Raw genomic sequence first — 71,631 nt, 5'->3', positions numbered from 1 at the left:
GCATCTTCAGGAACTCTGGTCTGTTTCAAAAGCTGCAGGAAGGGACTTTATTCTCAGACCAGAAAATAACCGTTGGGGATGTTGAAATGCCTATAGTTATCCTTGGGGACCCAGCCTACCCCTTAACGCCATGGCTCATGAAGCCATACACAGGCAGCCTGGACAGTAGTCAGGAGCTGTTCAACTACAGGCTGAGCAAGTGCAGAATGGTGGTAGAATGTGCATTTGGACATTTAAAAGCGGGCTGGTACAGTTTACTGACTCGGTTAGACCTCAGCGAAACCAATATTCCCACTGTTATTACTGCTTGCTGTGCGCTCCACAATCTCTGTGAGAGTAAGGGGGAGACGTTTATGGCGGGGTGGGAGGTTGAGGCAAATCGCCTGGCTGCTGGTTACGCGCAGCCAGACACCAGGGCGGTTAGAAGAGCACAGGAGGGCGCGGTGCGCATCAGAGAAGCTTTGAAAACCAGTTTCATAACTGGACAGGCTACGGCGTGAAAGTTCTGTTTGTTTCTCCCTGATGAAACCCCCTGCCCCTTGGTTCACTCTACTTCCCTGTAAGCTAACCACCCTCCCCTCCTCCCTTCGATCACCACTTGCAGAGGCAATAAAGTCATTGTTGCTTCACATTCATGCATTCTTTATTCACTCATCGCACAAATAGGGGGATAACTACCAAGGTAGCCCAGGAGGGGTGGTGGAGGAGAGAAGCACCAGGAGGGGTGGTGGAGGAAGGAAGGACAAGGCTACAGAGCACTTTAAAAGTTTAAAACTTTAAAACCTATTGAATGCCAGCCTTCTGTTGCTTGGGCAATCCTCTGGGGTGGAGTGGCTGGTTGGCTGGAGGCCCCCCACTGCGTTCTTGGGAGTCTGGGTGAGGAGGCTATGGAACTTGGGGAGGAGGGCGGTTGGTTACACAGGGGCTGTAGCAGCGGTCTGTGCTCCTGCTGCCTTTCCTGCAGCTCAACCATACGCTGGAGCATATTGGTTTGATCCTCCAGCAGCCTCAGCATTGAATCCTGCCTCCTCTCATCATGCTGCCGCCACCTTTCAGCTTCAGCCCTCTCTTCAGCCCGCCACTTACTCTCTCCAGCCCGCCACTTACTCTCTTCAGCCCACCACCTCTCCTCCCGGTCATATTGTGCTTTCCTGCACTCTGACATTGTCTGCCTCCACGCATTCGTCTGTGCTCTGTCAGTGTGGGAGGATAGCATGAGCTCAGAGAACATTTCATCACGAGTGCGTTTTTTTCGCCTTCTAATCTTCACTAGCCTCTGGGAAGCAGAAGATCCTGTGATCCTTGAAACACATGCAGCTGGTGGAGAAAAAAAAAGGGACAGTGGTATTTAAAAAGACACATTTTATAAAACAATGGCTACACTCTTTCAGGGTAAACCTTGCTGTTAACCTTACATACATAGCGCATGTGCTTTTGTTACAAGGTCGCATTTTGCCTCCCTTGCTGTTAACCTTACATACATAGCGCATGTGCTTTTGTTACAAGGTCGCATTTTGCCTCCCCCCATGGCTACCCCCTCAACCCTCCCCCCTCCCCGTGGCTAACAGTGGGGAACATTTCTGTTCAGCCACAAGCAAACAGCCCAGCAGGAATGAGCACCTCTGAGTGTCCCCTGAAGAAAAGCACCCTATTTCAACCAGGTGACCATGAATGATATCACTCTCCTGAGGATAACACAGAGAGATAAAGAACGGATGTTGTTTGAACGCCAGCAAACATACACTGCAATGCTTTGTTGTACAATGATTCCCGAGTACGTGCTACTGGCCTGGAGTGGTAAAGTGTCCTACCATGGAGGACGCAATAAGGCTGCCCTCCCCAGAAACCTTTTGCAGAGGCTTTGGGAGTACATCCAGGAGAGCTGCGAATGCCAGGGCAAATTAATCATTACACATGCTTGCTTTTAAACCATGTATAGTATTTTAAAAGGTACACTCACCGGAGGTCCCTTCTCCACCTGCCGGGTCCAGGAGGCAGCCTTGAGTGGGTTTGGGGGGTACTGGCTCCAGGTCCATGGTGAGAAACAGTTCCTGGCTGTCGGGAAAAGCGGTTTCTCCACTTGCTTGCTGTGAGCTATCTACAGCCTCATCGTCTTCGTCCCCAAAACCTGCTTCCATGTTGCCTCCATCCCCATTGAAGGAGTCAAACAACACGGCTGGGGTAGTGGTGGCTGAACCCCCTAAAATGGCATGCAGCTCACATAGAAGCAGCATGTTTGGGGCTCTGACCCGGAGCAGCCGTTCACCTCTCTGGTTTTCTGGTAGGCTTGCCTCAGCTCCTTAAGTTTCACGCGGCACTGCTTCGGGTCCCTGTTATGGCCTCTGTCCTTCATGCCCTGGGAGATTTTGACAAAGGTTTTGGCATTTCGAAAACTGGAATGGAGTTCTGATAGCACGGATTCCTCTCCCCATACAGCGATCAGATCCCGTACCTCCCGTTCGGTCCATGCTGGAGCTCTTTTGCGATTCTGGGACTCCATCATGGTCACCTCTGCTGATGAGCTCTGCATGGTCACCTGCAGTTTGCCATGCTGGCCAAACAGGAAATGAGATTCAAAAGTTCGCGGTTCTTTTCCTGTCTACGTGGCCAGTGCATCTGAGTTGAGAGTGCTGTCCGGAGCGGTCATAATGGAGCACTCTGGGATAGCTCCCGGAGCCCTATACCGCCGAATTGTGTCCACAGTACCCCAAATTCGACCCGGCAAGGCCAATGTAAGCGCTAATCCACTTGTCAGGGGTGGAGTAAGGAAATCGATTTTAAGAGCTCTTTAAGTTGAAAAAAAGGGCTTCATCGTGTGGACGGGTGCAGGTTTACATCAATTTAACGCTGCTAAATTCGATCTAAATTCCTAGTGTAGACCAGGGCTAATTCTAATTCTGAGGAACAAACGAGGGAAAGGGGCAGAGATACAGAGTCAGGGAGTGAAATGGAGAAAATACAGGAAGAATTTCGAGCAAGGGCCAAGTGTCATTGTTAGTGGTCAAATGAACCACATTCAAATGACTACAGATTATGAACCATTTGTCGTTGTGGCCTTGGAAAATCCCCCCAGACTTTTCCCCTGAGTCAGGAATGATGATTTCTTGGTTCACTCTCATTTGTTTCAGTTTGATGTTCGCATCTATTGCAACTAATTGGTCAGAACCTGTCACTTCCAAAAGTCCCAGATGCGTGTCTCAGTTTCCCCACCTAGCTCCCTTCTAGGTATCTTTGATTTTCCTCAGCGTCTCCTTTAGAGCACTGGTTTGTTGGCACCAAGAACCAAGTCTGATTTCCAGGTCAGCAGACGTGTCCTCCAGTTGCTAGAACTTCCCTTCTTCACATCTAGAAAGAAACCATTTTTTTCCCCATTCATCATTATTTCTTTGATTGCCGTATTTTACTCTGAATTTCTTCCCAGTGAGAAATGCTGAATTGAGGGGCCAGGAGAAGGAATTTCTGTGTATCCAGCCACAGAATAGCTCCAGCTCCAGCAATGGCTGGGCAAGCTTCCCCGAGGTGTCCCGTCAATGTGCTTCAGCCCCGATTGACTGAGACCAGCTCTGGGGACCGGACGGGAGTTCAGTCCCTGTGGGCAATTCACTCCTCAGCCTCCATGCTTTGACCACTAGATTCCAAGGTTCTTGCTGGTCTTTGTTCTGTGGACATCTGCCCACTTGCAACTGGACTCAGATCAACTTCCCTCAAACCAGCTCATTCCTTACCAGTCTCTGAATGGTCATCATGTCATTCAGACTTCTCTGCAGTCCTGCCTTGGGCAGAAGAGAACCCCAGTGCCCTGGAGGTGACAGGCCCAGACTGTATCCCCAGAGTCCCGCGGGGGGCATCGTCCCTGCCCTAAGGCTGTGGCTGCACTGGGGAGCTTACAGTGGCCTCGCAGTACTCATGCAGCTGCCCCGCTGGAAGCTCTCTAGGGTAGCCGCTGGAAGCCTACGGGAAGGAGCTCTCCACCCCCAGCCAGCAGCCGTAGCCATGTTGGCAGGAGAAACTCTCCCAGCGACATAGCACTGTCCACACCAGCACTTAGGTCGGTGTAACTTGTCTCACTTGGGGGGTGGCTTCTTCACACCCCTGAGCGACACACATTCTACTGACACAAGGGGGTGTGTAGACGCAGCCTTAGCAGAGAAGCGATTTAGAAAGCAGGTTTTGTTTTGGAGGAAATGCAGGAACCCCGGGTTTGTAATAACCCAAAGGAGAGTCCGACCCCACCAGTCTCCTTCCCCACTTTGCACTTGGCCCTGGGATAGTTGTTTTCTCTCAGCCTGTGCCCACTATAATGACACGTGAAGGGGAAGGAGCCATGCACCTCTCTAGGGTGCTTCTGACATCCGAGAGGGGAGAAAGGAAAAAAGAGGCTCAGTCCCACATGCTACTCACTCAGGGGGTGGGAACTTTTGTGGTCATTTCAATAGACTCAAGGGGCTCCAAAAGAGTCAAAGGTGCTCACGTGACCCTGCCCCTGTCCAACATTAAACAGGAGAAACAAGGCTGGCCGTTTGGGCTGCTGGACAGAACAAGCCTTCAGGCCGAAAAGCCAACAACCTTTCTCTCCATTTCAGCAAAAAACAACATTAAACGAACCCCCACAAAAACAGGCACCTTAAAAGTCCTGCCCCCGACTTCACCTTTCCAAGGTCTTCTCCGCACTCTCTCCCGCCCCGAGTGAGAATCCCACACCTTGACCAACACACCACAGTCAGACCCGAATGCAGCTCTCCCTCTGCAGGCAGGATGGTGGAGAAAAACACAGGTGAAAAAACCCTCCAGGCTCAGCTGCGCATGGAGCCTTGGCAAGGACGTGGTGGAAAGGTGACGCCGGGATCTCTCGCACGGTAAAGGAGACTCGTGGCGAGTCCAACAAACCCTTTGGGAACTCGAAGGAAGCCGCACCCCACAGGCGTTTCCACAGACCAGCCACCAGCCACACACCCAGGCCGGAGGGGCTGGGACACGAGAAGGGGCAGCAGCAAACGCCCCCGGGGGGAGGGCTGGGGCGGGAGCTGCAGCCAGGCCCCTGGACCCGCAGGGAGACGCAGACCCTGACAGCAACCAGCCACATTTGCCCACGTGTGTGTGTGAGACACGTTTGTGTGTGTGTGCTGTGTGTCATCCAGAGTCTTGTGTTCAGTGTGTGTGTGATGTGTTGTGTTTCGTGTTGTGTGTAGTGTGTCGTGTTGTGTGTCATCTAGAGTGTTGTGTGATGTGTTGTATGTTGTGTTGTGTGTGTGAGTGGTGTGTTGTGTGTGATGTGTTGTGTGTTGTGTGTGTGTGTTGAGTTTTGTGCCATTTTGTGTGTCATGTTGAATGTGTGTTGTGTGGTTGTGGTGTCATGAGACGTGTTGTGTGTGATGTCGTGTGTGTCGCACACACAGACACAACACATCGCACACCGCACGCACAACATGTAGTGTGTAGCATGTCACACACATGTCGCATGCACACACACAGCACGCTGCACATCACAGGCATAACATGTCGCATGTAGCACGCACACACACAAAACACTGCACGTCGCATGAACACACACAACACGTCGCTTGTCGCACGATGCACATCGCACATAGCGCGGCCACATACAACACGTCAAACATCGCACTCACAACACGTCGCATGTCGAACGTCATACACACAGCACATCGCACTTCACACACACAAAATGTTGCGCATCGCACGCACGCACAGTACGTCACACGTCACACTCACAAACATGTCTCACACACGCACAGCATGACACACACCATGTCACACAGACAGAAAACACTACACACGTCACACATACACAAACACGCACAACACGACACACATGTCACATACACAGCACAACACACAAAAAGCACACAACACAAGCACACAACCTGACACACAACACATCACAGACACCCACACAGACACCCACACACACACACAACACGTCACACACACTCAACACAACACTCTAGACGACACACAACACACAGAGTATGCGACACAGAACACGTCACACACACACAACACGTCACACAAAACGTCACACAAACACACACAAGATGACACACAACATGACACACACGCTACATCACACAAAACACGTAACATGACACCACACACACAACACCATACATACACTGAACACGACACACAAAACGGACCACAACACAACACACACACCACATCACACACACACACCACACCACAAACACACACACACAGGACGTCACACACACACGACACTACAGAAAACACGTCTCACACAACCACAACCACACCCACACACCACGTCACGTCACCACAAACACACAACCAAACACAATCCGTACAACACTCTAGATGACACACAACATACACAATTGACACACAACCCGTCACACAAACACATAACCCATCACACACAAACACATAACATGACACACACAACATGTCACACAAACACAACAAAACACAGAATACGACACAAAACACATCACACACACAACACGTCACAGAGACAGACACAAACACACACGACACACAACGTGTCACACACATACACCACCACACGTCACATGACACCACAAACACACCACGCACACACACAACACATCACACACACACAGAAATAGACAACACGACACACAACACGTCACACAGATAGACACAAACACATACAACATGACACACGACACACCCACAACACGACACACAGATAGACATAAACACACACAACATGACACATGACACATACACAACACTACACAAAACACATCACACACACACACGTCACATGACACCACAAACACAACATCACACACACTCAACACGGCAAACAAGAAGACATGCACATGTGAAGTGTGAGGTGCGATGTCTTCTGTTTGCGTGTGCCACGTGCAACATGCAACGTGCAACGTGAGGCGTGTTGTGTGTGTGTGACTTGCAATGTTTTGTGTGTGTGATGTGCGACGCAGGATGTGTTGCGTGTGTGACGTGCGATGTGCTCTGGGTGGGGTCTGTGTGTGTTTCTGCACAAGCTGATTGCGATGTCCCGGAGGCCAACAGCAAAGAGGGTTCGGCGTCAGCTTTCTTGCCCTGCCGTCAGTCTGCCACCTGGCTGGGGTGACAGCGGCTGGGGACCCCAGGAGCTGCTGAGAGACGCGGAGGATCCCTCGGAAGGGAGAAGACGACGTGAGAATCAGACTCTTCCAGCAACGAGCCACATTTGCCCAGTGCTGACGCTGTCAGGCCTCCGAATTTTGGGCCAGAAACCAACAGCCAAATCGAGCTGGAAAATTGAATCACATGCAAATGGCCCTTCTAGCGTGTCACCAGACCGTAAGCGACCGTCTGGGGGTGAGCTGTGGGCTCCCGAGAGGTAGAATCCAGGGCCTGCCTCTTCGCTTCCCACGGCCAGGTATTTTCAGCCCCCAACAATTAGGGGAAGAACAGGGAGATGAAAAGCCAAAGAAAGTTTCAAGAGTTCTCCTTCCTGGCTGAGCTGGCTGCGCTGTCCAGGTCACAGATGGTCATTCTGGGGAGGGATGTGGGTCTGGTCCACTTTGAAGGGGCTTGATCTGGGGAAGGATGTGGGTCTCAGATATCTGGAGGATTGGCCCAGAGCCCAGTCTTGTGGGGGCACAGCTGGTGGTCCTCATCCTCCTCTGTCTGCCTCTCTTCTGCCAGAGAAGGCAAGCCAGGCGAGTACCAATAATGATGCTGTCAATAAAATGGAATCAAGTTGTGGATGTTTTTTCTTTTCAAAAATATTTTCACACTTTTCAATCTGCCCCAATTTTATCAGGCCCTGGTAGTTCCTAGGAGAAATGTGAAGGATGAGATATTGTAGCTCTTCCCTCTTCGTGGGAGCAACAGCTGGCTGGGGTTTTGGCTGCTCAGGCTTTTGTTCCCTGGTTTTACCCACTGGGGTTTCTTTTGCATGTTTTCTTTCATAACGTATTTGATGTACTTGTGTGTAACTTTTTGCCCTAAGGCACACAGCTGTACACGTTTTATCTACAATCTTTACAAGTTGAAGTTGCAGCTGGAGGGGGCTCCCAGCAATGGCAGCCTCAAGGGGGTGGGAGGCTAGAAGCTGGGGGACTGGATCGGGACCCCCCAACACTTACTGGTCTCTCTGCCCTGCAGTTTTAGTCCCCCCCGATTAGCCTGATTATCACAACAAAAGTTTTGTTTCTCCTGCTGCTAACAGCCCACCTTCATCGATTGGTCTCGTTAAGAGTTGGTATGGCAACCCCCATTTTCTCGTCTTCTCTGTATCAATATGTCTATATCTATATCTTCCTGCTGTATTTTCCCCTGCATGCATCTGATGAAGTGGGCTTTAGCCCATGAAAGCTTATGCTCAGATAAATTGGTGCGTCTCTAAGGTGCCACAAGTCCTCCTCATTAGCTTTTCCTGACTGATTATGCTGGGGGCTCAGCTACCAAGACCACCTGGGAACCCTGATCAATTCCAGCTTCAAGGAGTTCTGAGATCCATCTGTCTCTTTCTGTGCCTCTGTCTCTCTCTAGGTGTGGCCTCCTGACACTGCCTCCTGTGATCAGTTATAGTTTGCTAGCCTCCCACCCCACCTCCATGGGTGTTTTTGGCTTCTCCATTCACTCTGCAGCAACGCTCCTTGTACCCAAGCAAAAGATCCCTGCAGCGCCAAAAATCCTCGGGGGTTTGCTCATCAAGTGGGTTACTGGCAGAATGGTTGTGGGGTGAAGGTGGGGATAGGGAGGTGCTGAACATGGGGGCAGAGAAGGGTGGCAGATTAAGGTGTTGCTCAGCCCAGCCCACTGAGTCCCGGGACACATCAGGGGTCAGCTTGCGAGTGCTGATGACCCAGTCCTCTCGGACATGCTATGTTCATGTGTGTGTGCCTGTGTGTCTGTTCATGTTCATTAGACTTGGGGGCTGGAAGGCGTTCTTTTTGGGGAGTGTCACCTCCGCACACACCCCCACACATTCAGTGGTAGTGCAAGGGTTCAGGCAGGCGTTCTTTTTGGGGAGACTAACCCCCATTGCGCTGACCAGGAGAAGGGGGAAGTGGGAGCCTGCAGCGCCATCTAGCGGCCAAAGGAGAAATCGCCGGCTTCTGGACCTGTGTGCACGGTTGGTTCGATTCCCATGCAAAGCTGTGTCACGCCAGGTTGGGAAAACGGGATTCTGCTGCACGACATCATCCTCTGGAATGACTCAACCCGATAGGACACATCCTACGATACACTGCTACGAGTGACGCTCTCAAACAGGTCCCCACAGCTCCCCAGCCTCCCCCCACCGGGAGGCAGGTGTGAGCGGATTGTTCTCCCCAACTGACACAGGGAGAAACGAAGGCTGAGAGAAGCGAAGGGCCTTGTCTTCCATCACACAACCTGTCAGGATAGAGTTGGGAACAGGACCCGGGTGTCCTGACTTTCAAACGAACCATCAGTCTGGAGTTTCACACACTGAATGATCAGAATAAAGTCACCTGCAATGAGCTACAGACCAACAACCATTCACACTGATTCTTCAGCAAGTGTTTTAGAAGCACGAGAACACCAGCGAGAACCAGGAACGGCTCAGAGACAATCAGCAGCGAGAAGGAGAACAATTCACCAAGCAGATGATTGGTTCTGGATTATTTGCTGGGCCTTAAACGAGAACAACAAAGTCCTGAGTCTCCTCCCTGCCAGGAGACCCCCTGCTCAGCCAATCAGCGTGGAGACTCTGGCGGTGGGCTGAGGGTTCCCCAGATGGCCCAGGGATGGCTCAGGTCACCGGTGAGGATCACTCTCAGAGCACGCTTCCTGTCCCATCTCTTTGGGAGGCCTCCCACCATGAGGGCTACAGAGCAGCCCCCTCCTCGCCAGTGGAGGAGGAAAAGGGAAACCAAAAAAGACAAACCCAGGCTGCCTCGGTACCAAACCTCTCTGGGGCTCTTACCTTCTCCACAGGGACGTCTGTCTTCTCGCTCAATGAGCAGTAGGAAAGGAGAAAACTCCAGAGAGGCTCCACCTCGCGCTCACATACGAGACCCTGAATTCTCTCTCAGTCCTCAAGGAGACACCTCAAGAAGGAGACTCCCTGCAGCAAAGCCCCGGGGGTCTCTGAGATCCCCCTGCCCTACAGCCTGTCCTCCCTGGCCATTGTCGTGGACTCTCTGTGAGGTCACCGCCTCCCAACCTCCTTTCACCAATCAGCTGAGTGCTGCAAAAGGCCCTTGTGATGTCACGGCCACCCCCACCCCTGCCCTGCAGGGCTCATGTCCTGCCCCGAGCTGGCTCCTGTGCGTGTTTGAGCTGCTCCCCCTGGGTCACCCCCACACACTCAGTGATCGTGCAAGGGTTCAAGCAGGCCACACGTGGAACCATCAGAGGATGCTCAATGTGCCGCTATCGGTTTTGCAGAGATTTGGAGACTTGAAGGCCAGAAGAGACTGTTAGATCATCTCATCTGGCCCCCCTACGCATCACAGGCTTCCTGCATGGCGCAGTAGCGAGTTTTGGACCAAAGCAGACTCGAGAAAGGCATCTCATCAAGGGATGGAGGAAGCACCACTTCCCTTGGGAGTCTGGAGGAAATTGATGCTGTGGGGGGCAGGGAATTGACCCCAAGGCCACACTTGTGAGTCTGTATCATAACACACATGCACAACAGCACTGCACGAAGTATGTACACGTCACCTTAACTCTGATGTTTCCTAACGTTTAAAGGCCTGGTCTCCAGGGTGTTCTTTGTGCTTACAGATCGATTTTGGGGAGAGATGCAATCATTTAGTTCAGAGTGGGAGCCGTGTTAGTCTGTATCAGCAAAAAACAAAAACAAAAACAAAACAAGGAGTAGTTCTGGCACCTTAGAGACGAACAAATGTATTTGGGCACATTTGATGGTGTGGCTGATGTGATTAGGTCCGAGGATGGTGTCCCTAGACTAGATATGTGGACAGAGTTGGCAATGGGTTTGTTGCAAGGATAAGTTCCTGGGTTAGTGTTTTTGTCGTGTGTTTGCCGGTGAGTATTTGCTTCAGGTTGGGGGGCTGTCTGTAAGCGAGGACTGGCCTGTCTCCCAAGATCTGTGAGATTGAGGGATCATCCTTCAGAATAGATTGTAGATCCTTGATCCTGCGCTGGAGATCTTTTAGTTGGGGGCTGAAGGTGATGGCTGGTGGCGTTCTGTTCCTTTCTTTGTTGGGCCTGTCCTGGAGTAGGTGACTTCTAGGTATTCTTCCTTTAAGCAGGTGGGTATTGTAGTTTTAAGAATGCTTGATAGAGATCCTGTAGGTGTTTTTCTCTGTCTGAGGGATTGGAGCAAATGCGGTTGTATTTCAGAGCTTGGCTGTAGACAACGGATCATGTGATGTGGTCTGGATGAAAGCTGGAGGCATGTAGGTAAGCATAGCGGTCCGGGACTGGGTGGTGTTTATGTGACCATCGCTTATCAGCACTGTAGTGTCCAGGAAGTGGGTCTCTTGTGTGGCCTCTCCTTCTGCCCCTCCACCCCCACCAACATGATACAGTTCTGCGGTGACCTGGAATCCGACTTTCCACGTCTCCGACGGAAGGAATATTTCCAACACACCTCTGAACAACACACTAATCCACAGAGACCTTCCTACCAACACGACAAAAAGAAGGATTCTGCCTGGACTCCTCCTGAAGGTCGAAACAGCAGACTGGACTTCAACTCAAGTGCCTCAGCCGACGAGCATGGGCTGAAGTGGTCGAAAAGCAGCATCACTTGGCCCATAACCTCAGCCGTGCAGAACACAACACCGTCCACAGCCTCAGGAACAACTCTGACATCCGAATCAAAAAGGCTGACAAAAGAGGTGCTGTCGTCATCCTGAATAGGTTGGAATATGAACAAGGGGCTGCTCGGCAGCTCTCCAACTCCACATTCTCCAGCCCATTCCCCTCTGATCCCACTCAGGGTGACCAAGAGAAACTGCACCATCTGCTCAAGAAACTCCCTGAAAAAGCACAAGAACAAATCTGCACAGACCCGTCCCTGGCACCCCGACCAGGGGTCTTCTATCTGCTACCCAAGATCCATATACCGGGAAATCCTGGACGCCCCGTCATCTCAGGCATTGGCTAGAGGTGCTGGTCGCGCAGGGCCTGAGCAGAGAGTCGACACAGCCAGATAATCCTGCTATCAGGATGCCAATGCCTGAGATGATTTCATTGCAGTCTCTGACGAGGGGGTTCAGGCTCCAGTGCTCTGCTCTGTTTTCCCAGCCCTGTCCAGGGGGTTGTTTCCAGTTTCAGAAATGGGGCAATGTTCACACACTTCCAATGGGTCTTTGCATGAATCAGGCCCTAAGCCAGGGGCAGGCAAACTATTGGCCTGATGCCGGATCGGGTTTCAGAAATTGTATGGAGGGCCAGTTAGGGGAGGCTGGGCCTCCTCAAACAGCAAGGCATGGCCCGGCCCCCGCCCCCATCCGACCCCCGCTTCTTGCCCCCGGACAGCTGCCCCGGGCCTCCAGCCCCATCCAACCCCTCTGTTCCCTGAGGGGACCCAGATCCCCCCGCCCCTAACAGCCCCACACCACCCCATCCAACCCCCCGCTCCTTCCTGCCTGCCCCCCAGGACCCCTGCCCCATCCAACCACCCCTTCTCCCTGACCGCCCCGGGACCTCCTGCCCCGTTCAACCCCCTGTTCCCTGCCCTCTGACTGCCCTGACCCCATCCACCCCCCAGCCCCTGACCACCCCCCGAACTCCCCTGCCCTCTACCCCACCCCTCCCCTGCTCCCTGCCCCCTGCCCGCGTTGCCCGGAGCATGGGCCGGCGGCGCTGGGAGCGGAGGCTGTGGGGGGGGACAGCAGGGGCAGGGCCGGGGGCTCTCCAGAGCTCGGGGACGGGCGGAGCAGCTCAGAGCCCCCAGCCCCCTTTCTGCCCCCCGCTCCCCACATGTCGCTGCCCCCCAACCCCGGGGAGCTGCCGCAGCTTCCCTCTGCCTGGGGCAGGGACTCACAGCTCCCCGCTGGGAGCAGCCTGGGCCCCCCTGCCCCGCAGACGCTGCTCTGGGAGCAGCTCCCTGGGGGGCAGGTCTCCCCTTCTCTCCCCGGGGGCACTGCCAGACCCCCCGTCCCCCGCTTGGGCCCCCCACCTGAGATGCGCCAAGAGCGACCCACAGCCATGGCCGGCTGCCACCCCACTGCCCCTCCCCACCAGCCCCCAGGCCCCAGTGTGGCCGAGCCCCTCCACAGTCCGCCCCCCAACTGTCCTCCTCGCCCCAAGCCAGGCTGCAGCCGCCCCACCCCACAGACCCCTCCCCTCCCTACAGCCCCCCACAGCCATGCTGTGTCCCCTGGGGGCGGCCATGGTGCTGCCCCTCCCAACCCAACCCAACCGCCACAGCCATGCCATTGACCCAAGTCCCCAATCCAAGTCCCCTATAGCCTCTTCCTCCCCCACATCCCTCCCAGACCCCGTCCCCATCCCTACAACCCAATCGCCCCCTGTCCACAACCCCCCTCTCCTCCTCCCACAGCACCAATCCACGCCCTACCCTCCCACAGCTCGCACCACACAGACCTCTCCACCTCCCAGCTGGGCCCCCTCCCCGCCCCCCGCCGCCCCACCCACCCCGTCAGACAGCCGCCCCCGCTGGTGCACCAGGGTTTCCCCAAGACCCACCAACAGCTGTGAATGGTGTGGAGGAGAAGGTGTTGGTATTCGGTTGTGTATTGGTATTATGTGTATGTGTCGAGGCTTGTGGGGGCTTTGTGCTGGGGGAGAAGCTGAGCCCTGATTCGGGGCTGGGGCTTCTCTGACTCGGGGTCCTATGAAGGGAGCCAGCCCGTCAGGCCGTGGCACAGGAGCCAGCAATCAGGGCTGTAAACAGGGGGGTCTGAGGGGGAGTTTGTCTTGTGGTGCTTGTTTGGGGTTTGTTGTTGCTGGGGGGGGTGGGGTTTGGGTGTTTCCCAGATGAACAGGATTTAGGTGGGAAGGGGATGACAGACACAGAGGCAGCAGTGGGAGTGACTCAAGTCGTGGAAGACACAATGGAGATGACTGGCTGTGGAAGCTGCCGTATGTCCATGATCCTGGAGGGGGGACCTGGTAAGAGTTTTGTCTGCAAGAAATGCCGTCTGCTCGAGCTGATGGAGGAGAAGATCTGAGGTTTTGAGAGTTGGAAAATGAAGAAGAGGCTCAACAGGTAGTCACTGAAGGTGGAGGGGCAAGGAAGAAGAGAAGAGCGGCTAGTCCTATAGGAAAAGGGGAAGAGACAATGGAGGCTACACCAAATATGAGCCCCAGGAGGATGCAGGATGGGTTGAAGAGGATTACAAGGGAGAATAGGAATGGAAAGAACTTGCAGCCAGAGGGAACAGGGGATAGACTGGAGAATAGCATCGTCACCAGGGAAAGGCAGGTCTACGTGATCGGGGACTCTTTACTGAGAAGACTAGACAGGCCTGTAACCAGAGCTGATCCAGAGAATAGAAGGGTGTGCTGTCTTCCAGGTGCTAAGATACGGGATGTAGATCTGAGGTTGAAAAGGATCCTAAAGGGAGCGGGAAAGAATCCCCTAATTATCCTTCATGTGGGAACAAATGATACAGCTAGATTCTCGCTGGAAAGTATTAAGTGAGACTGTGCTAGGCTGGGGAAGAAACTTAAGGAAATCGAGGCTCAGGTGATCTGTAGTGGGATTTTGCCTGTTCCTGGAGAAGGGCAACAAAGGCGTGACAAGATTATGACTATCAACAGATGGCTCAGGCGGTGGTGCTAGAAGGAGGGCTTTGGGATGTCTGGCCACTGGGAGGCATTCCTGGACAGAGGACAGTTCTCTCGGGATGGACTTCATCTGAGTAGGGAAGGAAATAGACTTCTAGGATAGAGGCTGGCACAACTGATTAAGAGAGCTTTCAACTAGGAATCTGGGGGAGATGGTTGGGGGACGTCCAGGTAATCTCCATGCCGGACTTTAGCCTTGAGAGGGAAGAAAACAAAGTAAGAAAGGATACAGCCGTGGGTAGGAGAATGGCTATAAGGAGGAAGGGCAGTGTGGACACCAGTCTAATAGGTTCTGCTAGCTGTAGAATGACCGTGCCTCATTGGGTAAAGAACGTGAGCGAGGCCAAACAGCAAAAATGAAGATGTTTGTACACTAATGCGAGGAGCCTCGGTAACAAAATGGAGGAACTAGAGCTACTGGTGCAGGAAGTGAAACCAGATATTCTAGGGATAACAGAAACAGGGTGGAATAGTCGTCATGACTGGACTACGGGTATTGAAGGGTATGTGCTGTTTAGGAAAGACTGAAATAAAGGTAAAGGTGGTGGAGTAGCATTGTCTATCAGTGAGGAGGTAGAATGTAAAGAAATCAGCGATGGAATGGATAAGACAGAGTCCGTCTGGGCAAAAATGACATTGGGGAAGAAAACTACTCGAGTCTCCCCTGGGATAGTGCTTGGAGTGTGCTAGAGACCGCCGGGATCTAATGTGGATATGGATCGAGCCCTCTTTAATGTTTTTAATGAAGTAAATACTCATGGAAACTGCGTGATCATGGGAGATGTTAACTTCCCAGATATAGACTGGAGGATGAGTGCTAGTAATAATAATCTGGCTCAGATATTCCTAGATGCGATAGCTGTTGGATTCCTTCATCAAGTAGTTGCTGAACCAACAAGAGGGGTGCCATTCTAGATTTGGTTTTGGTGAGAAGTGAGGACCTCCTAGAAGAAATGGTTGGAGGGGACAATCTTGGTTCGAGCGATCATGAGCTAATTCAGTTCAAACTGAATGGAAGGATCAACAAAAAATAAATCTGCAACTAGGGTTTTTGATTTCAAAAGGGCTGACTTTGAAAAATGAAGGAAATGAGTTAGGCAAGTGGATTGGACTGAAGAACTTTAGGGATCTAAAGGCAGAGGAGGCCTGGGATTACTTTAAATCAAAGCTGCAGAAGCTATCAGAAGCGTGCATCCCAAGAAAGGGGGGAAAATTCATAGGCAGGAGTTGTAGACCAAGCTGGATGAGCAAGCATCTCGGAGAGGTGATTAAGAAAAAGGAGAAAGCATACAGGGAGTGGAAGATGGGAGGGATCAGCAAGGAAAGCGACCTTACTGAGGTCAGAACATGAAGGGATAAAGTGAGAAGGACCTTGCAAAGAGAATTAAAACCAATCGTAAAAGGTTCTATCGCCATGTCAATAAGAAGAAAACCAAGAAAGAAGAAGTGGGACCGCTAAGCACTGAGGATGGAGTGGAGGACAAGGATAATCTAGGCATGGCCCAATATCGAAACAAATACTTTGCCTCAGTCTTTAATAAGGCTAATGAGGATCTTAGGGATAATGGTAGCATGACAAATGGGAAGGAGGAGATGCAGTCAGATATTACCATATCTGAGGTAGAAGCGAAACTCAAACAGCTTAATGGGACTAAATCGGGGGGCCCAGATAATCTTCATCCAAGAATATTAAAGGAACTGGCACATGAAATTGCAAGCCCATTAGCAAGAATTTTTAATGAATCTGTCAACTCAGGGGTTGTAGCGTATGACTGGAGAATTGCGAACATAGTTGCTATTTTTAAGAAAGGGGGGGGAAACATGTGATCCGGGTAACTACAGGCCTGTTAGTTCGACATCTGTAGTATGCAAGGTCTTGGAAAAAATTTTGAAGGAGAAAGTAGTTAAGGACTTTGAGGTCAATGGTAAATGGGACAAAATACAAGATGGTTTTACAAAAGGTAGATCATGCCAAACCAACCTGATCTCCTTCTTTGAGAAAGTAACAGATTTTTTAGACAAAGGAAACACAGTGGATCTAATTGACCAAGATTTCAGGAAGGCGTTTGATATGGTGCCACATGGGGAATTATTAGTTAAACTGGAAAAGATGGGGATCAATATGAAAACTGAAAGATGGATAGGGAAATGGTTAACAGGGAGATTATAGCGGGTCCTGCTGAAAGGTGAACTGTCAGGCTGGAGGGAGGTTACCAATGGAGTTCCTCAGGGATCAATCTTTGGGACCAATCTTATTTCATCTCCCTCCCTCAGCTCAGTGATGGCCTGAATTGCCCCTTCTCCCGGCAGAGCCAGAGGATTGGAAGCAGCAACATCAAACCCCTGTGTGGCTCGCAGGAATGAACACAAACACGCCCTTGTAGCTGGACAGATGGTTAGTTTTACCCCTGGGATACTACAAGGCTAAAGAGAAAGGTGGTGGCCCCACATCTAAGGAATGAAACACAACACAGTCATCATCGTTATGATCGTCCTTGCCCCTTTATACTTCTACTGTCTCGCTCCAGCCACCGTCACCCTCTGTGGGTTCAGGGAGAGTGCCACCCTCAGTGCTTCCTACACACACAGACTCACACACACATCTTGCAAGGAAAACCTCACCACGGAGTCACATGCACCTGTTGCTTCCCTGCACCCCTGCTCTCCAGAATCCAATCACAAGGAAAGCTTGTCGGGCCCAGAGCTGGCAGGGCGTCCGGTGCTGGAGTATTGAAGCTACCGTGACGGCACTCAGAGGAAAGATGCTGAGAGAGTGCAAGGTAAGAATTGGCCGGTCAGGTTTCCAGTCCCCTCACGGGTCATTCCCTCACTCGAGCAAAGGGGCACATCTCAATTCGCAGCTGGCTCAGTCGAGCTACATCGTTCTTGTTTCCACTCAGTCAGGTTTGAGGCCTGTTTCGCACCCTGTCTTTGAGAGGACAGCCAGAAACTACTCTCTGAAATAGCAAATGCAGGAGGATGTGTTATCGCTCCTGCCCCAACACAGACAGACAAAGAGAGAAATGTTCTTGCTTTGAGGGTGGGACTCCCTGCCCTTGGCCAAAGACGAGCACTCTCTTTGACCTTTGAAACTTATTCAGCTTTTCTTTCAACAGGGAGCCCGAGAGCTCAGGTGCTGGTGCGCTGCATTTGTCAGTGAAGCTCGGTGAGCTCCAATGTCACTCGGCTCTTCTACCAGCAAGTCAAAACACAGGAAGGATTTCCTCATTTGACAATACTGGGGTTGTCTGAGGGTGTGTCCACACTGCACACTGAGCCTGTCTCTATGTGGCCTGGGCTTGCTGACTTGTGTTGCCAAGCCGCTGTTTGAGCATCCAGACAGCAGGGGAAACTCAGGCCTCACACTGTGTCTATCTGTCAAGGTTCCTTCCCCACTCTGAACGCTAGGGTACAGGGTACGCTAGCTGCATGAAAACCTCCTAAGCTTACTTTTACCAGCTTAGGTTAAAACTTCCCTAACTATTTTACCTCCCAAACTATTTTACCTTTTGCCCTTGGACTTTCGCTGCTACCACCAAAAGTCTAACCGGGTTAGACCCCCAAAAATCCCCAAAAATCCTCACCAAAACATTGCACCCCCCTTCCTGGGGAAGGTTTGGTAAAAATCCTCACCAATTTGCATAGGTGACCACAGACCCAGACCCTTGGATCTTAAGAACAACAAAAAAGCATTCAGTTTCTTAAAAGAAGAATTTCAATAGTAGAAAAAGTAAAAAGAATCACTTCTGTAAACTCAGGATGGTAAATACCTTACAGGTTAATTAGATTCAAAACATAGAGAATTCCTCTAGGCAAAACCTTAAGTTACAAAAAGACACACAGACAGGAATATCCATTCCATTCAGCACAGCTTATTTTCTCACCCATTTAAAGGAATCAGAATCTAACACATACCTAGCTAGATTACTTACTAAGTTCTAAGACGCCATTCCTGTTCTGTCCCCGGCAAAAGCATCACACAGACAGATCCAGACCCTTTGTTTCTCCCTCCCCCCAGCTTTTCAAAGTATCTTGTTTCCTCATTGGTCATTTTGGTCAGGTGCCAGCGAGGTTATCCTAGCTTCTTAACCCTTTACAGGTGAGAGGGTTTTTCCTCTGGCCAGGAGGGATTTCAAGGTGGTTAGCCTTCCCTTTCTATTTATGACTCTATCCTACCGCAGTAAGTCGTCCTAAGTTACGCTGCTCCCGCTGCGTGAATAACAGAGCTGGATTTGACGTCACTTCGGTCGACTTACTGCTGCGTCTACACTGGGCTGGGTCGACGGGAGACGCTCTTCAGTCGACTTCCCTTCCTCCTGCCGTTCCCGGCGCAGTCTGAAAGGCGACCGGAGAGCGCTCTGCTGTCAATTTAGTGGGTCTTCACTCGACCCCCACGACATCAACCCCCAGTGGATCCACCGCAGCAAACAGAGCCTCCCGACCGTGCTGCCCCATCCACGCTGCACGACTTAGACCCGAGTGGGAAATTCAGCTCCTGTGGGGTGTGTCACCCTCATCCACTGAAGATGCTCCCCGAGTCTCCAGGGATTCCTGCCCTAACTGCTCTCCAGCCGGTTTGTGTCCATACGCTCCCTGCGAGGAGGCTGTGAGTGGCCTGGTTACAAGCGCTGGTTGCTCAGGCCTGGCAGGGAAGGGAAGCTCCGGGCAGCACTGACAGTCTGGAGATCCCTCCGGGGAAGCACAGGCGGTGGGTGGAACAGGCGGGGAGGCGAAGCTGCGGGGTCCTGCGGACGCCCTGAAACCAGCTCACAGACCCCCCGGGGTCACGCTGCCCTACACGCTGTTGCAGTAATGTTTGTACAAGGTGTGACGCTGAAAGAGCAGCTTCTGTCAGCGTGTATTCAGGCCAACGGATGTGTGTGTTAGTAGGGATCAAAGCGACTGTTCAATGTTCAAATGTATTGGGTGTTTAAACCTCCTGAAAACTCGTGGAATGTTGTTTGCACTGTTTTCACGTATCTGTGTCCTGTTACGCTGTAATAGCAAAGAGTTGCCTTGTGTAGACCCCTGTCACTAAATAACCCCTTAAAGGAGAATGAAGGTGTGTGGGATGCAAATGGAGAAAAGGTTCGTTTCCAAAGAAGGGGTGGTAAGAAGCAGGATTCCTGGGCGGGGAGCAGGAGGGTGTGGTTTGCACTGTTGTTGCCCAGGGTGGGAATGGGGAACTGGGCTCTGGCTTAAAGCAGTGTCAGGCTTCGAGGGGCTGGGTTCAGAGCTGGAGGTTGGGGTTGGGGTGAGGGTTGGGCTCCAGTTTTGGTTCAGGGGTTTCGAGTTGGGGGGCAGGTTATGGGGTCAGGGTTCCAGTTGGGTTCCGGGTAGGGGGTGGGGTTTAGATTTGGGGGGAGGGTTTGGCCAGCAGCAGCATAGAAGTGCGGGTGGCAATGGGGTGCCAGCCAATAGTGGTAAGTCGGGGGTCTTTTAGGTGGTTTTAGTGTCCGTAGCACCCTAGGGAGGGGGTAGGGTCATGTTTACGACAGGGGGCTAAAGTGTTGGGGAAGGGGGTGGCAAGTTGAGCCATCCCACTTCGCACTTCCCACACGGACACGCACAATACGTCAAACGCGCGGACGCACACACGTCACACACACACGATGACACAAACGGCACACAACACGACACACAAAAATAACACACGACACTGACACACACACACCGCGACACGGAAAGCTTCACACACAAAACATCACACACACGACCCACAACATGTCACACACACCCACTCAACACAACACGACCCACAACATGTCACACTCAACACAACACGACCCACAACACATCACACTCACACACTCAACACGACACACAACATGTCTCACACTCAACACAACCCACAACATAACCCACAACACGACCCACAACACGTCTCACACACACTCAACGACACACAGCACTTTGCACGTATGTCGCACACACACATCGCACAGTTTGTTGCATGTCGCACGTATCACGTCACGCACATGTCACACTGCGGGCATGCATACGCACAACACGTCGTGCGCACGCACACACTACATGTCACACACATGACACTGACACATTGCACGTGGAACACACAGCACGTTGCCCACACAGCACGTCGCACGTCATGCACAACACGTCGCACTTTACAGGTCACATGCACAACACGTAGCACACAGCACGTCGAGCGTTGCTCATGCATCGCACGTCGCAGGTTGTAGACCGCACATTGCATGTTATACACACAAGACATCGCACACAGCCTGTCGCACGTTGTAGACAGCACGTCACATGTCGCACACACAACACATTGCGCGTCGCAGGCACGTTGCTCATCGCGCGTTGCACGTAAACAGCACATCACGCGTACACTGCACGTCGCACGCGCACAACACGTTGCACATGCACACAACATGACACACAACCTGTCACACACACAAAAATCACACACAACACTGACACACAACACATCACACACTGAACAAAACACTCAAGACAACACACACACAACCACGTCTCACACACACACTACACCAGATGACACACAACGTCTCACACACAGAAACACATCTCTCACACATGCCGACACACACACACACGCCAACACACAACGTCTCTCACACACGACGTCTCACACACACACGCCGACACACACAGACCACACACACATGCCGACACACGACGTCTCTCACAGACGCCGTCACAAACACACACGCCGACACACAACATCTCACACACACACCGACACACGACACTGACACGCATGAAACCGACACACACACGACACACACGACACTGACACACACAACACCAACTCACACACATGATGTCTTACACACGACACCGACACACATGACACACGATGTCTCACACACAGACGACACTGACACACATGACACTGACACACACCACAGACGATGACTGACACACACACACAAGACACACGACGTCTCACACACACACACACAACTTCTCTCACATACGCCCACACACCACATGCCCACACACGCCCACACAACACACGCAGAACACAGGCCCACACACACGACACACGCACAGCACATGCCCACACACACACGACACATGCCCACACACACACCACACACGACATGACACGCCCACACACACACGCACAAACCACACCACACACAACACAACACACACCCACGTCCAAAGACACACACTACACACCACACACAACACACACACACGCCCACACACGCCCACACACACACCCGCCCACACCCACCGACACACACACCCACGGACTCACGACATCTCACACACGCTGGCACACGACATCTCACACACACAGAGACAACACACACACACCGAGACACACGATGTCTCACACGCCCACGACACGACATACGACACGTCACACGACACACAAAACGGCAGACGACACGACACCGAAATCACAACCCTCGGACGACCCCCAGCGGGTGCGAGAGCAGAGCGGGGACGGGCGGGGTGAAGTCGGTCTCTGGGCGGCGCGTGGGGCCGGTGTGGGCGGGAGGGAAGAGGGCGGCAGGGCCGAGGGCGAGATTCCCAGCCCCCGTCGAGCGCTGGGGAGCGAGGGCTCCGGCTCGGCTCTCGCAGCGGCTCTGGCGAGGGATGGTGCCGGAGCTCTCGCCGGAGGGGAACACGGCAGGAGGGGGCCTGAGCCGCTTGGGCCTCTTTCCAAGGAGGCGAAACCAGGCCTCCGCTCTCTGCCCTCTGCAGACCTGGCTGCGAGGTCAGTGCTTCCAGTTCCTCCTCCGCACTCGCTGTCGTCCTCCTCACCGGCCGTGGGCGTCCTCGCCGGGGACGGGGCTCGGGGGGGTTAAGCCTGGGGAGGGGCCAGAGTCTCCTGAGCAGAGTGACTCTGTGGGGTGCCGTTAGAAAAGGGGCTTTTTGGTTGTGATGCTCAAGGTGTAACGGGAGGAGAGTGGAGGGCGGATCCCCGCCGTGTGGGAGAGGCAAACAGAGGAGCCTACGAGACGTTGCCGACTGAGATGGTAACTTACTTGTTTTTTTCCCCTTGTGCTGGGTTTAGTACCAAGGAAAAAGAAGTCAAGCCTCAGAGTCTACTGCCCTCTTGCGACGGAAAGTGAGCGAGAGCAGTGTTACGAATTACACCTTGTAGGACACGCACACAACTGCTGCGAATTATACCTGGTAGGACACGCACACAAGTGCTACGAATTACACCTGATAGGACACGCACACCAATGCTGCGAATTATACCTGATAGGTCACGCACAGTTCGAATCTAGGCTGAGGCACAGAAATAAAGTCCACAACTGCAGAGTTCCCAAAAGACACTAAGTTTATTACGCTCGAGCGTGGTGCCCCCCTGCTAGCCAGGAGGGGACCCTGAATGCAAATTATACAAAGGTTATATACCTTTTAGCAAAGCATGTTGCCCTCGTGCATCGGAAACCTTAGCCAATAAACAAACCCTTGTCTTATCTACCACCTATCCCTGCTTGGTGCATTCCTCGTGCTATACCAGTATGTTAATTACACAGCATGGTCCTAAAGCCATGCATCAGTAACTTTTATTATCACGATGGGAGGCCTCACATCAAGGCCAAGAGACAGGGAGTTAGAGACTGACAAAAACCAGATACTGCAAATCAAGGCAGGCTGGAGACAAGGAGGAGGATTTTCACATGGATTCAGTATCTAAGGATTACTCCTCCTGGTGTATGATATGCTGGCATTTAAACAATGGTGGGTCCCAGACCAAAATGGAGTCACATGTGCTAACTTTTCCTTAACAGCAGCGAGCCTGTGACCGTTGGTGATGCCAGGCAAGAGCCCTCCATCTGGGAGCCGAGCAATCGCCAGTCTCGGTGAGGTAAGTGTCCGGTTTGGTGAGGACTCTACTCACGCCCCACCTGAGTCCGGGTAGGGAAGCCCCGTAAATTAGGGTTCGGTTTGTAAGAAAAGGTTCCTGATCAGCTGTGGTTACGAGGGAGAAAACATCCCCATTTTCAGAGGCTGCTCGTTTCTCTGGTCAGGAACGGTGTCTCCTCCGCAGCAGAAGGTTGGATCCAAGAGGATGACTCCAGGTGGTGAGTGGCTTGCCCTGCTCTCATGTTTCTCTGTCTTCTCTCGTGTGTTCGCCAACTCTCTCTCTCTCTTCTCTCCTCTTCTCTCCTCATGCCGTGTCCCTTCACAGGACACGGGTAGGTGTGCATTCCCACAGGTGAGGTCTCGGGAGCCATGGAGAAGTCGGAGCGGAGGAAAATCATGCCGAGCAGTGGGTGCGAGTGTGGAGGGGTGACTGTCGGGGTTAACTCTGTCTCGATTCATCGCGTGGGGCTGATGCGCGGATGAAGGCAAGATTTCCAGCACCAATGGAGCATTGTATAATGATAGCCTACGCGATGTGACCCACTGAGATGGTAACTTCTTTGTTTTTCCTCCTTGGTCTGGGTTTAGTACAAACAGTTGACTCCCCTCATCGGATGGAAAGCGAGCGAGAGCGGTGAGCCCGCGAGCACTGTTGATGCAGCCAGGAGTCGTCCGGTTGGCAGCGGAGCAGTCGCGAATGTCAGTGGGATAAGTGTCTGGTTTGGTTAAGGCTTTGCTCACGGCCCGCCTGGCTCCAGGTAGGGACTCCCCATCAGCTGGGGCTGGATTTGTGAGAAATGTTTCCTGACCAGCTGTGGTTAGGAGAGAGACAAGGTTCCCATTTTCAGGGGCTGCTCATTTCTCTGGCCAGGAATGGTGTCTCCTTCGCAGGAGAAGGTGGCATCTAGGAGGATGACTCCAGCTGGTGAGTTGCTTGCCTTCCTCCCATATTTTTCTCTCTTCTCTTGTGTGTTGGCCAACTTTCTCAGTCTCTCTCTCCTCTGCTCTCCTGGTGCCGCCTCCCTTTGTAGGACACGGGTAGGTGTGCATTCCCACAGGTGAGGTCTCGGGAGCCATGGAAAAGTCGGAGCGGACGAAAATCATGCAGGGCAGTAGAAAGGCTGTTGAAAGTACCTGAAGAGACAAAGGAAATGAGAAGGGGGAAGTCCAGACTAAGACAGGAGTCTAGTCTGTAAAGAGAAACAACGGGAAGTCTAAGCTACAGAAACTCTTCAAGTTGCCGAAAGACATTTAGGATGGGAAATTACTTCCTGAATCCAGTCTCTTTAAGATCTTAGGCTTAGTATGTGTGTGTATTTGTATTTGCTCAGTAATCTGCCTTCTTCTGTTTCCTCTCTTATAATCACTGAAAATCTACCTTTTATAGTGAAACTATTTTTGTTTATTATTATTATTATTATTATTATTAAACTCAGTTTGTGCAGCTGGTGCTCCGTGAGGAAATGTTTTGTGTGTTACTCCAAGGGGCTGCCCGGTGTCACTCTTCCTCCATGAGGGAAATGATTTGTGCAATACCCTGAGTGGCCACCGAGTGTCACTGTTGCTCCACGAGGGAAATTGTTGGTGCATTACCCTGAGTGGTGTGAAGGAAAAGTTAGCATATGTGACTCCATTTTGGTTTGAGGCCCACCATTGTCTAAAAGCAAGCACATCATGCACCAGGAGGAGCGTTTCTTAGATACTGCATTCCTGTGAAAATCCTCCGCCTCCCCCCCCCCCCGGTCTCCAGCCTGTTTTATCTCCCGGTTTCTGTTCTTTGTCTGTTCCTAACTCCCTGCCTCCTGGCCTTGATGTGGGCCTCCCATCCTGATCAGAAAAGTTACTGGTGCATTGCTTTAGGACCATGCAATGTAGTTGAAGTCATGGTTTAGCGCGGGGAATGTACCTAGCAGGGATAGGTGGTAGGTAAGGGAAGGGTTTGTCTATTGGCTAAGGTTTCCGATGCACGAGGGCAATGTGCTTTGCTGAAAGGTCTATAATCTTTGTATAACCTGCATGCGGGGTCCCCTCCTGATGAGCAGGGGGGCACCACGCTCGAGTGTAATAAACTTAGTATTTTTGGGAACCCTGCCGTTGTGGACTTCGTTCGTGTGCCTCAGCCTAGACTCGAACTGTGCGGGACCAATCGGGTATCATTCGCAGCAGTTCCTGTGCGTGACCTATCGGGTATCATTCGCAGCTGCTTGTGTGCGTGACCTGTCAGGTATAATTCGTAACAGTGGCCACCCACTCTCACTGTTGCTCTGTGAGGGAAATGGTTTGTGCATTATCTGGATTGGCCACCTGGTGTCACTGTTGCTCCGTGACGGAAGTGCTTTGTGCATTACCCTGAGTGGCCACCCGGTGTCACTGTTCCTGTAGGAGGGAAATGATTTGTGCAGGATTTGAATTTGCCACCCGGGGTCACTGTTGCTCCGTGAGGAAATGCTTTGTGCATGACCTGAATTGGCCACATACATCACTGTTGCTCCGGGGGGGGGGGGGGGGATTGTTTGTGTGTTACTCCTGAGTGGCCACGTTGTGTCACTGTTGCTCCATGACGGAAGTGCTTTGTGCATTACCCTGTGTGGCCACCCAAGACAACACACACATCACACACAAAACATCACACACACAAAACACGACAGACGACACTGACACACACACACACAACACGACACCGACACACATACACAGAACATGTCACACATACAGAAACACGTCTCTCACACACACACAACACAGGACACTGACACACACAAACAACATGACACACAAATAAAATGACACACAAAACAGCACACAACACGACACACAAAAATCAGACATGACACCGACACATACACACACACACACACGAGACGAGGCACAAAACGGCAGACAACGTGACACAGAAATCACACACGACACCGACACACACACACACACACAAGACGACTCACAAAACGGCAGACAACGTGACACAGAAATCACACGACACCGACACCCACACACAATATGACACACAACACCTCACATGACACACAAAACGGCACACGTGACACACACACACAACACGATGCACAAAACATTGCACACAAAATATCACACACCCACACACAACACGACACACACACAGACAACACGACACACGACACCGACACACGACACACAAAACGGCACACGACACAAGACACAAAAATCTCACACAACACATGACACCGACACACACAACATGCACACAAAATGGCACACAACACGGCACATGCACACAACATGGCATACAACATGGCACACACACACTCAACATGGACCACAACACGCACACATAAACACGTCTCACACACACAAAACGACACACAAGTCACACACACAACACGTCACACGACACATGCAACACGACACACACAACACGTCACACAGCAGAAGGTTTCATCTCGGAGGAGGATGCCCCGGAGTCCCCGGGCGATGCTCTGGAACTGCTCCCCAGGAAGCCAGGCAGGACTCTGGGGCAGTCTCCTCTCGGGGAGCAGCCTGTCTGCAGGACACACAGCTCCCCCGGCTCCACCTTCCTGGCTCTGACCTCGGAGCCTTCAGCCTCCTCTGCCCCTCCCTGCGCTTCCCACAGCCAGTCCGCCCAGGCGGGGTCCTGGGGGAGCCAGAGGGTCCTGCCCCCCAACTCCGCAGTCAGACGGGACTCTCAGCCAGCCAGGAAAACAGAGATTTATTAGACGACAGGGACATGGTCTAACACAGAGCTTGTAGGTGCAGAGAACAGGACCCCTCAGCCTGGTCCATTTTGGGGGGCAGTGAGCCAGACAACCCCGTCTGCCCTTCACTCCATGTCTCCAGCCAGCCCCCAACTGAAACTCCCCCCAGCCCCTCCTCCTCTGGGCTTTGTCCCTGTCCCCGGCCAGGAGGTCACCGGATTCCTTTGTTCTCCAGCCCTTTAGCTCTCACCTTGCAGGGGGGAAGGGCCCAGGGCATCAGGTGCCAGGAAAGAGGGTGTCGGCCATACTCTGTGTCCAGACCCCTGCACACACCTGCCCTCCAGAGCTCTGCAACGATCATACACCCTTACCCCACCACCTAGACCCTTAAGAACTGCATAGGGGAAACTGAGGCACCCCCACACGATTCACAGGAAACATGAAGTCCCGCTTCATCACAGATGACTCCAGGAGGTGAGTTGCTTGCTATCCTACCATGTTTTTCTCTGTCTCTCCTCTAGTATGTTGGCCAACACACACTGTCTCTGTCTCTCTCTCTCTGTCCTTGCCTTTCCCTGTGCTGTCTCCCTTCACAGGACACGGGCAGGCACGCTAGGTGTGCATCCCCTCAGGCTGTCTCGGAAGCCAAGAAGCAGTAGGAGGGGACGAAAATCATGCAGGGCAGTGGCTGCGAGAGTGGAGCGGTGACTGTCGGTGTTAACTCCGCCTCTGTGCGTCGAGTGGGGCCGATGTGGGTGGGATGAAAGAGTGAGGCAGGGCTGAGGGCAAGATTTCCAGCACCAATCGAGCTTTGTGGAGTGATGGCTCATGCTTGGCTTTTGCAGCTGCTTTTGCAGAGGAATAGTCCAGGAGCTCTAGCCGGAGGAGAATATGGCAGGAGTGGACCTGAGCAGCTTGGACATCCTTCTAAGCAGACGTGAAGAGTCGTCAGCTTTCTGCCTCCCGCATAACTGGCTGTGAGTAAGCGGTCAGTGCTTTCAATTCCTCATCTGTACTCCCTGTATTACTCTTCACAGGCCGCGGGCTTCCTTGTTGAGTACGAGGCTCTGGGATTAAGGCTGAGGAAGGGACCAGAGTCTCCTGAGCAAAGTGATGATTTTGGGTGCCGTTACAATGGACACCTTCTACTTGCAGTTGTAAAATAGGAATGCAAGATGGGTTGAGGGCGGAGCCATGGGATACGGGAGATGTGAAATGAAGAGACTATGCAACATTGCAGACGGAGATGCTCATATTTTTTGTTTTCCCCCCCGTCTGCTGGGTTTAGTACCAAGGAAAAAGAAGTCAAGCCTCAGAGTCTACTGCCCTCATGCGATGGAAAATGAGTGAGAGCAGCGAGCTTGTGACCGTTGTTGATGCCAGGCAAAAGCCCTCCATCTGGGAGCTGAGCAGCCGCCAGTCTCCGTGAGATAAGTGTCTGGTTTGGTGAGGGCTCTCTTCATGCCCCACCTAAGTCCAGGTAGAAAAGCTCCGTAAGGTAGGGCTGGGTTTCTAAGGAAAGGTTCCTGACTAGCGGAGGTTACGAGGGAGAAAAGGTCCCCATTTTCGGAGGCTGCTCATTTCTCTGGTCAGCACTGGAGTCGCGTCCGCAGCAGAAGGTTGCATCTGGGAGGATGACTCCAGGTGGTGAGTTGCTTGCTATCCGACCATGTTTTTCTTTCTCTCTCTCCTCTAGTATGTTGGCCAACACACACTGTCTCTGTCTCTCTCTCTCGCCTATCCTTGTGCTGTCTCCCTTCACAGGACACGGGCAGGCACCCTAGGTGTTCATCCCCACACGCTATGTCTCGAGAGCCATGGAGAAGTTGGAGGGGACGAAAATCGTGCAGGGTAGCGGGTGCGAGAGTGGAGCGGTGACTGTCGGTGTTAACTCGGTCTTTGTTCATGGAGTTGGGGCTGATGTGGATGGGATGAAAGAGTGAGGCAGGGCTGAGGGCAAGATTTCCAGCACCCATCGAGCTTTGTGTAGTGATGGCTCATGCTTGGCTTTTGCAGCTGCTCTTGCAGAGGAATTGTGCAGGAGCCCTAGCCAGAGGAGAAATGGCAGAGGTGGACCTGAGCAGCTTGGACATCTTTCCAAGGAGACATAAACAAGCCACGTGTTTCTGCCTTCTGCATAACTGGCTGTGAGGTCAGTGCTTTCAATTCCTCATCTGTACTCCCTGTAGTACTGTTCACAGGCCGTGGGCTTCCTTGTTGAGTACGAGGCTCTGGGATTAAGGCTGAGGAAGGGACCAGTCTCCTGAGCAAAGTGACGATTTTGGGTGCCATTACAATGGGCGCCTTCTAGTTGCAGTTGTAAAGTAGGAACGGGAGATGGGTTGAGGGCGGAGCCGTGGGATACGGGAGATGTGAAATGAAGAGACTACACGACATTGCAGACGGAGATGGTAATTTTTTTTGTTTTTCCCCCACTCTGCTGGCTTTAGTACGAAGGAAGAAGAAGTCAAGCCTCAGAGTCTACTGCCCTCATGCGATGGAACGTGAGTGAGAGCAGCGAGCCTGTGACCGTTGGTGATGCCAGGCAAGAGCCCTCCATCTGGGAGCCGAGCAAGCGCCAGTCTTGGTGAGATAAGTGTCTGGTTTGGTGAGGGCTCTCTTCACGCCCCACCTGAGTCCAGGTAGAAAAGCCCTGTAAATTAGGGTTTGGTTTGTAAGAAAAGGTTCCCGATCAGCTGTGGTTACGAGGGAGAAAACATCCCCATTTTCAGAAGCTGCTCATTTCTCTGGTCAAGAACGGTGTCTCCTCCACAGCAGAAGGTTGGATCCAAGAGGATGACTCCAGGTGGTGAGTGGCTTGCCCTGCTCTCATGTTTCTCTGTCTTGTCTCGTGTGTTCGCCAACTCTCTCTCTCTCTCTCTCTCCTCTCCTCTCTTGGTGCCGACGATGACCAGGCCCCGGGTGCCTGGGCCCCAGTGCCCTGCCTGTGCTCCATCTCTTCCTGTATCTGCCTCGCCCCTTCTCCCAGCCCACACTGCCCACCGCTGCCTGGGATGAGTTCCCCCTCTCCTCCACTGCACCCCCCTCTGTGGGGTCCCTGCCACTCACCGTCTGCCTTCTCTCCTCCACCCCCTCCCCCACTTCCCCACAGGTCACTCCTGGGGCCGGTTTTCTTCACCATTTTCGTGCATGATCTGGAGGATGGGATGGATTGCACCCGCAGCAAGTTCGCAGATGACACTAAGCTGGGGGGAGAGGGAGATACGCTGGAGGGTCGGGATAGGGTTCAGAGTGACCCAGACAAATTAGAGGATTGGGCCAAAAGAAATCTGATGAGGTTCAGCAAGGACAAGTGCTGAGCCCTGCACTTAGGAGAGAAGAATCCCATGCACTGCCCCAAGTATGCCATGTCCCCGCCCCTAACCGACCCTCCCGGAGCATCCTCAATTCCATGAAACAGCTGTTCTGGGGTGGGCAGGAAGTGCTGGGAGGGAGAGTGGGGAGTTGCTCAGTGGGAGTGTGTCTCTCTGGGTGGGGGTCTGTGTGTGTTTATGCACAAGCTGATTGTGATGTCACGGATGCCAACAGCAAAGAGTGTTCGGCGTCAGCATTCTTGCCCTGCCGTCAGTCTGCCAACTGGCTTGGTTGACAACGGCTGGTGAGCCAAGGAGCTGCTGAGAGACGCGGACCATCCCTCTGTCAACAACTTCTTGAATCAGCTATTTCCACAGGTGTTTGAGGAACAAAAGGATGAGTTTTTACACAAGGTAATTCCCAGATTCTTTCCCTGCTCATTAGATCGCACACGACAGGTCGGTGCCTCCTTCTCCTGGGGACGGGTGGGGGCTGGTGTGGCAACAGGCAGGTCTCAGCTTTCCATTTTTATTTGAATGTGGCCATCTCTCAGGTCTCCTCCTGCTTCAGCCTGTCAGGTTCTTTGGAGGCAGATTTAGATGATTTTATCTTCCAGCAGACTAGTCGGGGGGAATTTCCAGGGATAGAACCAAAAGGGAAGATAACAAAACTCATGTAGAAGTTAGATTGATATCTCCATCAATAGTATTTCCCTTGGAGTTGCCCCTAATGCACTCCTTGCCTTCAAGTTGAGAATAGAAACCCTTTGTCTCCTGTCATGACTGCCAAAGAAATGTGTATTGAGAGAATATCGATCTCAGAATTTACATGATTGAAATGCACATAAATGAGCTCAAATAATGCAGAAGAAATGAATCTTAAGATATTGAAAGTGATACAGCTCCACTCCCATCCCCTGGCTGTCATCTTGGTAGTTCTCTCAGAAAGAATCTCATGGCGATAGATCTCAAAAATCTCTACAAATTCTACTCTACCCCCTTGGGCTATAGAAAAGAGATGTGTCGATCCCCCCCCCCCCGCCCCGCAATTCCTTTCCAGGAAAGGGGTTTCAATCAACTGTCGCCTACATTTGTCATGGGTCTCGCTGTGATTTCTTTGTCCTTGTTTTGGAGGCCTAACTTCTGACTGGATGTTGGAAATAATATGGGTCATTCTTCATTTCAAGTTGACTGATTCTTAACCCCATGCTAATAAATTCCAGATTTTCAAATAGTTGAGAAGAAGTCAACATATTTGCAGCTGCTAATTCATCCTTCCAGACCCTCAAACCCTCGAGATGACAATCTTTTCTTCCTTTTCCTGGCTTCTCTGGGAACAGAGCTTTCTTGGTTTTCAGCTTGGCCCGATCTGTTCCCAGAGTCCCAACATTCTGTGCACAAAGGAGTGGGGTTAAGAAGGAAGCATTTTTGCAACTAGGCCCAGGCAATGACCAAAGAACATAGAAACTGACCTTTTGCTCTTTCTATCCCTAGCCTCTGTTTGCCAGGTGCCAGGAATGAGCAACAGGAATGGATCGCTTGATGATTCCCTGTTCATTCCTTCTGGGGCACTCAGCACTGGCTACTGTCAGAAGACAGCGTACTGGGCTAAATGGACCTTTGGTTTGACCCAGTCTGGGCAGTCTTGTGTTGCTTATCTTCTTGGTTGCAGCAACCAGTCCTGGCTATTAGAGGAGCAGATGGCTTCAAAAGACCACTCTCGTGGATCTGGGAATCCTGGGCAAACTAATTCCCTTCCTTTCGAGAAGGACAGAAAAACCCATTTCCTCCTTCTTTCTATTCCAGGCTTCGTTCCTTTTTCCAAAGACTCGCCTCTCGGGAGCACAGAGAGATCCATGTGCACAAAGTGCTCGTCCAACCTGCAGCCATTGAGGCATGCTCTGGCCTCAGCCCCCAAGAACAGGCCTTGCCAGAGAAGCCCCAGGGAAGAAAATGCTCATGGACCATCCTGTCAGGCATGAAAAGACTCTGTGTCTGTTGCCAATCCCACAGCGCGATGGCAGAGAGCAGTGAGGAGAGAACAGCTTCCTCTCCAAGAAGGTGGACGCACTTGTCCCTGAAGAAGAAAGCAGCTGAGACCCAGGTGGAGGCAGAGGAGGTGAAGCTGCAGGAGACGACAGACAAAGACGAAGTGGATCTTACAGGTGAGATGGTTCAATCCACATGGTTGGCGAGGAGCATGTGAGGAACACTCACACCAGTCACTCGACAAGCCTTCGACATCAGGGCCGTCTCATGGGACAGTGATGGGCATCTCCGGCACTGGAATCCATTTAGAGGGTGGCAGAGGTCCATGGCTGAGGTGGGGAGAGCTGACAATGTCAGGTCACCCTCCTCTGGGGATCTGGCATGGTGGGGTGGGGACTACTAACATTGTTCCAGGCTGGAAGGAGAAGAGAGAGGCTGGACGTTGGAGGAAATCATTTCTTTTCTCCTCGATTGGGTCGCTTTCCTCAGGAAAATGCTCCAGAGGTCTCAGCAGGTCCCAGCTGGGAACCGTACCAGAGCTGAGTCATTCCTTCTTGGGGGGTTCAGCGCAAAAGGAGGCCAGGTGCCCATCACTGACAGGAAAGGGGTGCAAGGGGAGGGGAAGAGTAGACGACACCATTGAAAAGAAACTGGCCCCGAGGGAAGAGGAAGCCTTGTGTGGTCAAAGCCCCGAGCTAGGAGTCAGGAGAGCGGAGTTCTCTGCTGAGCTCTGCCAACAACCTTCAGTCTGACCCTGGGCAATTCGCTTCAGGGCTCTGGGCCCAACTTCCATCCTCTGTAAACCAGGGGGAAGACGTGGAAAAGCAAAATTTTAAGAATGTTTCTTTCTGCTGCAGGGACGAAGAAGGAGCCGTCTGACACGAAGGGGAAGTGGGAAAAAGGAAGCCCAGAAGAGCAGGAAGAAGAGCACACTCCCAGCCCCTCATTAACAAGCAGCTCCCATATGACGATGGTAATGATGCTGTGTGGCCGTGCTCATGGAAAGCATCCCTTGCTGTGTGTAGGAATATCTCCCAGGGGCTGAAAAGAAACACTCGTCAAGGGTGATCAACTCCAGCCAGTCTTTATCTGGGTTGCTTGAACGAGGCCCGCTTTGACAAAGGGGTTTAGGCACCTAAAGAAGTCCAGAGGTGCTTTGTGGGTTTGGCAGAAGTGCCTGACTCAGGTGCCCGATTCTGATGCACTTTCTATGGCACACAGGCACGGCTGAAAATCAGACCAGGCCCATCCCTGCCCTGGTCGGGGGAACCCACATATCTCCTGGCTGTGGGGTTCTGGCCCATCTCGTGGCACCAGGACCACTTCAAGACACAGAGAAAAGGAGTCTGCTCTAGAGCCTTAGCTAACAGCCTCTTGGCTTTTCGCTCCTGTGGTCGAGACTCCTGCACTAAGCTCCAGAGGTCCCAGGTTCCCTCCCGCCTGCCAACATCTGGGCTCTGTCCGAGTTACAAAAGCCTCTAGACACCTTTGTAACTCTTCCTCTTCGGGACAGAGCACCCTGCAGCGCATACAAAAGGCTGCAATTCTGGGAGCTTCTGACCTGCCGGGGGTCTGGAGTATGGAGGCGAGTGTGCCACTCCGCTGTGCTCTACTGCATCCTAGGATATCAGGGTTGGAAGGGACCTCAAGAGGTCATCTAGTCCACCCCCTTGCTCAAAGCAGGACCAAACCCCAATTTTTACCCTAGATCTCGAAATGGTCCCCTCAAGGATTGAACTCACAACCCTGGGTTTAGCGAATGCTCAAACCACTGAGCTACCCCTCAGCTGTTGGCAACCAGGACAGACGGTGCTAATCCAGCGCCATGCAGGCCAGCTGCAGGAATCCCCAGGGGGTGCCCTGAGACACCAGGGCAAAGGCCTCCAGCACCCCAGGCCCTGGGTTTAGGTGACCCTGGAACCAGGCCCCCTGGAGTAACATTGTGCCCAGTGAGTTCTCACCCCCAGGGCTCTGGCCCCAGAGGCCCACGCTTTGGGCTTCTCCTCAGCCAGGCAAACTTGCTTCTTCAGTCTCAGTTACTTTCTGTCCTGACGGCGATTCCTGCCTGTTTTCTGGCAGCCCCACAGGCTGCGAGGTGGGGAAGGAAGAGGGCGTTTCCGTTTGGGCCCTATTCTCAGTCCCTTCCTTGCAGACACTCTGGGCTGCCAGAGTTGCTGAGCCAATCTCCTCAGGCGCTCGGGGTGGGATGGGACATGGGGCAGGTTCTCCAGTGACCCCTCGGCGACACTCAAGAAGCAACTCGAATGGGCTTTGCAGGACATCGAGGCTTTCTCAGCAAAAGCGGGGTTTCCTGCGAGGAGGGGCTAGCGAGGGAGGAAACGGGGTGGCCCTTGGGGTCCCAGCACTGCCCGAGAGGCTCCCGTCTCTTCTCAGGAGAGGGGGCCAGAGAGGGGACAAAAGGCTGAGGAAACCTTAGCAGCTGGGGAGGCTTTTGAAGAAAAAGGCTCAGCCGGAGTCTCCACGCTCCCTCGGCACTGCCAGCCTCCCCCGGGGACAGACTGTTCCAGGGCAGCTGCCCGAGGGAAATACTCAATCCCAACAGGCTTTGTCCCTGTTCCTTGCAGACCCCCAGGGAGCACCCTTCCTCAGCCCCGCTCCATGCCCTGCTGATGGCAGCCGTGAAGGGTCTGACAACACCCACCCTGCAGAGATTTAGAGCCGCAGAGGAAGAGCTGAGGGCCATCGTATCTCTCCACGGAGACAAGGTGGAGAGAGTAAGAGACTCCCGCAATGGGGCAGGGGGATGCTGCGCAGAGAGGGGGATGGGAGAAGTTCCTCTCCTCGGAAACCATTCCTGGGACACTGGCATGGGATTGGAAGGTTGGCTCAGCCCCTTGCCATTCATCGCTTGGCCACGGGGATAGGTGACATTCAAGCCCTTCTCCAAAGACTGCCTGCACGTGGCGTGGAAGTGCAGACTTATTCCCTTCCTGGGCTTTGGCTTTCCTGGAAACTCTGAGACTAATCAATGAACAGAATCCTCAGCCTGAACTTCCTCCCCAGCCTGCCTGTTCCTAGGGTTTCCTGCAGGTCGTCCCTGTCTCTGCCCGAGTTCCTTCTTTCCAACAGGTCCCAGCGGGAAGTTAACAAATGGCCCCTCAATCAGCAGATTGATTTGTGCAGGGCTCTAACTCCTGCTAGCAGAACAGGTCAACAGAATCCAGCCACCCGCCTTGTAGCTCCTGCTCCTTGTTCGAGAGAGGAAAGAGCGATGACCAATTCCTCACGGAAGAGTCCTAGGGGGTGGCTTGTCCCTTTAGGGTCTGTCTCCCTGTGTTGCAAACTCTGCAGCAGGAGCCTGAAAGCCTGGCCCGATGGACTTGGGCTCCCAGGGCTGGCACTGAGGGGCCAAAACAGCAATGCAGACTCTTCTGGGCTGGGGCTGGAACTTGATCTCTGAAGCCTGGGGAGGAGGGTGGCTTCAGAGCCTGGGCTCCAGCCCAAGTCACCTTGTCTACACTGCTCTTCTAAGTGCCATAGCATGAACCCGAGGTTAGAGACCCGGCTTCAAGATTTGTCGTGGAAGATTTTAAAATCCCACAGTATGGAGGTTCTCCTTAGGGCTGGGGCCGGGAGCTGGCGAGCCCCACCCAACTAGCCCTGCCTCCCATCTCTGCCATGGGCTCTGGGATACATCAGTAGAACCAGCTGGGTCTGGAGCAGTGCTTCTCAACCTGTGGCCCGCTCAGCACAGAGCTGGGCCCCTTTGGGACATCCTCAGGGACAAACAGGTCGGATTGGATGTGCCCCACAATGGAACCTAGGTTGAGAACCACTGGTCTGGAGGAATGGATTGTGCAAGAAAGAGCTAAAAGGAAGTTGCAGAGATGGAGGAAAGGCTCCTGGAGGGAAGCCCTTGAGAGCAGGGCTGAGAGCTGTTTGCTACAGCAGGGAAGGCCCTGGGACATCAGGGGAGTTAGGACTGTGCCCACTCTAAGGTTTTGTGCGTGTTTTGGAGCTTGAAGGTGCTAACCCAGACCTCAGGAAGACTGGGGTTCCTGGACTTGTCAAAGCCTCTTAGGGAGCAGCCAAGATGGGCAACCGAGGTCAGAGGAGGCTTGCAGGGCTGCCAGGAGGGCTTCCCTGGGAGGAGGCCACTCATTGATAAATCCATCCCTCAACTTTCTGGCATTCTTCCAGGTTGGAGACGTCGTGGGAGGGATCTTAATCTGGCTCGACAACAGCTGTGATCCCAGAGCCAGAGGAGCAGTGCTCAGGGCCATGGCCTTGCTGGCTCGCTCCCACCCCCAGGACGTGGTTCTAACCTGTGTGGCTCACACGCTCTCATCGCACAGGTAGGGAGCTGCTTTGTTATCTCCTCAGTCCAGTAGTTCTCTTCCTGCTCCTACTGACAGGCCACAGGCCGGGAGGAGTCCGTGGGGCTCACACACTTGGAGGGAGTTTCCTGCTGTGCAGAGAGCTGTCCACGCTTACTAAGAGGAGATGGCCAGGCCCAGCCACTGAGGAGCCAACCCCTCCTCCTACACTCCCCAGGATGGAGACATGCCACTTTTCTGGAGAATTCCAGCATTGTCCTGATTTCTATGGGTCACCCCACTTCCCCTCAGATCCAGTACAGGGCCAATCAATGATTTGGGGGCTCACTCAACATCCCTGGCTCATGAGGTCTGGCTGCTCCTTACTGCAGGAGAGAAGGCAGAGATGGAAAAGGCCCACGAGGCCCATCTGTCTATCCCCTGGAGACCAGTGCAGGATTCTTATCTGTCGTCAGACCCCCCAGTTATTCCATGGCTGAGGAATTGGTGACAAAATGCACTCATCCTTATGGAGCTGTGGGGCAGAGGTCAATCTCTTAAGACAGACATTTCCAGCCCTTATTGAGGCAAAAGAAAATAAAATCAAATCAACAAAAAAATCCTCCCCACATGACCAGAGCCTAAATGCAGTACAGCGAGCAGACAGCCAGCATTAATAGCTCTGAGAGGGGGGAGTGCCTCTTTCCACCTCAATAGATTGTTAACTTTCAGTCCTGCTGGTTATTGCTGATCACTTGGAAGGGTCAGCCAGCTGAGGGGTTTGTAAAACAACCCCCATGTGCCTCAGGGCCATGAAACCCAACTGAACCCTAGCCAGAGGTCAAAAGTCCAGCTTTCCTTGGCATCTTCTGCAATGCAGTTCTGCACTGACCTGAGCGAAATTTGTGTCACACTGCAGAGCAAATTGAAGAGCAGCAGGAAAGAAATGGAACTTCTTACCCAATTCAGTTATCAGAGGAATAGAGTGTTGGTTTTAAGATTTCTTTGAGTGTTTGATTTGTAAACCTTTCTGAATTTCAGAATCAGGTCTGAATTTCTTGGAACAGCCACAGTGCTTTCCAGGGGCTGTGCTCAGAAGTCACAGAAACTTGGCAGCATTGGCACAGAAGTTCAGTCAAGCTTCCTGAAGACCTTGCTTCCAGGCCATTTGCTCTTGAGTTGTCCAACCTAGTTCTCAATGTCCTAGGGGGCTTGACCACCACCTCCGACCTTCCTCACCAAACTTGGAAGTCAAATGACTGGAAGTCTTTTGGATCCATCTGCAGTCTTCCTCTGCAGATGCCTGCGGGGACCAGCAGGACTTAGATCCGCAAGAATGGAGGAGGGGGATTTCAGTCCTACTTTCCTTCCATCTCTGTCACATTGGGCTTTACAATCTCCTCTTCCAACCTCTTGAATCTTCTCAGATCAGGGCATGTGCTGACTCACTCTCTGACCCTGTCCACCACACTGCAGTAGAATTGAGCTGCTAAGAGACACTTGGCCAAACGCTGGGTCTCCGTTAGACCCCCAAACAGCCAGAGTAACTCCAGTGATGTCAGGCAAGTTTCTCGGGACTGAACCAAGTGTAACAGAGCAGAATTTTGCACAGTCTGCGGGTCACAGTTTGGTGGTCATTCTGTGGTCAGGACATGGTCACTGTCTTGGAAAGAGTGGGTTAGCTTTAGGAACAAGAACCCATGAGGGGAAAGGAATAAAGACAACTTTCTCTGAAGGGACTTGCCCTTCCTTAGCCTCCCTGCACCAGTGGCTGTCTCCTCTGGTATTCCAAGCCTCTCCCTGGGGAGGGCAAGAGATGGCCAAGCAGGAAAGCTCTGACGTGTGTTTCTGAATTTGCAGATGTGCCATTGAGTTGTGGAAGGCCTTGGGTGAAGAACCACAGCTCACCAGGGAGGTGCTGCAGCAGCTGCTGGACAAGCTCCAGCAGAGACGCCGGGAGGAGAAGAGCAGCCATGTGTCTCTGGCTGTAAGTGAGTTTTGACATGTCACCTTGCGAACCCGCCAGAGGCACAGGGAATATGGTGCATCTGTGTGTGTGTGTGAGTTTCACCTCTTCTTAGCTTCAGGCCATGGCTCCACCACACATTGAAGCCGACCTAACTTAAATGGGCAGACAGCCGCCACAGCGATTCCATCCCTGGTGTGTGTCCGCACTTTGCTGCTTGTGTCGGCAGTGCACGTCCTCACCAGAAGGGCTTGTCTTGATTGTAGGGTCAGGGTGGGGCATTGTGGGAAGGCTCCTGAAAGCCAGTTGACGAAAGTGACGCGGTGTCTGCACTGACGCTGCATCGACCTAACTGCATCGACCTGGACTCTCTGCCACTTGTGGAGGTGGAGTTACGAATTTGGCACCAAGGGGCAGTTCTGACGACGGGAAGGAAATTCCATCCTTAGGGGGATGCAGAGTGAGCGGCCTTGTGTTGACCTAACTCTGGAGTGTAGACCAGGCCTTAGTGTGTCCTCTCCACTTTCAATCAAACCAAAGAGGTGTCAGTAAAGTTTCCCCCAGGTCAAAGTTACACATCGGAAGTGGTTTATCTGCTGGTACCCTGGCTCAGTTGTCTTCTGCTCCAGATGGCCCTTTAGTGAGCAGGTGCAGTTCAGGTGTCTCTTGGAAGTCTCCAGCTTTCTGGCTCTGTAACTGTGGCTAGAAATCTTCCCAACATGGCATCCTGAGAAGTCCAGTACTTTTGACTGGGCCAGAAACACTGGGCCTAGGAGAACGGATCTCCTCAGGATGGTTTCAGCCCTTCCAGTCATGGCTGGAAAGCCAAAGCACAGGCTCTGCACCAGAAAAAGAAATAATGGGGAATAACGTCATCCAGACTCTTCTCATCTTTCCATCCTGCTTCCGTTCCAGGAATGGGGGAAGGTTCAGGAGCCTCCAAATGTCCCCACCCCTCTCAGAAGCCAATACTGTTTTGTAATACGCTGGAGAGGAAAGGAGACATGACAAAAGGACAATAGCGAATGGCAACGGGGGCAGGTGGCAGACTGGGAGAGCTGAGTGAAATTCTTTCCCCCCTCCAGGCAATGAAGACCATTTATGAGCTCCTTTTCCTACGGGGATACCGAGAAGCCATCCTGCAAATGTATCCCCAGCTGCTCATTCTCTGTGTCAGGCAAGTGCAGTACGTGCTGGATCTGCACTTGCCAGGGACCTACATGGCCAGGCAGACATCCAGCCCCGAGGAGGGATCCAGCTGCCTCAGCCCCCTAAGGTAATGACTGAAAGGAAAAGGAAGAACAGATTTGTTCGGCTAAACACATGGGGGCTGTTCATGGCCATCAGTTGTTCGGGTGCTGTCGTTAGCCCAGGCTCAGTTGGGAGCAGGTCTCTCTTGAGGGAAAAGGGTTGAGAGCCGTGCATTCTTGTGAGTCACACTCGCTCATCTGACGCCGTCCACAGGCCAGCTGCTTTCCCTACACACTCAGGCAGCAGCCATGTTTGTGCATCCATCCACGTCTGCCACCCGCCAAAGGGTCAGTGCTTTCCTCAGTGCCTGCTGAGCAATTCCGTGGGCCTCTCTCCCCGAACGCGGACAGAGCCACACCGGCAGCACATGGGGACAGGCACCGCAGGACGTCAGCCTCACAGGCAGACAGGAGGAAGAGGGACCAGTTCATCTGGTTCTGTGGGCACAGTTAGGGGCTTCCATCTGCACGGGAAAGAGAGAGTGCCAGAAGACACCTCAGGTGGTGTAAACTGATCGAGCTTTGCTCGATTCCACCAACAAAGGATCTGGACCCACATGCCCGCTTGAGTCCTGTTACCTGTCACAGTAAAGAATCAAGTATTCAACCATCGTGAGTGATGACACCAACCATCTGAAGAAGCTACAGGGTCCCTAACTGGTTCCAAACTCAGTGAAACTGCAGTGTAGACAGGGTATCACACTGGATTGATCCTTGGGGAGGCTAGCTACTGCTGAGCATGCTGGGTGTCTCAGGACTTGTGCAGATTTGCCATGCTTGGGGCTGATCTCATTGCTTGACACTCTTTTTTGTTTGTTTGTTTGTTTGTTTTTGTCTTTAGCACCTCAGTGGAGGCTGTGAAGACGCTTTTCTCCATGCCCGGCTACTGGAAGGAATTTGCCAGCATCCACTTTCATCGGGGTTGGGACATGATAGCCTCCCGATATCACTACTCGCAGGGGGTTGGCCTGATTGCAAGGTTGGAGCTCAAAGTTTCCTCTTCTTTGGGTCTCTCTTGGGAATGGGATTTCCGTGTGAAATATTCCTTAGTTCCAGGCTGCCAGCTCAGCCCAGCAACTTGAGCTGAACGCTCTCTCCCCCTTGAGAATCAAAAGGGACTTTCTATTCCATGTTCCAGAGCCATGATCGAGTTTGAGAACCCTCAGCTCCCTGCAGTTTTCAGAGAGGCAATCACCATCGTCCAGAGTGGGAAGGAGGAGGAGCAGAGAACTATCGCCCTGGCTTTCTGCACTGAGGTGAGATTCATGAGTTGACAGGCAGAAGTGGGCTTTCTGGAGAGCAGCTCAGGAAAGTAAGCTCTAGGCTACATTGTCAGCAGCTTAGCAGCCCTACCGCCAGCTAGCTCCTCTCCGCACATGGATGGTTGCGGGCATGGCAAAGAGAGGGAGGGAGAGACAGGGTGAGATTGCTCCTGGCTGGATGTGCCTAGATGGGGTTATGGGACAAGAAGCCATGTTTCTCCAGTGCCCCAAGGCCATGCTTCTCTCCTCACCTTTTCCTGGGCTTCTGCTTTTCTTCTGGCCCACGGCTCTCTCCATGGCACTCAGTGAGGTCTGGAGATTTCCCTTTCCCTGGGGGCTTATTTGTGACTTGTGCATTAGTCTAAATTTGGGGAAGGAACCAACTGAAACAGCAGCAATTGGCTCCCTACTCACCAGAGACTTTGCATAGGAGGAAGTGGCCCTTTGGGAAAGACGACTGTCCAGGGAACAGACCCCACAATAAGACCTCTGCTCCTCAACCTGATCTTCATTTGGCTCTTGCCAGTTTCTCCAGAGTCCTTCCATTGACACCATCCTGACAAGATCAGTCCTCCAGGCACAGCTCATGGACTGGACCAAAGATGCAAATTCCATCATACGGAGGCTCAGTCTGCGAGGCCTTGGCAGTATTGTGTTCCAGCCAGAAAAGGTGAGAGCCGGGGATTGCCCAGGGGACCCAGGAAGCCAATGTCCATCAAATAGCTCAGAAATGAGAGGGAGAGCCACACACAAGCCTTGTTGTTTAAAACACAGCCCTCAAATGGTGGAGGTGCTTTCGGAGCAAATCAAGGCATGCCGTGCTCCCTGCTCCCGTGAGCTGAGCCCTGATTGCAGATGGGATGCAATGGGGGAGGCAGGGTGAGCAAAGACAAAGGTGACAGTGAGCAACTGGCACAGAGTGACAGGAGAATGACTTTCTGCCCCGTTGGGGGGCTGTGCCCTCCGTGGTTTCTCGTCGGTGGCAGTGGTCCAGCATGTGCTCCAGGCTGTCACCTGGGAAAGTAATGAGCTGCCTTCTTCATTCCGGCAGGTGCAATTCTTACGAGCCCAGCTGCCAGCAATCCTGGCCGTCTTTTGTGACAGGGATGGAGGGCGTGTCCTGGAGGCCATGCATAAAGCTGCAGACATCATCCACCTCCTCAACAGGGAGGGGCTTGGCTCCATCTCCCAGGATATTGCAGTCAGCCTTCGCCCCTTCATTGGTGATGTAAGGCTTGGAACCCCCTCAAAGAAGCCCACTCCCCCCCGCCACCTGTCTCTGATGCCCTTCTCTCTCTCCCCTTCCCCTTCCTCCCGCCCCTCAGGCCTGCCATGGAGCCTCCAAGGAGTGCCCCCGCCATGGGTGGGGAATCTCCTGCTGAGCCACCTCCCTGTCAGAGCTCTTCTCTCCAAAGCTCAAGCTCAGTGCCATGCTCCCAGCCCCTGCTGCAGCCTGGCCTGGGGGAGAGGGGGCCTGGCACTGGGCAGATGACCAGCTGTCTGGAGAACACAGGCTCCCAAAGAGGTGGAGATTCTCAGCAGGAAAGAGGTGGGTCAGGAATGGCCCGGCTCTCAGGGGCACCCAAGAGCAAAAGAAATGCTGTCTTTTGGAGCAGCCAGTCCCTGCCAGGCTCCAGCAGCTGCTTCTCCCCTTCCCCACACCAGTCTCCAGCAGCCTTCCTGCCCTCTCCCCTCATCTTCTCGGGTTCCAGGATTCTGTGCTCTCCAGACAGAAACTGCCTCTGGGACACCCTGGGCTGCACTGTCCCGCACAGGGTCTCAGGCCCTGCACAAGAGGTCTATGGCGCTGGCCTGGCGGCCTCCCTGCTCCCGCCAGCCAAGGTAGTTCACACAGGGGGAACCGGAGCAGCGTGCGCATTACCACTCAGTGACGTTATGCTCTGATGCTGCCTGGCTGTAACCGGGGGTCCCCACCCCCTGTGTGTCATTGCCAGGAGAAGGGCAGTGTGCGCTCAGCTGCCATTGTACTGCTTGGCAACGTGGTGAGCAGGGTGCAGGACCCCGACAAACCCTTGGTGCAGCAGGAAATCATCCACTGCTTGCTCCCCCTGCTGCTGCATCTTGAAGACCAGGATGAGAGTGTGAAACTGGTAAGTGCCACGGTCATTATTGCCTTAAGAGCAAAGAGCCAGTATCCCCTGGGGCCCCCACTCCATTCATCGCCAGAGCCCCTTTGTGACGATGTGATGATGTGATGCAGCAGGGAGGGGGGAGTGTTGACCTGGGAATGTGCCCTGGGGACGGGAGACCTGAGAGCCTGTCACCTGAGCCAGGAGGGGGAGGGGGAGGTAACACCTCTGCCCAGGAATGTGGACGGAGGCTGCAGCAGGGAACCTGCTCGGTGGGTTTAGTTTCAGTTTGGGGCTGGGTGGAGGAACACAGGGAACCCCAGGGCTGGGGTCTAAGCTCCCTGCTCCCCCAGAAGGACTTCACTGAGGGGTCCTGGGTGTCCCCACAAGCTCTGTTTTGGACTGTGTTCCTGTTGTCCAATAAACCTTCTGTTTTACTGGCTGGCTGAGAGTCTCAGTGAATCCCAGGAAGAGGGGTGCAGGGCCTGGACTCCCCCACACTCCGTGACAACTGGTGGCAGCGGTGGGATCTACTGCACCCCGTGAACGGCGCTTCCTGCAGTAAGTGACTGGGGAACAGTAAAACGAAGGGGGATTGACGGGGACCAGGCGTGCTGAAGATTCAGAGAGAGACGGTTTCAGGGGGCGGTTAACCCCTGGGAGTGTGTCACCAGAGAGAAGGACTTTTGCAGTAACAGGGTCCCCCGGGGGATTGCAGCGAGCGGTCCCAGGGGCGGAGGAGTCTGCAGCTCGACCCTGGCAAAGAGGTGGTGACCTCAAGAAGGACTGGCACACTAGGGGCTTTTCCTGGAAACCGTGGACAGCTGCCCGGCCTGCAAGTGGCCAGCCGGGAGATGTACGCTAAACGCCTTAAGAGCGACCTGGTGGAGCTGTGCAGGCAGAGGGGGCTGCGCGTCGGGAGGTCCACCAAGGAACAGCTGATTGCCCAGCTGGAGGAGAGGGATCGCTTGGATGACCCGATCCCTGTCCCTGAGGGAAGCCGCCCGGCGGACGCAGCGTGGGCCCTGGGGCCTGACCAGGCTGGGAGGGGTCAGACTGCTGCCCAGGACACCCCGAGACCCTTCCTACCTATGCCTGGGGGAGGGGTTGTGGGAAGCCCAGCGAATACCGAGGGCCCCCTGACCCCAGCAGCCAGCAGGGGATCCTCCCAGCGGAGCTCCCCATCCCTGGAGCGGATGCGGCTGGAATGGGAGAGGGAGAGGAAAATGAGGGAGCTGGAGGATCATGAAAAACAACGTCAACATGAGGAGAAACAACGTCAACATGAGCAGGAGGAGAAGGAGAAACAACGTCAACATGAGCAGGAGGAGAAGGAGAGGGAGCGTCAGGAGAAGGAGAGGGAACGTCAGGAGAAGGAGAGGGAACGTCAACATGAGCAGCAGGAGAAGGAGAAACAAAGACAGCATGAACTGGAGCTGGCCAGGCTGAGGAGCAGTGGGGCCCCGGCTGCGGTGAGTGAGGGGGGACCCAAGACTGCAAGGAGCTTTGATAAGTGCTTCCTGGCCCAGCGGAAGGAGGGGGAGGACATAGATAGCTTCCTGACGGCCTTTGAGAATGCCTGCGAGCTGCACAGGGTTGACCCTGCAGACCGGCTCCAGTTCCTCACCCCCTTACTGGACCCCAAAGCCGTGGAGGTCTACAGCCGGATGACAGGGGCAGAGGCAGGGGACTATGAACTGTTCAAACAGGCCCTGCTCCGTGAGTTTGGGCTGACCCCCGAGATGTACCGGAGAAGGTTCCGGGGTCAGCGTAAAACGCCTGAGGTCACCTACCTACAACTGGTCAACAGGATGCAGGGATATGCCCGCAAGTGGACAGCGGGGGCCCAAACTAAAGAGGACCTGCTTGACCTGTTTGTACTGGAGCACCTGTATGAACAGTGCCCTTCCGACCTGAGGCTGTGGCTGGTGGACAAAAAGCTCGCGAACCCCCAGCATGCAGGGCAGCTGGCCGACGAGTTTGTGAACAGTCGGTCAGGGGGTAGCCGGGAGGAGTCCCAAAAGAACAGGCCCCCCCCGATGCAGAGAGAGAGTCACCATGGGGCCTCCCAGCGGGGAAATAGGGAGAACCCCCTCCAAAGGGGAACGCCTGGTGTCGGGCCCCTCCGACCCGTTCGAGGGGACCAACGTGACCTGAGCTGCTATCACTGTGGCCAGAGAGGCCACGTACGGGCCCAGTGCCCCGGGCTCAGGGACAAACTGAGCAGACCCAACCTACCCAGGGTTAACTGGGTAGGGACTCAGCTGGACGAGGGGCAGGCGACCCAGGAAAGGGGGGCTACCAGTTTGCCACCTGCTCAGGAGGGAAGAGTACCCCCAGCCAGCCCCGCCAGAGGGCTGGAGGCTCTGGACTCAGGGTGCTCGGTTTACAGGGTGGGTGCGGGGCTGTCCCTCCGGAGAGAGTGCCTTGTTCCCCTGGAGGTGGATGGGAGGAAGGTCAATGGATACTGGGATACGGGCGCGGAGGTGACGCTGGCCCGGCCCGAGGTGGTGGCCCCAGATCGGGTGGTGCCCAACACCTACCTGACCCTGACGGGGGTGGGCGGGACCCCATTTAAGGTGCCCGTGGCAAGGGTACACCTGAAATGGGGGACCAAGGAGGGCCCCAAGGATGTGGGGGTACACCACCATTTGCCCACTGAAGTTTTGATGGGGGGAGACCTAGAGGACTGGCCAAGCGACCCCCAGACCGCCCTGGTTGTGACCCGTAGCCAGAGCCGGCGAGGGGCACTGCGACCTGACCCTGGGGAGGGTACCACACTGGAGGCGCGAGACCCTACTCGGGTGGGGAGGGAGCGCCGAGGGGCACGGCTCAGAGAGGCTGCGGCCTCAGACCTGGCCACGGAGGGGGAACCGGGCCCCATCCCTTCCCCAGCCGCTGAGTTCCAGGCCGAGTTGAGAAAAGATCCCTCCTTGCAGAAGCTCAGGGACCTGGCCGACCTCAGTGAGGGACGGACCATGAGGAGAGGCTGCCAGGAGAGGTTCCTGTGGGAGAAGGGGTTCCTGTACCGAGAATGGGCTCCCCCAGGGGAAGGGGAGTCCTGTGGGATCAGGAGGCAGCTGGTGGTCCCCCAGAAGTACCGCCGCAAGCTCCTGTCCCTGGCCCATGACATCCCCCTCGCAGGGCACCAGGGAATCCGGCGCACCCGGCAGAGGTTGCTACAGAACTTTTACTGGCCCGGGGTCTTTACCACCGTCCGGCAGTATTGCCGATCCTGTGACCCCTGTCAGAGGGTGGGGAAGGCCCGGGACAAGGGGAAAGCGGCGTTGAGACCTTTGCCCATCATAGAGGAGCCTTTCCAGAAGGTGGCCATGGACATCGTGGGGCCTCTCAGCAAGACGACCCGGTCGGGGAAGAAATACATTCTGGTGGTGGTAGATTTCGCCACCCGCTACCCCGAGGCAGTGCCCTTAGCTTCCATTGAAGCAGACACCGTGGCAGATGCACTCCTGACCATTTTCAGCCGAGTGGGGTTCCCCAGGGAAGTCTTGACAGACCAAGGCTCCAACTTCATGTCGGCCCTGCTCCGGTGCTTGTGGGAGAAATGTGGGGTCCGGCATGACTGGGCCTCAGCGTATCACCCCCAGTCCAATGGGCTGGTGGAGAGGTTTAACGGGACGCTAAAGATGATGCTGAACACCTTTATGAACCAGCACCCGCAGGATTGGGACAAGTACTTACCTCACCTGCTGTTCGCGTACAGGGAGGTGCCCCAGGAGTCTACCGGATTTTCGCCTTTCGAACTGTTATATGGAAGGAGGGTGAGGGGCCCCCTGGACCTGATGAGAGACGAGTGGGAGGGGAAGGCCACTCCCGATGGAGAGTCAGTGGTGGAGTATGTCCTGACCTTCCGAGAGAGACTGGCTGAACTCATGGGCCTGGCCAGGGAGAATCTGGCCAGAGCCCAGAGGAAGCAGAAGGTCTGGTATGACCGCACGGCGCGGGCCCGTGCCTACGCCACCGGGGATCAGGTGATGGTTCTCATCCCCGTGAGAAAGAACAAACTACAGGCCGCCTGGGAGGGCCCGTTCAAGGTCGTCAAGCAGCTCAATGAGGTAAACTATGTGGTGGAGCTGTCGAACCGGGCCCACCACCGCCGGGTGTACCATGTGAATATGATGAAGCCATATTATGCCAGGGGGAATGTGGTGTTAGCTGTGTGTGGTCAGTGGGAGGAGCAGGGAGATGACCCTTTAGTAGATCTATTCCCTGGGACCAGAGCTGGTTCCCCCCTGGAAACAATCCCCCTCTCGGATCAGCTCACCCCTGCCCAGCAAGCTGAGGTCAGGGGGGTGCTGCATCCGTACCGACAGCTGTTTTCCAACCAGCCTGGACGCACTAATCTGACTGTCCACCGGGTGCAGACAGGGTCGCACCCGCCGATAAGATGCTCCCCCTTCCGAGTCACAGGGAAAACTGCTCAGGACCTGGAAAGAGAGGTCCGGGACATGCTGGCTTTGGGGGTGATCCAGCCATCGGCCAGCCCTTGGGCCTCGCCGGTGGTGCTGGTCCCCAAAAAGGATGGGTCAGTCCGGTTCTGTGTGGACTATCGGAAGCTCAATGCCATCACTGTATCGGATGCCTACCCCATGCCCAGGCCGGACGAGCTCCTAGACAAGCTGGGAGGAGCTCGGTACCTTACCACCATGGACCTTACAAAGGGCTACTGGCAAGTGCCGCTGGATGCAGATGCCCGGCTGAAATCGGCCTTTATCACCCCTCTGGGGCTCTATGAGTTTCTGACCCTGCCTTTCGGCCTCAAGGGAGCGCCGGCCACCTTCCAGCGCCTGGTGGACCAGCTCCTGAGGGGGATGGAGAGTTTTGCCGTGGCGACATCTGTGTCTTTATTGACGACATCTGTGTCGACATTGACGACATCTGTGTCTTTAGCCAGACCTGGGAGGACCACGTGTCCCAGGTTAGACAAGTGCTGGACCGACTCCAGGGGGCTGGGCTGACTGTCAAAGCGGAGAAGTGCAAGGTGGGGATGGCTGAAGTATCTTACCTGGGCCATCGGGTGGGGAGCGGCCGCCTAAAGCCGGTACCGGCCAAGGTGGAGGTGATCAGAGACTGGCCCGCTCCCCACACCAAAAAGCAGGTCCAAGCCTTTATTGGGATGGCAGGATACTACCGAAGATTTGTGCCCCACTTTAGCGCCATAGCCACCCCCATCATTGAGCTATGCAAGAAGGGGAAGCCAGACAAGGTGGTCTGGACCGAGCAGTGCCAGGAGGCTTTCCGGGCGCTGAAGGAGGCTCTGGTCAGTGGCCCAGTTCTAGCAAACCCAGACTTTGACAAGCCCTTTGTGGTGTTCACCGACGCCTCCGACACGGGACTGGGGGCGGTGTTAATGCAGGAGGATGAAAAGGGGGAGAGACACCCCATCATGTACCTGAGCAAGAAGTTGCTACCCCGGGAGCAACACTACGCGGCCATCGAGAAGGAGTGCCTGGCCATGGTGTGGGCCCTCAAGAAACTAGAGCCCTATCTCTTCGGGCGACACTTCACCGTCTACACCGACCACTCTCCCCTGACCTGGCTGCACCAGATGAAAGGAGCCAACGCCAAGCTCCTGAGGTGGAGCCTGCTCCTGCAGGATTACGACATGGACGTGGTCCACGTGAAGGGAAGTGCCAACCTGATAGCGGATGCGCTGTCCCGGAGAGGGGGCCCCGAACTTCCCCAGGTCACTGGTCACAGTGACCCCACTCAGTTCAGTCTCGAAGGGGGGAGAGATGTGACGATGTGATGATGTGATGCAGCAGGGAGGGGGGAGTGTTGACCTGGGAATGTGCCCTGGGGACGGGAGACCTGAGAGCCTGTCACCTGAGCCAGGAGGGGGAGGGGGAGGTAACACCTCTGCCCAGGAATGTGGACGGAGGCTGCAGCAGGGAACCTGCTCGGTGGGTTTAGTTTCAGTTTGGGGCTGGGTGGAGGAACACAGGGAACCCCAGGGCTGGGGTCTAAGCTCCCTGCTCCCCCAGAAGGACTTCACTGAGGGGTCCTGGGTGTCCCCACAAGCTCTGTTTTGGACTGTGTTCCTGTTGTCCAATAAACCTTCTGTTTTACTGGCTGGCTGAGAGTCTCAGTGAATCCCAGGAAGAGGGGTGCAGGGCCTGGGCTTATTTGTGACTTGTGCATTAGTCTAAATTTGGGGAAGGAACCAACTGAAACAGCAGCAATTGGCTCCCTACTCACCAGAGACTTTGCATAGGAGGAAGTGGCCCTTTGGGAAAGACGACTGTCCAGGGAACAGACCCCACAATAAGACCTCTGCTCCTCAACCTGATCTTCATTTGGCTCTTGCCAGTTTCTCCAGAGTCCTTCCATTGACACCATCCTGACAAGATCAGTCCTCCAGGCACAGCTCATGGACTGGACCAAAGATGCAAATTCCATCATACGGAGGCTCAGTCTGCGAGGCCTTGGCAGTATTGTGTTCCAGCCAGAAAAGGTGAGAGCCGGGGATTGCCCAGGGGACCCAGGAAGCCAATGTCCATCAAATAGCTCAGAAATGAGAGGGAGAGCCACACACAAGCCTTGTTGTTTAAAACACAGCCCTCAAATGGTGGAGGTGCTTTCGGAGCAAATCAAGGCATGCCGTGCTCCCTGCTCCCGTGAGCTGAGCCCTGATTGCAGATGGGATGCAATGGGGGAGGCAGGGTGAGCAAAGACAAAGGTGACAGTGAGCAACTGGCACAGAGTGACAGGAGAATGACTTTCTGCCCCGTTGGGGGGCTGTGCCCTCCGTGGTTTCTCGTCGGTGGCAGTGGTCCAGCATGTGCTCCAGGCTGTCACCTGGGAAAGTAATGAGCTGCCTTCTTCATTCCGGCAGGTGCAATTCTTACGAGCCCAGCTGCCAGCAATCCTGGCCGTCTTTTGTGACAGGGATGGAGGGCGTGTCCTGGAGGCCATGCATAAAGCTGCAGACATCATCCACCTCCTCAACAGGGAGGGGCTTGGCTCCATCTCCCAGGATATTGCAGTCAGCCTTCGCCCCTTCATTGGTGATGTAAGGCTTGGAACCCCCTCAAAGAAGCCCACTCCCCCCCGCCACCTGTCTCTGATGCCCTTCTCTCTCTCCCCTTCCCCTTCCTCCCGCCCCTCAGGCCTGCCATGGAGCCTCCAAGGAGTGCCCCCGCCATGGGTGGGGAATCTCCTGCTGAGCCACCTCCCTGTCAGAGCTCTTCTCTCCAAAGCTCAAGCTCAGTGCCATGCTCCCAGCCCCTGCTGCAGCCTGGCCTGGGGGAGAGGGGGCCTGGCACTGGGCAGATGACCAGCTGTCTGGAGAACACAGGCTCCCAAAGAGGTGGAGATTCTCAGCAGGAAAGAGGTGGGTCAGGAATGGCCCGGCTCTCAGGGGCACCCAAGAGCAAAAGAAATGCTGTCTTTTGGAGCAGCCAGTCCCTGCCAGGCTCCAGCAGCTGCTTCTCCCCTTCCCCACACCAGTCTCCAGCAGCCTTCCTGCCCTCTCCCCTCATCTTCTCGGGTTCCAGGATTCTGTGCTCTCCAGACAGAAACTGCCTCTGGGACACCCTGGGCTGCACTGTCCCGCACAGGGTCTCAGGCCCTGCACAAGAGGTCTATGGCGCTGGCCTGGCGGCCTCCCTGCTCCCGCCAGCCAAGGTAGTTCACACAGGGGGAACCGGAGCAGCGTGCGCATTACCACTCAGTGACGTTATGCTCTGATGCTGCCTGGCTGTAACCGGGGGTCCCCACCCCCTGTGTGTCATTGCCAGGAGAAGGGCAGTGTGCGCTCAGCTGCCATTGTACTGCTTGGCAACGTGGTGAGCAGGGTGCAGGACCCCGACAAACCCTTGGTGCAGCAGGAAATCATCCACTGCTTGCTCCCCCTGCTGCTGCATCTTGAAGACCAGGATGAGAGTGTGAAACTGGTAAGTGCCACGGTCATTATTGCCTTAAGAGCAAAGAGCCAGTATCCCCTGGGGCCCCCACTCCATTCATCGCCAGAGCCCCTTTGTGACGATGTGATGATGTGATGCAGCAGGGAGGGGGGAGTGTTGACCTGGGAATGTGCCCTGGGGACGGGAGACCTGAGAGCCTGTCACCTGAGCCAGGAGGGGGAGGGGGAGGTAACACCTCTGCCCAGGAATGTGGACGGAGGCTGCAGCAGGGAACCTGCTCGGTGGGTTTAGTTTCAGTTTGGGGCTGGGTGGAGGAACACAGGGAACCCCAGGGCTGGGGTCTAAGCTCCCTGCTCCCCCAGAAGGACTTCACTGAGGGGTCCTGGGTGTCCCCACAAGCTCTGTTTTGGACTGTGTTCCTGTTGTCCAATAAACCTTCTGTTTTACTGGCTGGCTGAGAGTCTCAGTGAATCCCAGGAAGAGGGGTGCAGGGCCTGGACTCCCCCACACTCCGTGACAACTGGTGGCAGCGGTGGGATCTACTGCACCCCGTGAACGGCGCTTCCTGCAGTAAGTGACTGGGGAACAGTAAAACGAAGGGGGATTGACGGGGACCAGGCGTGCTGAAGATTCAGAGAGAGACGGTTTCAGGGGGCGGTTAACCCCTGGGAGTGTGTCACCAGAGAGAAGGACTTTTGCAGTAACAGGGTCCCCCGGGGGATTGCAGCGAGCGGTCCCAGGGGCGGAGGAGTCTGCAGCTCGACCCTGGCAAAGAGGTGGTGACCTCAAGAAGGACTGGCACACTAGGGGCTTTTCCTGGAAACCGTGGACAGCTGCCCGGCCTGCAAGTGGCCAGCCGGGAGATGTACGCTAAACGCCTTAAGAGCGACCTGGTGGAGCTGTGCAGGCAGAGGGGGCTGCGCGTCGGGAGGTCCACCAAGGAACAGCTGATTGCCCAGCTGGAGGAGAGGGATCGCTTGGATGACCCGATCCCTGTCCCTGAGGGAAGCCGCCCGGCGGACGCAGCGTGGGCCCTGGGGCCTGACCAGGCTGGGAGGGGTCAGACTGCTGCCCAGGACACCCCGAGACCCTTCCTACCTATGCCTGGGGGAGGGGTTGTGGGAAGCCCAGCGAATACCGAGGGCCCCCTGACCCCAGCAGCCAGCAGGGGATCCTCCCAGCGGAGCTCCCCATCCCTGGAGCGGATGCGGCTGGAATGGGAGAGGGAGAGGAAAATGAGGGAGCTGGAGGATCATGAAAAACAACGTCAACATGAGGAGAAACAACGTCAACATGAGCAGGAGGAGAAGGAGAAACAACGTCAACATGAGCAGGAGGAGAAGGAGAGGGAGCGTCAGGAGAAGGAGAGGGAACGTCAGGAGAAGGAGAGGGAACGTCAACATGAGCAGCAGGAGAAGGAGAAACAAAGACAGCATGAACTGGAGCTGGCCAGGCTGAGGAGCAGTGGGGCCCCGGCTGCGGTGAGTGAGGGGGGACCCAAGACTGCAAGGAGCTTTGATAAGTGCTTCCTGGCCCAGCGGAAGGAGGGGGAGGACATAGATAGCTTCCTGACGGCCTTTGAGAATGCCTGCGAGCTGCACAGGGTTGACCCTGCAGACCGGCTCCAGTTCCTCACCCCCTTACTGGACCCCAAAGCCGTGGAGGTCTACAGCCGGATGACAGGGGCAGAGGCAGGGGACTATGAACTGTTCAAACAGGCCCTGCTCCGTGAGTTTGGGCTGACCCCCGAGATGTACCGGAGAAGGTTCCGGGGTCAGCGTAAAACGCCTGAGGTCACCTACCTACAACTGGTCAACAGGATGCAGGGATATGCCCGCAAGTGGACAGCGGGGGCCCAAACTAAAGAGGACCTGCTTGACCTGTTTGTACTGGAGCACCTGTATGAACAGTGCCCTTCCGACCTGAGGCTGTGGCTGGTGGACAAAAAGCTCGCGAACCCCCAGCATGCAGGGCAGCTGGCCGACGAGTTTGTGAACAGTCGGTCAGGGGGTAGCCGGGAGGAGTCCCAAAAGAACAGGCCCCCCCCGATGCAGAGAGAGAGTCACCATGGGGCCTCCCAGCGGGGAAATAGGGAGAACCCCCTCCAAAGGGGAACGCCTGGTGTCGGGCCCCTCCGACCCGTTCGAGGGGACCAACGTGACCTGAGCTGCTATCACTGTGGCCAGAGAGGCCACGTACGGGCCCAGTGCCCCGGGCTCAGGGACAAACTGAGCAGACCCAACCTACCCAGGGTTAACTGGGTAGGGACTCAGCTGGACGAGGGGCAGGCGACCCAGGAAAGGGGGGCTACCAGTTTGCCACCTGCTCAGGAGGGAAGAGTACCCCCAGCCAGCCCCGCCAGAGGGCTGGAGGCTCTGGACTCAGGGTGCTCGGTTTACAGGGTGGGTGCGGGGCTGTCCCTCCGGAGAGAGTGCCTTGTTCCCCTGGAGGTGGATGGGAGGAAGGTCAATGGATACTGGGATACGGGCGCGGAGGTGACGCTGGCCCGGCCCGAGGTGGTGGCCCCAGATCGGGTGGTGCCCAACACCTACCTGACCCTGACGGGGGTGGGCGGGACCCCATTTAAGGTGCCCGTGGCAAGGGTACACCTGAAATGGGGGACCAAGGAGGGCCCCAAGGATGTGGGGGTACACCACCATTTGCCCACTGAAGTTTTGATGGGGGGAGACCTAGAGGACTGGCCAAGCGACCCCCAGACCGCCCTGGTTGTGACCCGTAGCCAGAGCCGGCGAGGGGCACTGCGACCTGACCCTGGGGAGGGTACCACACTGGAGGCGCGAGACCCTACTCGGGTGGGGAGGGAGCGCCGAGGGGCACGGCTCAGAGAGGCTGCGGCCTCAGACCTGGCCACGGAGGGGGAACCGGGCCCCATCCCTTCCCCAGCCGCTGAGTTCCAGGCCGAGTTGAGAAAAGATCCCTCCTTGCAGAAGCTCAGGGACCTGGCCGACCTCAGTGAGGGACGGACCATGAGGAGAGGCTGCCAGGAGAGGTTCCTGTGGGAGAAGGGGTTCCTGTACCGAGAATGGGCTCCCCCAGGGGAAGGGGAGTCCTGTGGGATCAGGAGGCAGCTGGTGGTCCCCCAGAAGTACCGCCGCAAGCTCCTGTCCCTGGCCCATGACATCCCCCTCGCAGGGCACCAGGGAATCCGGCGCACCCGGCAGAGGTTGCTACAGAACTTTTACTGGCCCGGGGTCTTTACCACCGTCCGGCAGTATTGCCGATCCTGTGACCCCTGTCAGAGGGTGGGGAAGGCCCGGGACAAGGGGAAAGCGGCGTTGAGACCTTTGCCCATCATAGAGGAGCCTTTCCAGAAGGTGGCCATGGACATCGTGGGGCCTCTCAGCAAGACGACCCGGTCGGGGAAGAAATACATTCTGGTGGTGGTAGATTTCGCCACCCGCTACCCCGAGGCAGTGCCCTTAGCTTCCATTGAAGCAGACACCGTGGCAGATGCACTCCTGACCATTTTCAGCCGAGTGGGGTTCCCCAGGGAAGTCTTGACAGACCAAGGCTCCAACTTCATGTCGGCCCTGCTCCGGTGCTTGTGGGAGAAATGTGGGGTCCGGCATGACTGGGCCTCAGCGTATCACCCCCAGTCCAATGGGCTGGTGGAGAGGTTTAACGGGACGCTAAAGATGATGCTGAACACCTTTATGAACCAGCACCCGCAGGATTGGGACAAGTACTTACCTCACCTGCTGTTCGCGTACAGGGAGGTGCCCCAGGAGTCTACCGGATTTTCGCCTTTCGAACTGTTATATGGAAGGAGGGTGAGGGGCCCCCTGGACCTGATGAGAGACGAGTGGGAGGGGAAGGCCACTCCCGATGGAGAGTCAGTGGTGGAGTATGTCCTGACCTTCCGAGAGAGACTGGCTGAACTCATGGGCCTGGCCAGGGAGAATCTGGCCAGAGCCCAGAGGAAGCAGAAGGTCTGGTATGACCGCACGGCGCGGGCCCGTGCCTACGCCACCGGGGATCAGGTGATGGTTCTCATCCCCGTGAGAAAGAACAAACTACAGGCCGCCTGGGAGGGCCCGTTCAAGGTCGTCAAGCAGCTCAATGAGGTAAACTATGTGGTGGAGCTGTCGAACCGGGCCCACCACCGCCGGGTGTACCATGTGAATATGATGAAGCCATATTATGCCAGGGGGAATGTGGTGTTAGCTGTGTGTGGTCAGTGGGAGGAGCAGGGAGATGACCCTTTAGTAGATCTATTCCCTGGGACCAGAGCTGGTTCCCCCCTGGAAACAATCCCCCTCTCGGATCAGCTCACCCCTGCCCAGCAAGCTGAGGTCAGGGGGGTGCTGCATCCGTACCGACAGCTGTTTTCCAACCAGCCTGGACGCACTAATCTGACTGTCCACCGGGTGCAGACAGGGTCGCACCCGCCGATAAGATGCTCCCCCTTCCGAGTCACAGGGAAAACTGCTCAGGACCTGGAAAGAGAGGTCCGGGACATGCTGGCTTTGGGGGTGATCCAGCCATCGGCCAGCCCTTGGGCCTCGCCGGTGGTGCTGGTCCCCAAAAAGGATGGGTCAGTCCGGTTCTGTGTGGACTATCGGAAGCTCAATGCCATCACTGTATCGGATGCCTACCCCATGCCCAGGCCGGACGAGCTCCTAGACAAGCTGGGAGGAGCTCGGTACCTTACCACCATGGACCTTACAAAGGGCTACTGGCAAGTGCCGCTGGATGCAGATGCCCGGCTGAAATCGGCCTTTATCACCCCTCTGGGGCTCTATGAGTTTCTGACCCTGCCTTTCGGCCTCAAGGGAGCGCCGGCCACCTTCCAGCGCCTGGTGGACCAGCTCCTGAGGGGGATGGAGAGTTTTGCCGTGGCGACATCTGTGTCTTTATTGACGACATCTGTGTCGACATTGACGACATCTGTGTCTTTAGCCAGACCTGGGAGGACCACGTGTCCCAGGTTAGACAAGTGCTGGACCGACTCCAGGGGGCTGGGCTGACTGTCAAAGCGGAGAAGTGCAAGGTGGGGATGGCTGAAGTATCTTACCTGGGCCATCGGGTGGGGAGCGGCCGCCTAAAGCCGGTACCGGCCAAGGTGGAGGTGATCAGAGACTGGCCCGCTCCCCACACCAAAAAGCAGGTCCAAGCCTTTATTGGGATGGCAGGATACTACCGAAGATTTGTGCCCCACTTTAGCGCCATAGCCACCCCCATCATTGAGCTATGCAAGAAGGGGAAGCCAGACAAGGTGGTCTGGACCGAGCAGTGCCAGGAGGCTTTCCGGGCGCTGAAGGAGGCTCTGGTCAGTGGCCCAGTTCTAGCAAACCCAGACTTTGACAAGCCCTTTGTGGTGTTCACCGACGCCTCCGACACGGGACTGGGGGCGGTGTTAATGCAGGAGGATGAAAAGGGGGAGAGACACCCCATCATGTACCTGAGCAAGAAGTTGCTACCCCGGGAGCAACACTACGCGGCCATCGAGAAGGAGTGCCTGGCCATGGTGTGGGCCCTCAAGAAACTAGAGCCCTATCTCTTCGGGCGACACTTCACCGTCTACACCGACCACTCTCCCCTGACCTGGCTGCACCAGATGAAAGGAGCCAACGCCAAGCTCCTGAGGTGGAGCCTGCTCCTGCAGGATTACGACATGGACGTGGTCCACGTGAAGGGAAGTGCCAACCTGATAGCGGATGCGCTGTCCCGGAGAGGGGGCCCCGAACTTCCCCAGGTCACTGGTCACAGTGACCCCACTCAGTTCAGTCTCGAAGGGGGGAGAGATGTGACGATGTGATGATGTGATGCAGCAGGGAGGGGGGAGTGTTGACCTGGGAATGTGCCCTGGGGACGGGAGACCTGAGAGCCTGTCACCTGAGCCAGGAGGGGGAGGGGGAGGTAACACCTCTGCCCAGGAATGTGGACGGAGGCTGCAGCAGGGAACCTGCTCGGTGGGTTTAGTTTCAGTTTGGGGCTGGGTGGAGGAACACAGGGAACCCCAGGGCTGGGGTCTAAGCTCCCTGCTCCCCCAGAAGGACTTCACTGAGGGGTCCTGGGTGTCCCCACAAGCTCTGTTTTGGACTGTGTTCCTGTTGTCCAATAAACCTTCTGTTTTACTGGCTGGCTGAGAGTCTCAGTGAATCCCAGGAAGAGGGGTGCAGGGCCTGGACTCCCCCACACTCCGTGACACCCTTGCCCAAGGGGAGTCTTCTCCTCCCTGCTTCACTCCATGCTGGAGCTAAGTGCCTCATCCATCCTCACAGCACACAGCACAATTGGGAAGAAAAGCCTTCTTCTGGGAAAGAGGAGGGGCATAGCGTAGCGGGGCCGGGAGTACTGCTGCTGGCCCCGGCATGGCCCAGGGCCTGCGTCCCCCTGAAGTGCGGGGCCCCCCAAAGCACGGGGCCCTGGGCAACCGCCCCAAACCATCCAAAGGACAGGACAGCTCTGGCTCTCTCCAGCCAACTCTCCCTTTCCTCTCCTCAGCACACTCCTGTGGAGAACAAATTACAGGAATCTCCACTGGCAGGAAAAGCAGGAGAACAAGGGACGGGGAAGGTTCCATGTCCCCCAGACTATCCCTCTCTCAGGGAGAACCCTCTTGGTCTCCTCTTCTCTTGCAGTCATGTAAACTGACGCTCTTCCGCTGCGCAGTCTTCCTCAGGTGGGCTCATTTGAAGACGCTCTTCCGCAGCATGGCCTGGGATGGCTCCTCACAGCTCTTGAAGTGTGTCTGGATCTGCTTGGTAGGTGAATTCCTTGTGCCTTGAGAGTGCTGAATGGCAACTTGAGGAAGACCTTTCTAACCCCACACCCTGAGTACCCATCCGCTTCGGTCGGGCTGCAGGACTCCGTTCCAGGCTCTCTGCTGGCTCATTTCGGCAGGAGTTACAATCCGTTCACATTGTTGACATTTTTCTCCACAATTCTCCGACCTTCAAACTTTTGTCTTTTCAAATGAAAGCTGAGGTTCTGGAGAACACAAGAGGAACTTCAGAGGGGTGCTGCTCTGGTGTATGGGTTCATATTGGCGGTTGCCATGGCCTGGCTATATGCTTTGGCTTTTCTGGACTATTCGCTGTGGAAAGAACATGTCATTTCTATATTGTGCATTTCTTCCTTCTTTCTTCCTAGATGCAGAACAACGAGAGCCACATCCCCAAATTCCTGATCCAGGCCTTACAGTACCTGGAAAGCTCACAGACAACAATAAGACATTCAGCAGCCCGATTCATTGGTAAGCAGAGCAAATTCACTTGATCTTTTCTCAATGCTTCCTTCAGAGCCCTTTTCTGGACGGCTGCTCTGTTCCCTCCAACAGCACCAGAATCCTAAAATGGTGTGTGTGTGTGTGTGTGTGTGTGTGTGTGTGTGAATTAACATGTATTCCAAGATGAAGGGAGCAACTTAGCTGAATCGACTGCACCAACTTCGCCCACCCACAACAACTCTTTGGCTGTGCCTAGGGGAAACCAGCAGGATGTGAATTCAATCTCCTTTGGAAATCAGCCTCTCAGTAACTTCTGGGCGTCTGATGCTTTCTCGAACGTGCTTTGTGAACAGATGTAAGGAATGTCTGGAATTTCCCAAGGGTGTCTTGGGGGAATGGCTGCATCATTAGCAGTTTTCAGCGAAGGATCTGAAAAGCCATGAGACCCATTGTATTCATTGTATGTCTAGGAAATACTATCCACCATTACTGCGATTTGTTGTCTGAAACCGTGAATGAAGATGGCATCTCCCGCCTGTATGAAGGTAAGGAAATACCTCTGTGTGTTTGGGCCTCTGTGGGAAGCACAGGGGTGCAGCACAGGGCCTGAACACAGCTTTGCATGTGTCCCTCTCAGTCTAAGGACAGTGTTGAAGGAAGAAGGGTGGTCACGCGAGCTTTCATCAAGGTCCCACAATCTGTGTACGGGAGCAGGGGAATTCCATCCCTAGCTCCTAGTGTAGACGTAGCCTTAGAGCTGTGTGGGGAGACTGTCTTCATCAAGGTCAGAAAGTCTCTAAAGGAAGGCCTGACCGAATTGAAAAGGGCTCTTGTTATTCAGGATGATGATGATGATGACGATTCCCCTCTGTAGGGAAAGATTCATCACCTGCCCTCCCTGGAATGGAGCGATTGCAGGCCAGGGACCTTCACTCCGAGATTGTTTATCAGCTCCTAGGAAATCCCATGAGGGCACATGGGAAACACTTTTCCCTGTGAGCTCTTCAGGAATGAAGGCACAGGGCCACAAAGGATTTCAGGAGACGTTAGGAGCCGAAATCCCTTTGTGGATCTCGGCCTAAATGTTGGATGGTTTAACGTGGCTGCGGCTGTCACTTGCCTGTTCCATCCAAAGAACAAGTGCCCCCAACCGTCTGTGTGTACGGGTGTGTGGAGGAGTGTCTGCCAGCAGAGGGGGAAGTTAGGCAAGAATGGGGTCTCCTCTCTGTCCAGGGCTATTTTGGGAGGAGCCGAGCTGTTGTTCTTGTGCCCTTAGACTCTTGAGGAGCGAATAGCAGGGGGCAATGGCCATCGGAAGGGGAGGTTTCCTAGGTACCAGTCACATCAGCACCATGGGGTTTTCAACCCGTTTCCTCTTGGTTTCAGCTTTTCACGAAGTGCCTTTGAAATCGGACAGGACTACGTGGTACATACTCAACAGATATTATAAATATTTGCAGCAGCTTGAAAATCTCGTGTCGGGTTCTGCATTCGACTAGGGAACCGGGACCGACACCGAAGAGCTCTTTGTCCTGCTATGGTAAATACAACAGGCGCTTCTCAACTTTTTGGTGTCCCTAGACTCTGTTTGCCAGAAGCTGGGAATGGGGGACAGGGGACTGATCACTAGATGATTGCCTGTCCCTTCATTCCCTCTGGCATTGGCCACTGTCGGAAGACAGGATACTGGGCTAGATGGACCTTTGCTGTGGCCTTTCTTATGTCCTTATGTTTGGAACCGGGGCTGAACAACAAGGTGGATATCAGCAGATGACCCAAAATTATGTTGATTAGTCGGGCCTAGAGAAGACTAGGAAGAAGTTCAAAGGGATCTAAGAAAGCCATGTCACTGGGCAGCACCATGGCAGATGAAAACCAGCGCTGACCAAGGCAGGGCCATACACATGAAAGCAGTGAGGTGAACGACTCCTCCATATCGCTGGTGTCAGAAGCCAAAGCACGGCTGGTTGGGCCCAGTGGTTGGAGCAGTGGCGCTGGGGCCTCGTGCTCAGAGTGGTGGAGGCCGAGCCGAGGGGAGCCAAGGGTTGGAGCCGGAGTCCGGAGTCAAGAGCAGGATTGGAACAGGCTGGGGAATAGGGCAAGGGCCGGATTAACGATCCCCGGCCAATGGGAGCTGCGGGGGAACTTAGCCCGCTGACGTGGCTGGCGGGGGGAAAGGAACGGCAGCGTGCGGAGCCGCCTCGCCCCCACCCCAGCCAGGCAGGGGTTTAGTGGCTGCAGCCTGGGCCCCCCTTAGCCCTACTCCTTTCCTGAGTGCACCATTGCCCCACTTCTGCCCCATTCCCACACACTGGTACAGGGCAGAACCCTGGAGCTGATCTGTGAAATCTCTCTCACTAGAAGGAAGTCACTGCAAAGGCAGGACAACCCCACCTTTGGGCACCATGGAGGACATCTCATCCCACTGCACAGAGCCCTATATTCACACAGCTTCTCGCATGTGGTTCCCTCACTCATCAGAGCCAGGCGGAGAGAGGAGAAATTCTTCCCGACTCCCTTTTACCATTGCCAGCCCACAGGGTAGCGGAGGTTGCGGGGGGTTGGGTGCTCTCTTTAAGAAATGCCAGCTGTCAGGGAAGTTGCCAATGAGCATCAGCAAAGTGGGGTGGATTGTGCCGTGGAAAACTACCCTGCTTGAAGGTTTTGTTCTTCTCATTTGGGTTCCTGCCCTTTCTCCCTCTTCCAGACATCGAGAGGCCAACAGCAGCCAATTGAGCCCACCATTGATCCCATCTCTTGTGAGACGGCAAAGCAGCTTTGCATGGGAAGGAGGAGACAGAAGAGGCCGAGCAGCATGTGCCGGGCTGAACCAGCCACACAGAACCCCATAGTCCAGGTGGAGAAAGCCAAGCCCCTCCCCAGCCCTGCCGGACATGCTCCAACTGGAGCACCAGAGTGTAAGGGAGCAGCTCAGCTCACGCTAGGCAGACCGCTGAAAATGGAGGATGCACACTGTAGGCTCCAGTCCAGAAACAGCTCAAGCCCCTGACTGCAGAGCTCCGAGGCGCCGAGACCCAGCCGCATCCCCGGGGGCCTGCAGACATGCAAGGGAGATCGGAGACTCTGGGAGTTTCCCACGCCGGGAATCCAGAGACCCCCAGCCCATGGCCTAGAGACATCTCCTAGGAAGTAACCTGGGTGAACTAGCCATTGTCATCCCCAGGCTGGATCCCCACTGACTCAATGGCAAACACATTGGCCACGGACGAGGCCCTGGGCGAGGAGCCGGTGGAGTAACGAGGGCCTGGGTCCACCTGCCCTGGCTGCCCTCCATCCTTTGGTGGCTGCCCACGTCCCCATTGACCCACTAGACTGCACAGCCCCAAGAGGAGGGGCAACCATCTTGCCTCTGAACTCTCAGCCAAACAACCCTGCACTGAAGGGCAGCTATACTGACTCCGGCCGTTGGGCCACACAGCATTGAGGGAAAGAGTAACCATATTGTCCGTTGCCATCGGGCCACACAGGCGTAAGAGACAGGATAGACATATGGACTCTGAGCGTTGAGCCACACAGCCCCGACGGAGAGGGCAGCCGCACGGACCCTGGTCGCTGGGCCACACAGCCCTGGACAGAGAGGGCAGCCGCACGGACTCTGGTCGCTGGGCCACACAGCCCCGACGGAGAGGGCGGCCGCACGGACTCTGGTCGCTGCGCCACACAGCCCTGGACAGAGAGGGCAGCCGCACGGACCCTGGTCGCTGGGCCACACAGCCCCGACGGAGAGGGCGGCCGCACGGACTCTGGTCACTGCGCCACACAGCCCCAACGGAAAGGGCGGCCGCACGGACTCTGGTCGCTGGGCCACACAGGCCCGACAGAGAGAGCAGCCGCATGGACTCTGGTCGCTGGGCCACACAGCCCCGACGGAGAGGGCAGCCGCACGGACTCCGGTCGCTGAGCCACACAGCCCCAACGGAGAAGACGGCCGCACGGACTCTGGTCGCTGGGCCACACAGCCCCAACAGAGAGGACGGCCGCACGGACTCTGGTCACTGGGCCTCACAGCCCTGACGGAGAGGGCGGCCGCACGGACTCTGGTCACTGGGCCACACAGCCCCGACGGAGAGGGCGGCCGCACGGACTCTGGTCGCTGGGCCACGCAGCCCCAACGGAGAAGACGGCCACACGGACTCTGGTCGCTGGGCCACACAGCCCCAACAGAGAGGACGGCCGCACGGACTCTGGTCACTGGGCCACACAGCCCCGACGGAGAGGGCGGCCGCACGGACTCTGGTCGCTGGGCCACACAGCCCCGACGGAGAGGGCGGCTGCACGGACTCTGGTCGCTGGGCCACACAGCCCTGACGGAGAGGACGGCCGCACGGACTCTGGTCGCTGGGCCACGCACCCCCGACAGAGAGGGCGGCCGCACGGACTCTGGTCGTTGGGCCACACAGCCCCGACGGAGAAGACGGCCGCACGGACTCTGGTCGCTGGGCCACACAGCCCCAACGGAGAGGGCGGCCGCACGGACTCTGGTCGCTGGGCCACACAGCCCCGACGGAGAGGGCGGCCGCACGGACTCTGGTCGCTGGGCCACACAGCCCCGACGGAGAGGACGGCCGCACGGACTCTGGTCGCTGGGCCACACAGCCCCGACGGAGAGGGCGGCCGCACGGACTCTGGTCCCTGGGCCACACAGCCCCGACGGAGAGGGCGGCCGCACGGACTCTGGTTGCTGGGCCACGCAGCCTCGACGGAGAGGGCGGCCGCACGGACTCTGGTCGCTGGGCCACGCAGCCCCAACAGAGAGGACGGCCGCACGGACTCTGGTCGCTGGGCCACACAGCCCCGACGGAGAGGATGGCCGCACGGACTCTGGGCGTTGGGACACACAACACTGCATGGGAGGGCAGCCATTTTGACACTGGGCATTTGGCCAAACTACCCTGAGGCTTAGGGAAGTTATTTGATGTCAACCATGGGACCTCGCCCCTTCACTCCTCAGACATCGCTCATCTGTCACCATGAGACCGACCCCATGACATAAGACTTTTGGGGTCAAGATGCAAACAGGAGTAGAAGCAAGGAGTGCCATGTGACCCCTCTAAGAGATCCTCCCACTCCTTTACCAATCTGGGGGTGTTTTATCTCCATCCACCTGCCTCAGGAATGGATTTGAGCAATTGGGGAATGTTCTGGGGCAGAGTGACCCATCTGGAAGTGGGTCACGTGACCCTCCGAGAGCTCCTCCCACTTGGGGTGGGCCTCAGCCCCTTAGGACCAACCAGAGAGGGGATTTCACCAAACAGGGTAAGTGCCGTGGTGGGGTGACCTGCCCGCAAGAGGGGTCCACCACCCTCCATGAAATCTCCGCACCCTCCTCTGCTAATCAGTCAGGGTTTCACACACACGCTTTAGGCCATCCCAGAAGGGAAACGTAACGATCAGAATAGGCAGTGCCCGAAGGTCGAGGCCAGAAGCCGCCGATCTCTGGAGCTCCATGTTTGCGTGGCTGGCAGCATCGTCCTGGAAGTCGCAACACAACACTGCGGGGAAGAGCCCATCTCGTTCCAAGGATGTCTTTTGAAGAAACCGTGGCCTAGACCTTCGGGCTATACCTGTTCTGGATTGGTACACATTTCCCTTCTGAGATGGCCTAAGGTGGGAGTGAAACCCTCGCCAACTGCTAGAGGGTGGTGTGGGGACGTTTTAGAGGGACCACGGGATCCTGTTGCGGGCAGGTCACTCCACTGCAGCACTTCCCTTCTTTGGTCAAATCCCCTCTCGGGGTGGTCCTACGGGGCTGACGCCCACTTCAATTGGTAGAGGACACAGGGAGGCGTTCTCAGAGGGGATATACAACCCCCTTCTGCATGGGTCACCCTGCCCCGCAACGTCCCCTGATTGGTCAACTCCAGTCTCCGGGTGTGTAAAATGCTGGTTGCCCCTGCCAAACTTGCATAAAAGAAGGGAAGAAAGGCATGTACCTTTTGGGTTATCTGTCAGGTGGCCATCTTGGACTTGGGAAAAGAATCTGGTGACCTTTAGCCATTTGCTAGATTAGTTTGGGTTGGGAAGCACACTCCCACGCACGGATTGAATCTGCGTAGATAGGGTCTAACATCCAGGCAGAGACGACGCAAAGAGGGATAGGGAGAGTTTTTAGTGAGGTCTACTCACCCATTCCTGTGTCCATCATGGAGTCCCTCCCTGAGGTCCAATGTCAAGAGAGCAGCAGCCGTCCATCGCTGTCCCTGCAAGAGAAGGGAGAGAGAACATCAACATGACCTCCTGGGTGTAATTGTTTGGGAGACTGGAGCACTTCCAGAGTTCAAGTTTTGTTAATCCACCCCTTCTCTAGCCTAGCCTAGTCCTTTTCCCTCTCGTAAATAAAGTCTTGTTTGTGTGCTTACCACTGCCTGGCGTTATTTTCTTGTGCTAAGGCAAGCTCTGACGGACGGGCTTTACGAAGGGGACCATGTGGGAAGAATTTACTGTAAGATTCCCTGCATCTTCTGAACGGGGTTTGGATTCTGCCCTTTTGAAAGGAAGGAAAAATCCTTCCAGGTGATCCTATGGGGCTGAAACCCACTGTGATTACTTAGTAATCTGTCCTCTTCACTACCATGTTTGTGACCCTCTGTGTCATAGGGAAGTAGCCCTTGGGGCATTATGCATCTTTTGATTTAAAATGGACACTTGTGGCGTACAGACGAAGAAGGACAACTTTTCAAGTCCAGTGTGCACAGAAATGGGATGGACACTTCAAGGATTGAATACAATGCTTTGATCTTCCATCTGTTCATTAAACAAAGACAAAGGTGCAGATTTGGGAAGCTCGGCAGTGATTTCCCCAGGATCATTCCTCTCCGCGTAATTCCCATGATAAATCTCCTCTCAAGGAAGAGCCTGAGGAAGTGTGATCAGGGGAACTACCCAGAGCACCAGATAAATCAGGGCCCTGAGCTGAGAAAAACCAAGCCTCAGCCAGTTCACAGTAATTCAGTTGACCTCAGCACAGACACCCCTGAAGCACCCGAGGATTCCTTGAAAGGCTTTGAGAGGCTTGGCTCTGCAGAGCGCGAGATGAAGCCTATTACTGCAGGGAAATCAATGACAGAGCACTGTCCACACCAGCACTTAGGTCGGTGTAACTTGTCTCACTCGGGGGGTGGCTTCTTCACACCCCTGAGCGACATACGTTCTACCGACACAAGGGGGAGTGTAGACGCAGCCTTAGCAGAGAAGCGATTTAGAAAACAGGTTTTGTTTTGGAGGAAATGCAGGAACCCCGGGTTTGTAATAACTCAAAGGAGAGTAAAAAGAAAAGAAGGACTTGTGGCACCTTAGAGACTAACCAATTTATTTATTTAGTCTCTAAGGTGCCACAAGTCCTTCTTTTCTTTTTGCGAATACAGACTAACACGGCTGTTACTCTGAAACCTGTCAAAGGAGAGTCCGACCCCACCAGTCACCCTCCCCACTTTGCACTTGGCCCTGGGATAGTTGTTTTCTCTCAGCCTGTGCCCACTATCATGCCATGGGAAGGGGAAGGAGCCGTGCACATGTCTAGGGTGCTTCTGACATCCGAGAGGGGAGAAAGGAAAAAAGAGGCTCAGTCCCACATGCTACTCACACAGGGGGTGGGAACTTTTGTGGTCATTTCAGTCAAGTCAAGGGGCTCCAAAAGAGTCAGAGCTACTAATGTGACCCTGTCCCTGTTGTTGGGGACACTGGGGCATGGCCACTAGGTAACTCGAGGGGATGGAAGACCACGAGTGTCGATGAAGCCCCCTCACACTAGGCCCAAGTGTCCTTGGCCCCCCCGCCTGGAGGCACTCGCAGCAGTTATGCTGAGGATCTGCAACAATATGTTGCAGAGTCAGACTGCCTGAAACTAAACAAGGCCAAACAGGGCAGATATGGAAGAACAATGCTGAATCAAGCAGCTTTATGTATAGGTTAACAAATGATACAAAAAACAAGGGAACTAGCTGGGAACTGGATTGGCTGGCTATATGGATACTTAGGGCAGCTTGCTATTGGATAAGTATGCTGAAGAAAGGATGTATAAAAGCCCGTGTAACTTCCTGCTCTGGGTGCAGGATTGGAGATTCTATTCTCCGTGGACCTTTTTGAAGCTTCAAATAAACTTTTCTGCTTCTCCACCCCGTTGTGATTATTGGGTGACGCACACCGGGTAATGAACCCCTCCCCCCTGCTGTTGTTTTGCCTCTCGGCACTGGGTGCCGGCAACACTGTCCAACATTAAACAGGTGAAACAAGGCTGGCAGTTTGGGCTGCTGGACAGAACAAGCCTTCAGGCCGAAAAGCCAACAACCTTTCTCTCCATTTCAGCAAAAAACAACATTCAACAAACCCCCACAAAAACAGGCACCTGAAAATGGCCTGCCCCCGACTTCACCTTTCGAAGGTCTTCTCCGCACTCTCTCCCGCCCCGAGTGAGAATCCCACACCTTGACCAACACACCACAGTGAGACCCGAATGCAGCTCTCCCTCTGCAGGCAGGATGGTGGAGAAAAACACAGGTGAAAAAACCCTCCAGGCTCAGCTGCGCACGGAGCCTTGGCAAGGACGTGGTGGAAAAGTGACGCCGGGATCTCTTGCACGGTAAAGGAGACTCGTGCCCGAGTCCAACAAACCCTTTGGGAACTCGAAGGAAGCCGCATCCCACAGGAGTTTCCACAGACCAGCCACCAGCCACACACCCAGGCCGGAGGGGTCGGGACACGGGAAGGGGCAGCAGCAAACGCCCCCGGGGGGAGGGCTGGGGCGGGAGCTGCAGCCAGGCCCCTGGACCCGCAGGGAGACGCAGACCCTGACAGCAACCAGCCACGTTTGCCCACGTGTGTGTGTGAGACACGTTTGTGTGTGTGATGTCTTGTGTGTGTGCTGTGTGTCGCCCAGAGTCTTGTGTTCAGTGTGTGTGTGCTGTGTTGTGTTTCGTGTTGTGTGTGTGTGTGTGGTGTGGTGTGTGTGTGTAGTGTTGTGTGACATGTGTTGTGTTCTGTGTGTTGAGTTGTGTGCCGTTTTGTGTGTCATGTTGAGTGTGTGTTGTGTGGTTGTGGTGTCGTGAGACGTGTTGTGTGTGATGTGGTGTGTGTCGCACGCACAGACACAACACATTGTACGCCGCACGCTCAACATGTCACGTGCAGCACGTCACACACACGTCACACATCACACGCACAGCATGCTGCGTGTAGCACGCACACACGCAAAACATTGAACGTCGCACGCACACACACAACACATCACCTGTTGCACGATGCACATCGCACATAGCACGGACACACACAACACGTTGCGTGTCGCAAGCACAGCACCTCGCACCTCACACTCACAAACACGTCTCACACACGCACAACACGACACACACCACATCACACAGACAGAAAAAACTACACACATGTCACACATACAGAAACACACACAACACGACACACAACACGTCACATACACAGCACAACACACAAAACGGCACACAACATAACACAGGCACACAACCTGACAGACAACACATCACAGACACACACACACGCACAACACGACACATAACACGTCACACACACTCAACACAACACTCTAGACGAGACACAACACACACACAACACGTCACACAACGCGTCTCACACACACACAACACGTCACACAAGACGTCACACACACACAAACACACAAGACGACACACAACATGACACACGTTTCACACAAAACACGTAACATGACACCACACACACAACACCATACACACACTGTACACGACACAAAATGGCCCACAATACAACACAAACACAAATCACACACAACACATCACACACACACACCACACCACAAAGACACACACACAGTACATCACACACACACAACACTACACAAAACACGTCTCACACAGCCACACCCACACACCACGTCACATGTCACCACAAACACACAACCACACACAATCCATACAACACTCTAGACCACACAACACACACACACAACACACAACCCGTCACACACGCACACACATAACACGACACACACAACATGAGACAAATACACACAAAAACATTTCCCACACACAACACGACACACAACCCCGTCTCACACACACACACAACACAACATGACACACACAACACAACACACACAGAAACAAATTGCATGTCCCACACAACACGTCGCACGTTGCACGGATACACAGAACACATCGCATGCACACATGTATGCAAGTCGCACGACACACACACAGAAACGCGTCACAGACAAACACACACGTGACACACAACATGACACACAACACATCACACACACAAACACCTCTCTCACACACACACAAGACGACACAGAACCCGTCTCACACAGACACACACAACACAACATGTAACACACAACATGACACACAACACGTCATACATACAACACATTGCACGTCGCACATCGTACGGACACAACACAACACATCACACGTCACATGTTGCATGTCACACCTGCACACACAACACATCGCGCATCGCACATCACACACACAACACGTCGAATGTAGGACACACAACACGTCACACATCGCACGCAGACTCAGCACGGCACACGTCGCGCATTGCACGCCACACTTCGAACACACAACACGTCGTGTGTCGCACGTTACACACAAAAACCTTGCATGTCGCACACACATGTTGCACGTCGCACATCGCACACACAACACGTCGCACATCGCACAAACACACAATGCGTCACAAACACAACACATCACACTCACACAAACAGGTCTCTCACACACGCACAACATGAAACACAACACATCACACACACACAACACGTCACACAGACACAAACGCACACAACATGACATACATGTCACACACACACCCCCACACGCCACAGGACACCACAAACACACCACACACACACAACACATCACACACACACAAACACACAACACGACACACAACACATCACACAGATAGGCACAAACACATACAACATGACACACAACACGACACACCCAAGACTACGCAAAACACATCTCACACACACACACACACACACCATGTCACATGACACCACAAACACAACATCACACACACACTCAACACGGCAAACAAGAAGACGCACATGTGAAGTGTGAGGTGCGACGTCTTCTCTTTGCGTGTGCGACGTGCAACATGCAACGTACAACGTGCTATGTGTTGTGTGTGCGACGTGCAATGTTTTGTGTGTGTGATGTGCGACGCAGGATGTGTTGCGTGTGTGACGTGCGATGTGCTCTGGGTGGGGTCTGTGTGTGTTTCTGCACAAGCTGATTGCGATGTCCCGGAGGCCAACAGCAAAGAGGGTTCGGCGTCAGCTTTCTTGCCCTGCCGTCAGTCTGCCACCTGGCTGGGGTGACAGCGGCTGGGGACCCCAGGAGCTGCTGAGAGACGCGGAGGATCCCTCGGAAGGGAGAAGACGACGTGAGAATCAGACTCTTCCAGCAACGAGCCACATTTGCCCAGTGCTGACGCTGTCAGGCCTCCGAATTTTGGGCCAGAAACCAACAGCCAAATCGAGCTGGAAAATTGAACCACTTGCAAATGGCCCTTCTAGCGTGTCACCAGACCATAGGCGACCATCTGGGGGTGAGCTGTGGGCTCCCGAGAGGTAGAATCCAGGGCCTGCCTCTTCGCTTCCCACGGCCAGGTATTTTCAGCCCCCAACAATTAGGGGAAGAACAGGGAGATGAAAAGCCAAAGAAAGTTTCAAGAGTTCTCCTTCCTGGCTGAGCTGGCTGCGCTGCCCAGGTCACGGATGGTCATTCTGGGGAGGGATGTGGGTCTGGTCCACTTTGAAGGGGCTTGATCTGGGGAAGGATGTGGGTCTCAGATATCTGGAGGATTGGCCCAGAGCCCAGTCTTGTGGGGGCACAGCTGGTGGTCCTCATCCTCCTCTGTCTGCCTCTCTTCTGCCAGAGAAGGCAAGCCAGGCGAGTACCAATAATGATGCTGTCAATAAAATGGAATCAAGTTGTGGATGTTTTTTCTTTTCAAAAATATTTTCACACTTTTCAATCTGCCCCAGTTTCATCAGGCCCTGGTAGTTCCTAGGAGAAATGTGAAGGATGAGATATTGTAGCTCTTCCCTCTTCGTGGGAGCAACAGCTGGCTGGGGTTTGGCTGCTCAGGCTTTTGTTCCCTGGTTTTACCCACTGGGGTTTCTTTTGCATGGATTTCATGTACCTGTGTGTAAGTTTTTGCCCAAAGGCACACAGCTGTACAGGTTTTATCTACAATCTTTACAAGTTGAAGTTGCAGATGGAGGGGGCTCCCAGCAATGGCAGCCTTAAGGGGGTGGGCGGCTAGAAGCTGGGGACTGGATCGGGACCCCCCAACACTTACTGGTCTCTCTGCCCTGCAGTTTTAGTCCCCCTGGATTAGCCTGATTATCACAACAAAAGTTTTGTTTCTCCTGCTGCTAACAGCCCACCTTCATCGATTGGTCTCGTTAAGAGTTGCTATGGCAACCCCCATTTTCTCGTCTTCTCTGTATCGATATATCTATATCTATATCTTCCTGCTGTATTTTCCCCTGCATGCATCTGATGAAGTGGGCTTTAGCCCATGAAAGCTTATGCTCAGATAAATTGGTTCGTCTCTAAGGTGCCACAAGTCCTCCTCATTCGCTTTTCCTGACTGATTGTGCTGGGGGCTCTGCTTGGCTCCAGCGCTTCGGTCTCTCAGCTACCAAGGCCACCTGGGAACACTGATCGATTCCAGCTTCAAGGAGTGCTGAGATCCATCTGTCTCTTTCTGTGCCTCTGTCTCTCCCTAGGAATAGCCTCCTGACCCTGCCTCCTGTGATCTGTTATAGTTTGCTAGCCCCCCACCCCACCTCCATGGGTGTTTTTGGCTTCTTTATGCACTCTGCAGCAACGCTCCTTGTACCCAAGCTAAAGATCCCTGCAGCCCCAAAAATCCTCAGGGGTTTGCTCAGCAAGTGGGTTACGAGCAGAATGGTTGTGGGGTGAAGGTGGGGATAGGGAGGTGCTGAACCTGGGGGTAGAGGAGGGTGGCAGATTAAGGTGTTGCTCAGCCCAGCCCGCTGAGTCCAAGGACATATGAGGGGACCAGCATTAAATTGCTGTTCGATCCAGCCCACTGAGTCCCGGGACACATCAGGGGTCAGCTTGCGAGTGCTGATGACCCAGTCCTCTCTGACATGCTATGTT

General features: G+C 54.6%; 1 protein-coding gene and 1 long non-coding RNA gene across 2 annotated transcripts; both read left to right on the top strand.

The window, feature by feature from the left end:
- The first annotated feature begins 23,471 nt into the window (after positions 1 to 23,471).
- On the top strand, positions 23,472 to 24,291 carry LOC141996767 (uncharacterized). The gene is made up of 3 exons (XR_012641603.1): positions 23,472 to 23,536; positions 23,861 to 24,020; positions 24,124 to 24,291. It is a non-coding gene; the product is annotated as an uncharacterized LOC141996767 (long non-coding RNA).
- Positions 24,292 to 30,851: 6,560 nt separating this feature from the next.
- On the top strand, positions 30,852 to 40,474 carry LOC141996647 (uncharacterized). The gene is made up of 8 exons (XM_074968838.1): positions 30,852 to 30,952; positions 32,345 to 32,703; positions 33,385 to 33,500; positions 35,113 to 35,262; positions 36,689 to 36,843; positions 38,665 to 38,791; positions 39,856 to 39,947; positions 40,372 to 40,474. The coding sequence occupies exons 1-8, from the start codon at positions 30,936 to 30,938 to the stop codon at positions 40,472 to 40,474; spliced, it is 1,119 nt and encodes a 372-aa protein (XP_074824939.1). The 5' UTR covers positions 30,852 to 30,935.
- Positions 40,475 to 71,631: the final 31,157 nt, after the last annotated feature.

The sequence above is a fragment of the Natator depressus genome, chromosome 12 (genome assembly GCF_965152275.1).
Source record: "Natator depressus isolate rNatDep1 chromosome 12, rNatDep2.hap1, whole genome shotgun sequence".
NCBI classification, from domain to species: Eukaryota; Metazoa; Chordata; order Testudines; family Cheloniidae; genus Natator; species Natator depressus.
The sequence above is the reverse complement of the archived record's forward strand: the minus strand, read 5'-3'. Positions and strand labels throughout refer to the sequence as shown.

Bases quoted from the DNA above. Each gene is read 5' to 3' on its own strand.
- LOC141996647 (XM_074968838.1), top strand. The intron at 35,263-36,688 runs GTAAGAGACTCC...GCATTCTTCCAG, and splicing joins ACGGAGACAAGGTGGAGAGA to GTTGGAGACGTCGTGGGAGG. The intron at 36,844-38,664 runs GTAGGGAGCTGC...CTGAATTTGCAG, and splicing joins CACACGCTCTCATCGCACAG to ATGTGCCATTGAGTTGTGGA.